Source organism: Semicossyphus pulcher, unplaced genomic scaffold (assembly GCF_022749685.1).
Source record: "Semicossyphus pulcher isolate SPU_LCO1_2020_fin unplaced genomic scaffold, fSemPul1.0.p SCAF_10, whole genome shotgun sequence".
In the NCBI taxonomy this organism is placed as follows: domain Eukaryota; kingdom Metazoa; phylum Chordata; class Actinopteri; order Labriformes; family Labridae; genus Semicossyphus; species Semicossyphus pulcher.
In genome coordinates, this window is record NW_027211604.1 from 1,849,042 (window position 1) to 1,919,105 (window position 70,064).

Sequence of the window (70,064 nt, forward strand, 5' to 3'; positions counted from 1 at the left end):
TTTTCATTCTGCTTATTGTCTTTGGTTGTTTTCTCCCTCCTGACAGACTAAAGAACTTCAGTGCCACTCATGGTGATTCATGTTGGGCCTCTCTTTCAGTAACATAAAGAGTACAGTCAGGACCTGCTCTCTCTGTAAAGTGTCTCGAGATAACTTTGGTTATGATTTGGCGCTATACAAATAAAATTTGATTGATTGATTGAATTTGAAGAAACTGTGTTATGAGTTCTATTTTCACACAAACAACTACAGTTATTATAAACTAAAAGTATATCAATATTATTACAATCCAGACATCAAAATATGGTACTTAAACGAATAAATGAAAGTGATGTCAAGTGTTTATCTACAGGTGTTTTAAGGTGCGGAATGCACCAACAATGTAGCTGAAATACAGACGGGATGTTTTACCCAACAGCGCCATCCAGAGGCTCATGAGCTGTGTTACCTGCAGAGGCAGAAACAACCACCAGCATGTGTTTTATTATATTTATTGAAATATTATATTTTATATTATATCATATTATATTATCCTGTTGTGGTCTGTAAAAACATTTTATACAATCACTATTAAATATTTAAACTACTTTTTATATGAAGCCATTACACACAAAAACAACAAACAGCACATGTAATATCAACATTCAGGCCCAAATACCCAACAGTAATGTTCAACCATACTCTGTATGTTACACAAGAGATCCCAGTTTAAACTTACATGACACAATATTCATTCTGAGACACATTTAAAGGTTGTTCAACATTTTCTCAGTTGGTTTTTAAGCTTTTTCTCACAACCACAGAAACAACACAGCTTTCAAGTTTCCAAACGTTGACACAAAACACACCGAACATGGAGGGAGTTCAAGCAAATCACTGTTTACCTTCAGCGCATCATTAATCACAATGACAAAGCGGAAAACTAACAGATATTATAACAGATACTTCACATTCATGATAAAGAAGTCCCTGACTTTTCCAGGCATTAAACACAATTAAATGATGAATTAGTAGTTTTTCCATCACATCCGACGTTTTTTGATCCAATGTTAAAATAATCACATTTATATCTCAGTTCCTGCGCTGCTTCTGAAAATATAACTGGACGTTTGGTGTTTACTGTGCAACTCTTTAAATATACCCCTTAAACATTTTGTATGGCTTATGTTTTTTGTTTTTTTAATATCTTTATTTTTTCATACAGTAGGACTGAACATAAAGTCTGTGCAGCAGCATGTTAGAGGTATTACTTCAAAGTGTCAGATCATCGACAGTAGGCAGTAACAGGATGTTGGTATTTCATAATAACATTTTGATCTGTATAAGCCAACTGAATGTCAAAGTAAGGAAAAGTAGACAGCACATGAGCCATTATATCTGCTGCTACTCTCCCCATGTGCACAGAAAAGTTCCAGAATGGAAAGTTAAGGAGAACCCACAACACAAATGTGAAGACCAAACACAAAACATAAGAGGAAGAAGATGAGCGAGTGAGCAAATGCTAAATTGTCAGCCAACGCTGGTGCTAGCTTAGTAAGCCCGGGGGGGTACATATTCACTGTATGTGATATTAGTTGGAAAGCTTATAAGGCCAGTGAAAGGCAAAAATATGAAAAAACTATTTGTGAGTGTCTTTTGAGAAACCTGACACTTACAAAACATCGTTCAGTTTGCCCTGGTAGAGTCTTACTGTCACATGGTAACCACGCCCAAAGGATGCCCTGCTTTATCATCTATTTGACTCTCAATGCGGGCATTATTTGGAAAATGAATATATTGTGTTTATGAAGACTTGAAACTAGCAACAGTTACCATGAATGCATTTGGAAAATGTTAACTGAGGTAATAAATCAACTTAGAAATAGACGATTTTTATGTTAGACTTTTAAAGAATCTGATTTTCTTTAAACAGGTGGAGTCGCCCCTTGTTTGTGGTGAGAAACAATGAAGGTTAAAGACACTTTTGCAGAGGATATGTCCATTTCTTCAAAACAGTCTGAGGATAAGACAGCTTACACTTCTGATGGGATTCAGTCTGAGACAGGTTCAGTGCTCTCGTAGGACACACTTGTTCTTGAGCCTATAGGGAGGGCATGAAAGGGACATCTTAACCTCCTAATTCTCACTGGCGTCCTTTTCAGAAACCATGTGGACAGACACTTTGACATCCACGCTGCCACCATCGTTCTCCTGTCTTGCACTTGACAGCAGGGCCTGACACACCTCCTCATCCTCTCCCTTTTTGTCAGAGGAGGGCGGGCCTATAGCTTGTCTGTTCCCGACTTGCTCTGCGGGAAGATGCCCTGGGTTCTCCGTCTCAGCGCCCTCCTCAGGGGAAGTGCGGCAGTTGAGAATGAGCGGCGGCAGAGGAACGCTCCGAGCAAACTCCTCCATGTGACGGGCGAACTCCATGGTCTTGTACTGCGTGACCTTGGCGAGCTCCAGCGTTTTGGCTGACGTGATGATGGGGATGCGCTTGGCGACCTCAAATGCCTTCTGCAACTTCTCTGCTCCCTCAGTGCGGAAGAAATCATTGATGGCTCTCTCCGTCTTCTTGAGGTGGCTGCTGACCATGCAGAGCCGCGCCACATTGAGGATCATGGTGATGGTGAAGGTGACCAGGCAGACAATGACAAAGTATAGGCCCAGGCCACTCTCAGTGTGGGCGACACGCAGAGTGACAGTGTAGTTTTTACTCCCTCCTGCAACACAGGTGTAGAGGCCGCGGTCCTTGTAGGAGATGACAGTGATGTTCAGGGCTCCATCTCCCTGAATCTGCCATTTCCCACCTGGAGTCAAAACACACGAGACAACGCATAGTTTTAAAATCTGTCATCATTTCCTCCAATAACTGTTTTACTGTGTGTATAAATGTATAAAAAATTGAAAAGTCAAAGCATAAACTCCTCTCAGTCCAACCTTTCCTCCCCCTACCTGTGTCCTCGCCCAGCAGAACGCCTTTGGAGTTGTACCACTTGATGTCATTATGGCCTCCGGTTACATTACACTCAATCAGCGTGCTGGATCCCTCCTGTGCCACGATGTACCTGCCGGGGGGGTAGCTGGCCAGCTTTGTCGCCCCTGCCTCTGACTTTTTCTGAGCGCTGTCAGCTGTGCAGCTGCCAAGCAGCAGGACTGCGAGAAGCAGGTGTGACAGGTGGATTTTCATGTTGAAAGGAGTTAAGGCTTCAGCTCACATTCAGACAAGACAAACCTGCAAAACAGGAAGAGTAAACGGTCATTGCTCATGAAGCAGCCCAGGACTGTAAACACCTACTTTTGTGTGTCCCAAAAAATCTATAGTGCTAATCATTAAGACTTTCTACTTTTTATGGATGTTTTATTTATTATTATTAATGAATGTAAAATTGTGTGAATTCTGTGAAATTTAAACCACAACTTCAATCTTGAAGTTTAAAGCCAAAACATAACTCAGTTTAAACAGTTATTTGAGTTCTACTTTTCTGTACCACTGTTGATTGTTTTGCTTGTTCCCCATGACAAATCTTTAACTACACTATATTATACTGTATAAAGACTATTAAAGCCTGTGTTTACATTGTACCAATTTGCTTTTCATAGTGCACTGCTGTTTAACTTTTAATTTGAAAGGTTTACCTCCTGTGTTGGTGTAACTTACAAATAAACATAGATAATAAAAAAGAAGTTATTACGATAATTGTCAATGAGTTATGACACAATGTGTAGAGGGTACAAGAAGCCACAATTAAACATTTTCGAATATCTAATTTAATTGCACTATATAAATTCTTCTTCAGTGTCGTATTTATTCTGAACAGATAACGTTAAATTATGGATAAATGAATTTGGAGTTGTTGATTTCAATTTGTGTTCTTATGATAGTAAATAAGCACAAAACGGCCTACCCTGTGCTCTTCTACCATTAGCCTAGATTATGGTATGGAGCATATTGAACTGTAGAAGGATACTCACACATACACACTAAACAATCATCAGTGATTCCCACCTGCTGCTCGGATAGCGATAAAAACAACAAATCCTCCACCGTCGTAAACATCTGACAATTTGTGTAACTCGATTTATGTTCAAAGATATTCCTTACTACTAATTTAATCTGTTACTTAGCGTTCTCTTTGCGATTTAGCAACCCAAACAAGATCCGTGCCGTCTGTCACTTCCTGCTTCAGGTGCTAGTGAGTGGGCGTGGCTTGTTCCCGGTGACTTCAAGTAGTGGTGGAAAAAAAGACATGTAAGCAGTGCTGAATTAACGATGGGGTACGAAATACTTAATAATGCAGTTAAGTAAATATTTAATTGTAATTTTTTTTCATTCTCTTATTTGTATGCATTCAGTTAAACATGTTGTGTGTAAACAATCAAACAATTGATCTCTTATTTAATTTCATACCAATTTAGGTTTGATGTTTAACGTTTACAGTACAAAGCACTGGTTGTTGAGTTGAACTTTTAACTTTAAACGCTGTACATTTTAATTGTGATTGAGTGTGTATTCATTATTCTGAATATGAATTGTGTTAATTGTTGAATTCCTTCATTTTTAGAAACAGACATGGAAGGCAATAGAGAAATTAATATTGATATCTTTTATTTTTGGGGAATTTAAAGTAATGTTATTTGTTTTACCGGAAGTTAAAGTTATTTTATTTTGATAGTACCGGAAGTCTTGTTTTAAGTAGCAAGTTAATTAACGAGAGCAAGGACGAGACCGGTAGTAGTAATAGCGACTGTCCTTCAAAATAAAAGAATATTACCTGTGTACCCTTGAAAAGCTATGTAAAATCTTTCAAATTGTGCATCGAGGTTTTCAGAAGCATTTGGTTGTTTGAAAATTGACCTACAGGGGGGCTCCAGTATTTGTTGTGATACATATTCTGTATTAAAGCCACTCTTTCAACATCGATATTCTAAAAGTAATCTTGTTTTGAAAGTGTTAACCGGAACTCACGGTTCTCTGTGTGGGTTGCCTTTGGACCTGCTCATTGAAAACAAACTGTGACGTGGCTAATCCTGGTGAACAAAAAGAGCGATAAAACCTAAATGCTTTTACTTTTTACTGGAAACCTAAAAGGCGTTTAAAGTGTAGAAACTGAAGTCCTTACCAAAATAAAGAAGACAAACGTGTGGCGTTGTTTATTTCTAGAATTGTCCTGCGAGAAGGCTGGGGTAACGTAAACTGTTAGCATCAAGACTTTGACAGGAGAAAGGTGAGTTTGCAGCAAAACTATTACACTGTTTGTAGTATTTCCTGACTAAGTTATGTTTTAAAAATGAAAACCACTCATGAGCTCAACAAACTAGCAACCCACCGGAGGCATGATAAACGATACAGCTATTCTCTACAGTTACACTCATTGCTAATGGAATATGAATCGATCTGAATGTAAAGTTTGTGTTTTGCATGTCACAACAGAAATTCCTCTTCCCTGTGTATATTTGGGCTGTAAGCTTCAGGGATGTGTACTTGTATGTACATGTACAGTTTAACTGTATGTTTGTATAAAATATACTGCCAGTAGCCTATACACATTCATTGTATAAGTTGACCCTTTTTTGTGTAAGTCTAGGTTTCATAAAACCTCAGACTGGACTTTAAACTATCCCTCCCTCCAGCTACATACTGTAGATAACTAACAGCTGGATGGTTGACTGCTATTCCCTGGGTCCTCGGGCTATCCTCCTGGAATAAATGTGCTAAATAACAATTGTTAAAGTGTGAGAATGATTAGATTTTCCATTAACATCTCACCATGAGCCTTACGCAGTCCTTCTGATTATATTTAGAAGAGAGTGACAGATTTTAGAGAGGTGTACTTCACTGATTACATATGTGGCGGCCTATATAGTGAATATTTGAGTTGTATCTTTTAGGCTTTTGCTCCTCTAAATATCAAAAACGCACACTATATGCAAAACTTTAGTTAGATACATACCTGGATAATAACTCTAATCGTTTGTGATAATTTTCTTTAAAAGGCATGAACTAAGACGCAAAGATGTCAGACAGTGAAGCTACAGCAGCTGAGGGTCCCGAGGTGGCATCAGACAGTCAGGATGCCTCTCCTGCCGGAACGCCCGACAGCTCCACGCCAACCCCACCTGACACCGCGACTGACGTAGCTCCGACAAGGAGAGCCAGGAGGAGACCGGAGCCCCAACCTGCAGCTGAGGTTGAGGAGAAGCCAAAAGTAGAGGAGCAACCGGCAAAGGTACTGATGCTTATGTGATTTTTTTTATTGATAACACAACAAATACTGGTAAAAAGAGAACTTGGAGTAAATCTGGTATTTGCAAACCTGGGACATATTTTGAGGTCTTAATGACTAATTTTCCTTGTAGAGAAAGGGAGTTGTTTTTCCACTGCTGCCTCGATCAGTTAGTTCTATTGTTTTATTGTGTTACTCCATAACACTATATGCCTTTAACTTGACAACCAATGCATAAGATTTTCTCAGAGGCGTTACCTGGTTGCACATTTCATCTTGTTGTTTGTCATAGCAGCATCCTTCTGATGAAAGCTCGTGAAACTGTCCAACAGTTTTGAGAACAGTTATATAAAGCCACAACTGAAAGTATTCATCTCTCTGGTCATCTACTGACCTCCTGGCCTTACACAGTTAGAGCTTGAGCCTGTGTTGCATAACCATTGAGGTGTTGACTCTGGGGTTAAGCCAAAGGTCACTTCTTTTTGTCTTTCTATTTCTCTCCCTCATACTCAACCTCTTTCTCTTTCTCTCACTCTCTCTCTTGTCTTTCCCTCCTCCTCTTTGCCTCCCCTCTCTCTCAGACAACCACAGAGTCCACTGTGTCTCAGGGTGGTTGGGGATACTGGGGCAGCTGGGGCAAATCCATCCTGTCCACAGCAACAGCTACGGTGGCGACAGTGGGTGAGCATACAGACCATCATACCAACCCAGTATTGCAAGAGTGCAGTTTTTAGTTATCTGTACTTGGAGAGCTGTTCACTGTCTTTCTGTCTATTACCATTAAAGCTATTTTTATATTATACATGCTGCTTGTCTCTCCTGTCCATCCAGGCCAAGGGCTCACTCAGGCAATAGAGAAGGCAGAGACGTCGCTGGGAATCCCGAGTCCAACCGAACTCTCAGCACAAGTTGAGGAAGAGCAGAAAGAGCAGGGTGAGTAATCACTGTTTGTTGTGTAATAAAGGCACATATGGAATATGAGTCATTATTTTCCCCATATTGTTTTTACCTTATGTAACAGGATGTGTTGTGTTTGTGTCTCCTCCTGCAGGTGAAGCCAGCAGTGAGGCAGACAAAGCATCTGGAGACGGATCAGCAGCTGTGGGAAGCGCGATGGGAATGTTGACGTCGCTCACCAGTGTCGTCCAGAGCACAGTGAGCAGACATATTCTCTCTGTTTTGTTTATGTGCCTTGGAACGAAGAAAGAGAGGTGCACATTTATTAAACCTCAAGTTTTTCATCACAGAGTGGAAGTTCATCGTATGTGGGTATTCTTGCTAAAAAGACATATATCTTTAGAAACGATAGCATAGTGTCGGAAACAGGAGAAGAGAGGGGCTGAGGGTGGAGGTCCAACCCAGGCTGCCATATCGAGGACTGTAGCCTCTGTATGTGCGACACACGATTTAACCTCTGAGCTAAACTGGCGCCTGCCTCAGTGATTTTTAAACATTGAATATATTATATTATATTTAGTTATTTAGTTATATTTGGTTGTTGATACACTGAAACTGAACTGTTTATATCTTCTCCTCCTCACAGGGGAAAACAGTAATATCAGGCGGTCTGGACGCTCTGGAGTTCATTGGAAAGAAGACGATGGACGTGATAGCAGAAGGTGATCCCGGCTTTAGGAAGACAAAAGGACTGATGATCAGGAACGCCACTCTGTCTCAGGTAGGCAGGCCAGGGTCAGATGTGCGAATGACGAGCTAAATATGCGACACATTTATTGTTGATGAGAGATAGAAATATTAGACGTCTAAATTTGACCTTAAGCATTTTCACAAGAGACAAGACAGGATAAAGAATTTAGAGCCAGAATTTAATGAGTATGAACTCAAGGTCAGCGTCGTAAGATTTCTGCAGGTCTCAATCATACGTCATGGTCTGCATCAGCAAAACAGCCAAAAGAAATGAGACTAAAAGACACAAGCACACAATTACACCAAACACAAATAACCTTCAGCCTACTTAAACTAGTTTGACTCCTGATTATGTGACAGGAGACTGATGATTTGTCCTTCTCACTTTTCTTCTGGCTCTGTCTCTCAGGTGTTGAGGGAGGCGAAGGAGCGGGAGGAGCTGCAGACAGCAGAGAACGAGGGCTCAGACTCTGAGAAGAAGTTGGTCGCCCACTACGGGATGCTGTTTGATGAGTTTCAGGGTCTGTCGCACCTCGAGGCGCTGGAGATTCTGTCTCGAGAGAGCGAGTCTAAGGTAGGATGGGAGTTTCACAAGTGCTGTGGCTAAAAAGACACACTGAGATGTTTCTACATTTTGGGTAAATGTGTTTCTTTGTGCTGTAGGTGAAGTCGGTGCTGACCACATTATCAGGAGACGAGCGGGTTCAGCTGAGAGAAGAGCTGGATCTCATCAAGGACTCTTTCTCTCTGGTGGAGTTTGATGACGAAGACGTAGACGAGAAGAAAGGTAAAAAGATGATAAAATGCAGCATCATGTGGACCAGAATGGACAAGACAGCTGAAATGTACGTTTGTAATTGCAGATGAAGACGGCTCAGAGTTTGAGAAGGAGTTAACGGAGGCCATGAAGGGTCTAAGTGTCACCGCCACAACTGACAAACTCAGCAAGGTACCAACCAACGGCCCGTCTCAGTGCTTTGGTTCTGATTCCGGTTCCGTTTTTGTTTGTCGTACTGCTTTTTTGGTGCTACTGGAAAATGCAGCTGTTGTTGTTGTTTTAAAGTTGTGTTATTAGCATGCTCTCTGTGCTCCTACAGGCCTGTAAGAGCGCCTGCAGCCAGATCACTGACATTAACAAAGCAGAGACGGAAGAAGAGGAGAGCGAAGAGGACGTAAAGAAAGCACTCACTGTAGAGGTATTCTTATGTATTATATTATGTAATCAATACTTAACATTATAACGGAGGGAATTTGATCTTGCTGTCTGACTTATAGGCTTTGTTGTGTGCAAATTCTTTGTGAAAGACCTGAAGTCCAGTTTGTACTTGTTAAATAAAGAAGCTAAAGAAGCTTCAGACACAATTATGGTTACAGTTTTGTATCGGCTTATAAAAACACTTTTTGGGGTTTCACAGTAAAAGCCCGGTGTTCTTTTGTCTGTGCAGTCGGTTGAAACTATATTGATTTCTTTCAGGAGGTTCACGCTGCAGCCATCAGGAGTCTGGCTGAGCTGACGGCTCGATCCATCGAGCTTTTCCACAAACTGGCGGAGATGATCCTCTTCTCCAACGGCAGCACAGAGGCCGGCATTCTGTCGCAGTAAGACTGCATGGATTTCCTCTTCACAATCCACCCTCTCAACTGTGCTCAAGCTAAACTTTGTATGTTTCATGTTGTTTGCTCTCAGGTTAACTGTCGTCCTGTGTAAAGAAATCTCTCTGCTCTCCAAGAAGTTCACCTCCTGCTTAACGACGACAGGAGTAAGTGTGATGATTCTGACTTAGCAAAGTGTATCAGAGAGTTCAGATATTTCATGAAGCTAAAGTCTCCTGTTGTAGCATCTGAAGTAGTGACATTTAGAGTTGATAGATATGTCAATTATCGTCTTAAACTCCCTTCTAGTCTTCTTTGTTCCTACTTGTTTGTTACAGCCGTTTTCCTGGTTTGCTTTAATGTCAAAACGTATTGTAGAAAAACTCTTCATACATCTTCCCTTTGCACCTGAAGCATTTTGATATTCCTCACTGCTTTTCTAACCGCTGACACTTTATCACTGCGGCAGTTTATTCACCCGAGCGGTGATGGTAATTAAATTAAAACGTTCTGTCTTACAGTCAAACGAGAAGGGAGATGTCCTCAACCCGCTGATAACAGGAGTCTTTTTAGAGGTTTGTGTCATCATCACACACAAACACACACACACACACTGTGTAAGGTACCGTCACACCCTGTTTCATCAGTTTCATCTCTATCCGGTTTATTGCCTGTGTAACAGGTCAGTTACTCCTTGTAATCTGTAAAGAATTCTTTGTGTAATTACATTTATCGGGACCTTGAAACGCAAACGTACACAATACTACGATCATTTATAAACAGATTGTTTTGTTGTTGTTGTTTAATAGATGCTTCTTTTCAAAAGATTGATAGTTTGGATGATTTCGCCTCTCATTATCGTCACCCGGATAAAACCTTATTTTATATAGTATATTTTTTCTTTAGGCAGTCGTTGACTTAGAAATTCTTGCTTTGTAAGATTATCTGAGATTATTGCAATATTTTCATAACAAAGTATCTAATTCAAAGGATTTCTTTAACTCTTTTACGTGATACAATAACTTTCATTTAGACAGAAGTCATAGAGTTTTCATGGGAAACTGTGAACAAGTGAAACTAGCTCAAATCATTGGTAGAAACCTCCCTGATGAAAAATTGTGTAGGCTGGGAATGAGCTTAAATAACATGTCGTTGAGGATGTTTTGCAGTTGGTAGTCTGCACTTGTGTCACAAGGCTTTACCAGCACAAATATGGTCTTTTCAGGATGACACTAAAATGTGTCTGGTGTTGACATGTGTGATGATTCTCCGCTTGCAGGCATCCAACAGTGCGTCTTACATCCAGGATGCTTTCCAGCTGCTGATGCCCATCCTGGAGATCTCCCACATCCAGAGGAAATCTGAATCCTCGGAGCAGTGAGCAGCTGACGTCACCTCTGTCCTCCACCGCTGCCACGACGCTGGACTCTGGCACAGCAGAGAATTTCATAATTTTATAAAAATCACCTGCGTCAGCTCTTAACCTGTCCGGTTTTCAGCTCAGGCCAAAATTTCAAGTCCGGGAGGAGAAGTGTGTTTTTGTCAAACAGTGCAAACAGTGTTAACTTTAGATGGAGTCTTTAATGTATCATGATGAGAAGGTCTGGATCTCCCAGCTCTGGGAAACAAATGCATTTACAATAAACAGGGAAAACTTTCCCCCATTTTTAACATAGATATTATGTTATTTTTAAAAGCACAATATGTAAAACTCAGTTGTGCCCTGAGAAATAAGACATGAGGGAAGAAAACATCGGTTGTAGTTTGTTAAACAGTCTTATAATAAATAGTAACGTGGTATATGGATGATGTATTTTTTCTCTAAGAATAGTGTCAAACTGCTTTTCTATGCATATCTTTTAAAAACCACTGAAGTGACAGGTGACAAAGTCTCTTTGCTTAAGTATACAGATGAGTATTGAAAAGCATGTGACTTGGTGGTCACGTGGCAGTGTTTATAAGGTTCTAGCCAACTCAACAAGTCTTCATGTACTCCAAAACTCCATGTGAAAAACCCTGTGAATCATCCTGAAGTCATTAGCAGGCTGTGATCAGTCTATAGGTTTATTAGCATGCACTGAATGCTACACTACAGCTTGAATCTTTTTGAGCAGTTTCAAAGCATTTTGTTCCCATTAGTCATTTTAACTCATAAATGTGCAAAGAAAAATGGCCCAGGTTAATACTGTACTTTCCCCTTAAAACTTTTTTAACAAAAGTCCAAAAGCTTCTTACTATTTCAGCCAAGAGACTTGAAGGCGAAAACATTCAAGTATTAAGTTCTGACCTTATAAAATCATAGAAAATAGATATTTAAATGGGACAGGTAGCTAGACAGTTGCATATTTAATAATTATCTGCTAAAACTTAATATTCATTCCTAACTGCTTCATCAATATTTCCTGTTCCCTAAAAGAGCTGTACATCAAGTCAAATCTATTGAATCCCTGTTTTTATGAAGTAAATTGCAGTTCTTCGTCCTTCCCTTTCCTCTCATATATCTGAGCTGTATATTTTATACTCTCACTCTGTTTTTACTATATCCATCCTTGTCAATTTCAAATGTCAAGTAAATGAAATATACATAACGATTGTAATTATTTATTTAAAGCTAATACCCCTCTCTATATTGTTAATTAATTATTCATGAATTTTCAACATAACTTCAGTGTTCAAAAGCTTCGGGGCATGAAGATTGTCATCCTTTAGCTGGTTAAGTTTGTGATATTGAACTGCTGACAGCTGTGTGTTTGTTGGCATATAAAGTCATATATTTTTAAGCAATATACTGTACTGTTTATCAGGTGTTATAAATGGTTTTCAAATAAATTTGCTCTCCAAGGAACCTAGTCTGTTGGTTGTGTGTATTTTCATTACTATTATTATTACTATTATTTAGTAAATAGCATTTTACCGTTATAGTTAGTCCCATTAGAGCTAACTTCAACAATAGTCTACTTAATAACAGGTACTTAATGTAGTGTGTAATGTAAATACACAAGTATTCGTATTAGAAGTAAAAACTCAAGCGCATTTCCCAATAGTCGCAGTAAGCAAAGTAGAGTGGATACGGAATTCTTTTTCCACGTCGTTACCATTCCAGTGCAGTAGGTGGCGGTATACACATTTACCGTTTAGTTGCGCTTCGCCAATATATACAAAGAATGAGAAGTAGGAGAAAGAGAAAACGTAGAAGAAGAAGACAAGAGGCGCTTTTAGCTAGCTTGGCAGGATACGTCGAGGAAATTCTGAGGTAAACCTGGATTTTTACACTTTTATACTTTACACAGTGATACGCTGCCTTGTCAGTAGTGTGCAAAACTTTGGTGACATATTGAGAGATGAAAAAGCAGAGCTCTTTCATTTACTCTTTGCTCCGCTGAGGCTAGCTTCATCGATAACGCGAGGATTAGCTTAGCCGTTCATGCTAGCTGACCACTCAGCTAGTGTTTTAGTCCCTCGCTGCTACGTAGTTAGTAAGTTTGAATAGTATTTCAAAATGCCTGGTTACTCAAAGCCTCCAGAGTTGTTAAACACTACTAGCTATTTACAAAAACTTTCAATTAATGCAATGCTAGTTCTTATTGGCGCTATTTAATATGATCATTGTTGGCCTGATATTATAAACAATCACCAGCTAGCTGTTCAATATATATTCATGTCGATGTCATGGTAACACAAAGGCACTTGATGTAAAAGGAATTCTGTAACTTGTCTCAAGTAGTTGTATAAATATGTTTGTATCTGTACAATTAACGAAGAGGAGAAATGCCTCATATCGTTAAGTATGTCTTAATATGGCTCTGTTGCAGCACAAACTTCATCCACCAAAATTCCAAAACGGTTGAATTAGTTGTAGTTTTACACAATGCAGATCGATGAGTTATTGCTAGTCGTATATATTGTGCTTGATTTTCTTTATCGTACTATTTCTGTATAGTTTTAACTTGGAATCAATAACTTTTGTTATGTGATACTTTGTTCTTTTTCTGATAACGGCACAAGTGGCACCGACGTTGATATTCTGTGTTTTTTTGTTTGTTTGTTTTTTGTCCTCATACTACTGGTAGTAAGATTTAAAGACATTTAATTTAATTTAACTCCCTCTTTTTTTAATCCTTTCCTAGAGTTGTCTTTCTTCATCACACTGCCTCCCCTTCGCCCCCTTCACGAGCACTGCAGGATTCTTGGGGTTTAAGCTCCCTCCCTGACCTGCCAACATGCCAGCCGCACTTACAGATTCCAGTCAGATAATCTGTGAAGTCTGGGCAAGCAATGTGGAGGAGGAAATGAGGAAAATCCGACAGATTATTCAAAGCTACAATTACATTGCCATGGTAAGCGAGTGGACTGTGGTGATGTAAAAAGGGATAATAACTGCATTGGTTGACAGCAAAGTTACTGAAAAAGTTTTAATAAACACCAACTTCAAAACAAAAAACACTATACATTAGATGGGTCCAAAAGGGTAACACAAAGCTCAATAAGACAATGGCACTTTAGTTAATGATTCTAATGACAAATCATAGTGCAGGAATATTGAAGGTTGCTCTGTTTTCCACCAGGACACAGAATTTCCTGGCGTGGTTGTCCGACCGATCGGCGAGTTCCGCAGCACTGTGGACTACCAGTACCAGCTGCTACGGTGTAACGTCGACCTCCTGAAGATCATCCAGCTCGGCCTCACGTTCATGAATGAGGACGGAGACTATCCTCACGGCACGACGACGTGGCAGTTCAACTTCAAGTTCAACCTTACGTAAGGGGAATATCACACTCACATTTAGTCTTCACGCTCTTCCTAAAGCGTCAACAAGTTTTTTTAATGTTTTATTTTTGCTCTTCACAGAGAAGACATGTACTCACAGGACTCCATAGACCTTCTCCAGAACTCCGGCCTCCAGTTTAAGAAACACGAGGAAGAGGGAATCGACACGCTCTACTTTGCTGAGCTCCTCATGACGTCTGGTCTGGTGCTGTGTGAAAACGTCAAGTGGCTGTCCTTCCACAGGTACGTTATTGGTTGTGATTCAGCTTTGAATCATAAATTCAAAGCTTTTTCATGTTCTATAGAATGAGTGCCTTTTTACAGCATCTGAGTTCCTCCTTTCTATCATGATATCTAGTTAGGCGGGTTTGAAATAATAATGCGAGGTCTTCTTAGGCTGTTCCAGTGACATTTGAAGCGTTTGTTTAATTTTAGTTGTAATCGTCACTATAGCCAAAAAGAAACAAAATATTTATTGGCTGAAACTGTGGAGCTAAGAAGCTGCCTGTCATAACAATATGCCCTCTAACATTGCTCGTAGAATTGAACTTAAAATAATATCCTAGGGTTAGCCAATAACAAACAATGTACTTTTAACTCTGGCTTTAACTTGAGCCATACTAACTACTCATGTGGTCCAACCTGTCCTGACTCCTCCTGTTCTGTTTGTTTGTCAGTGGCTACGACTTTGGCTACCTGGTGAAGCTCCTAACAGACGCACGGCTCCCTGAGGAGGAACACGACTTCTTCCAGATCCTCAACCTGTTTTTCCCAGCAATCTACGATGTCAAGTACTTGATGAAGAGCTGCAAGAACCTAAAGGTACTATAGACAGGATACAGATATACAAGGCGGCAAACGGAGTGTAACGTAATAGTTAAACAATATGTCTGATTGATGTGTTTCTTTAGGGAGGACTACAGGAAGTAGCAGACCAGCTGGAGCTGAAGAGGATCGGGCGGCAGCATCAAGCTGGATCAGACTCGCTGCTCACCGGCATGGCTTTCTTTAGGATGAAAGAGGTACAGACGCACACAGATTTTAGTCGCTTGCTTTTAAATTGTGTAACGTTAGCTGTTGTAACCGCATGCAGGAAGAGTAGTTTTGTTTATTCTGCAGTCATCTAACTGAAATCTTTGTTTTCAGCTTTTCTTTGAAGACAACATCGATGATGCAAAGTATTGTGGGAGATTGTACGGCCTTGGTTCGGGCTCGACCCAACCCCAGAACGGCATCTCCAGCTCGGGCCAGGAGGAAACGAACAACAAGCACTGACTGAGCGCTCAAATCTTCAAGTGGAACACGCACTTGTTTTAAAACCCAACCAGCAGCTTTCTCCTCTGATCTCCCTCAACACTCGACCCCTGAACGAGACGAAAACTGAACTCTTTTCTTTAAATTTTCCTCCTGAGTGGCCCTAAAACGGACTCACAGTGATAGTGGGTCCTTCACTGGCTCACTCGTTTGTTTTTAGTCCCTTTTACTGAGTAAATGGCCACATATTCAGACCGCTTTTTTTAACCAGTTGGATTTTTTTTGTTTTACAGCATTATAGTGACACCCTTCTTTAACAGCATGGGACCAGCTCCTGTATCATACTGTGATTTCAGACCAAAACCAGTCACATTCTTCAGTTCAGACTCTCCTTCATCAGCGGGACTCGTCACTTGTTGCAGGGATTTCATTTTTTAAGTTAATGTTGGAAGGGCCTGTAAATTAAAATGTATAATTTTGATGAAAATAAAAATGTTTTAGCTCTTTTCCACTTCCAGAAACTTTTAACAGCAAGCGTCAAAGTGTATAACTGTGCTTGGTTATGCATGTGTTTCAATCAGCAAATACTACTGTGGTTCTGTACATTCACCCACCAAACCAAACTGTCCACCGTCAGGTTTACAGATGTTGTGGTTACTGTTGTTTTTACATTCAGCATTGTTTTACAGTTGTATATTAAATTGTTTTGTATTTTGAATGTAAACGTTAAGTATTGATCTTTCTTACGAGCCGTACACACACACACACAACTTTGACATAATGTCTATAAGGGTTCGTTTCAGGGCATTAAAAACTTCTGTCTGAAGCAGTGGACTTAAAGTTTACATTAACATCTAGTTTCGAAGGGAAGCCTGTAACAAGAAATTATTACTATTTTCATAAATAATTAAATATATATCGTGCAAAAGCAAGCATTTTTTTAAAAACGTGAATATTTAGTTTTGTGTATTATATTATTAGTATTGTGTCATATGAATGTTGATTGGAATATGTTTGTGATTTGAGTCCGTTGGATCAAACGATTTTAATTTGTCATTTTAGGCCCTTGTAAATTATGATGGGTTGCATTTTTAAAACCAGATATTTAAATTGAAATGTCTCTGAAACGGCTGCAAAGCATGCTAAATGAGCAGGTGGAAGCAGATAAGATTAGTAAAGAAACAAACTCTGCTAATGCACGACAAAAATGGCTCAAAAGCTTTTGATCATCTCATTAATCGGGCTAAAATGGTGGCAGTACTTTGCATACAAAAGTACAAAACAGCATACACATTCATCAGTTAAGTTTGTCCAGCCCCTCAAAGCCAATGAACATATTTTGCTTTTAATCTAAAACATTTCCGTAAAAATGTTCTTGTTTCGAAATATCTTAAACAAGTTGACAAAACAAACACCCATCAAAACGTATCATGGTATACGATGATGTCTTAAGTATTTTCAGTTTCAAACGTCACAAAGAGGAATTTTTAAATGTGAGAAGTTGGAAGCAGAGAATTATGGGTGTCAGTGCTTGATAAATGATTAACAGTAAATTTGGTATAATATTTCTTGCCCGGTTTTTAATGTGCAATTAAGCAAAGTAAGTATCTTTACTGAGTATTTTCATTTCATTCATCAATTACAAAGTTAGGTACACATTCATCTACCGAGTCTGTCACAGGAAAACACTCAACTGTAAAATGTAACTCCACAGAAAACAGATCGAACTTCAGTATCTATTTAGTCAAGCTCATGCTGTGCCATAATACAGGCCTTCTTAACATGTTAAATTCAGATTAGGCGATAAGGTTGCAACACAGAAATGGCCACTAATGATTTTTAACAGATGTCATCTAATGTAATTCATCAGATATTTTTCCACTGTTATCAAACAAAACATAGTCAGAATCAGAATGGCACCATGGCTATCAAGCAGCTATAAATAAATCAAACTGGAATCCTGCCTAGCAACAATCAAATGTAACCTGAAAAAACCTTCCTGTTCCAGAGCATACAGCTCCATTTAAATTTAATTTGATCCTCCTTCAAGCTTCCTAGACTCAGAAAAAGACTGGGGATGTTTGCGCATCATTTTGAAACCGTCTTTTATTCAACAAAAATCTGTACAGTGTTAAGTGCTTCTTTCAGTCTAATAGTGATAAAGATTCAGGTGAGGAATCGTTGGGAGGCTCTAAGGACAGAAGGACTCGTTCCGTGTTTGCGGAGAAGATCTTTGGCCTCTTGTTGGAGAGACTCAGAGACAGACGTTGAAGACCTGCTGAGGTGAAGGAGAACCAGGCAGCACTCGATAACGTCTGGGTGAGGATACGTCTGAGAGGAAGCAGACAAACACTGTAAGTTAGCACTGATGAAGTTCAAATGTGGATGCAGATTGTTAAAAAAGAGCTGTCAAAGCTTCCAAAAACAAAAGCTTTACACTAAATTTCCTGCTCATGTATTACACCACTGGTGTCTTTAAGTCGCACAAGTCTAATGTGTGTTGAGCTGTACCTTGATTGTGGCAGGCAGGTCAGCCAGCTTTTTCTGGTATTCCGACATCTTGGACGACAAAGACAGCAGAGTGTCCGGGTCCTCAGATCTGAGAGAGACAAAATACAGATGCTTAAAAAACAGAGAGTACTTGTGTAAACTTTCTTTGTTACTTTAGTTACTTTCCAGGTTGCAAATGTCTGTAAGCGATGCACGTGTCTGCTTGGATCAAGTTCCTATTCAAACAGAGGTAACTGCAGTATGTTTTAAATTGTACTTTTTCCTTAAATGTAGAAATCTACAGGTGTTCTGAATGAGAAATGTATTGCTTCAAACCCAAACACCTCGAGTCAATCATGAATAAATAACCAAGTATCTACCGTTCTCCAGCATCAGCAGACCCCTGGTTGTCTGAAGACTCTCCGGAGGTCTGCGTAGCTGCGCTGGCCTCTTTCTCCCCAGAGCCCAGCACTCCTCCCTGGACTCTGCTGTGCTGCAGCACCATGGCTGCCAGCCGCTCCTGGATCTCTCTCGCTGACCTCTGAGCGGCCTGACAGGCAGCGTGAGGTTCAGACAGAAGCAGAGACGCATTAAAGTCCAGTTTGTCAAACCTCCTTGGCTCCGGGCACACACTCTCCTCTGACTCTGACACTCCTCCGTTCACCACTTTCTCTTTCAGCTCGTCTCCAGGGCTGGAATCGGCTGCTGAGTGTGAGAAACCGTTCTGGATCTGTGTGGAGTTCCTCCACCAGTGTTCATAGAGGCGGTGGTAATGTACAAACGCTTGCAGGCTGTCGGCAGCAGCTTTGGCCTCTTCTTCTTTGTGATGAAGAGTTTTGGAATGTTTCTTGGAAAAAACGCTGGCGTCACCTGATGAAAGAAAGCAAGAACTCTTTATGATGGTGGTGTAAAAGCTCTTGTCACAGGTGGCTGTAAATAATAGTTATTTTATTGTCAAATAATCTATTGATAGATCCACGAACCAGAGAGAGAACAAAAATTGAGCTAAAATAACAATAACTAATGATGTAAAGTGCACATACTAACGACCAGAAGCCCGAGAGAAAAGTGGTGCTTTGTTTGCTCCGATTTGATCCTAATTAGACAGACTTACCATCAGGGAACAGCAGCTTGCAGAGCTGTGCAGAGTGAGCAGCATCTCTGAACCAGGCCACCGCCTGCCACAGCTCCTTAATCAGCTGTCCATCATCATCCAACAACCAGCTCAACACGGCACGGGTCACGTGGAGCGATGAATACAGCTGAACCTGAGAAAATATGTCATTTTATCTGATAAACTTTATCTCTGGTCTAATTTATAAGACTTCTTGTATATATCAAATTGAGGGCTGCTTGCCTCAGGGTATTTTTTAACCAGCATCCACCTGAAACAGTACAAACCAAATCAAGAGAGCAGTTTGAGCCTCTGCACCTGTCTGAGAGGAACGCTGGCGGTGGGTTTTGGACTCTCCACAGACTTCAGCTCCTGCAGAAGAGCTTCAACGCTGTGATGTCCTGCTGACTCATGTGAGACACCAAACTGCTCCTCCCACACGTCTCTCACTCGGTCCTGGATGCTGACGTGAGCCTCACCTGGCGACGCCCACGGGTGGCTGGAGATGCAGGACTGAGGCTCAGCTGGAGAGTCAGCCAGCATCACAGACAGCAGCTCAGCGACGCAGAGATGCAGCCTGTGGACCTGCAGGAGGAAGGCAATTTTATGAAGTTATAAACTGGAAAGAAATAAATTAGACCTGATACTTTTTATGCTAATTTTGGTAAAGCAAACAGATTACTTTGTGCCGTGTGTGAATAATGATCTTTTTGTCTCAAATTGATAAAATCAAATCAAATCAAAATTATCTGTAGATTTGTTTTTGTCACTGACCAGCAGGCTCTCCTGTGAGCTCAGGACCTCCTGGGCCCCGACCCAGTCCAGATCAGCAACCAGGTCTTTAGCGCACCGCAGCGCCAGCGACTGAGCAAGAGCGACCTCTCCTGATATTCTGGCTAGACTGGCTGCTGTCCTCACAGAGGGGACGTCGTTCTTCCTGGCGATGACTTTAGCAGCGTCAAAACTAGCACCAGCAGCCAGGTAACTGGAAGACAAGTTAAAACGAGTTTAAATAATGTAGCTAGTTGTATTTGTAAAGGTTGATAAGAAGACTTCTTTAAGAGACGATTCCATCAATCCTTTCAGTTCTCACCATTTAGCAGCAGCAGAGAAATGTCCGTCCTTCTCCAGCACGGCGGCCCAGCAGGTGTACAGCTCCTTCAGGACGGGCTCGTCTGCTGGCAGCCGGGCTTTGGCCAGAGCGATGGCCTCCCTGAAACACACACACACACACACACACACACACACACACACACACACACACACACACACACACACACACACACACACACACACACACACACACACACCTGTTGTTAGCATGTGAACAAACCACAGTTACATCATGTCCATTTCAGTTTTAAAGGTGAAAAAACAATAACCTGTAGAGTTTGTGTGAACGCAGCAGGTCGACGGCCTCATACAGCTTGTTGATTGACAGCAGGTGGGACGCTGCCTTCAGGTACTGCTCCTGCAGACACAGCTGCTTGACAAAGGCCTCCACTGTCCTGCTCCACACCTGGAACCCGGCTGGTGGAGGAAATACAGATATATTTCTGCAATACGTGGAAGCCTTGCAATGTTGCATTTCATCAACTTTAACGTTTATGCAATCCCTGAACAACATGTTGTCACTTCAACCATGATCAAATATGAACTCTGCAGAAATCTATCTTTGTGCACCCAGGCTCAGGTGCACATCTGGAGAGGTAACTGAAGAAAATAATCACATAAACACAACTCAAGTCTTTACCCATAGGAGCGATGGAGAGCAGGTGGTCAGTCAGCTCTCCTTTCTCTGTGGCGAGCTGCAGCGCCCCCTCCAGGTCTCCGCTCCACAGCCGCAGGTACACCACAGAGTCGTAGTGACCCGCCTCCACATGACTCTCCTCTGCAGAAAGAGACAGCATGTGAAATGTTCAAGGCTTTTTCCAAGAGTTATAAACATAGTGGATATCACAGTACCTGAAATGAGCACTGATTTAGTTATTGATATATATTAGGAGCAAATTCTGTTCTCAGTGGGCACATAAACAAAGGAATAAACAAGGGAAAGGACACGCTTTATTAACCACCCTCTGATTTACACAGACTAAAGTACATATTTCAGGCTGAGAACAGCGACTTACCTTCTGCCTCAAACATGCGGTACAGAGCCTGTCTGTCAGAGAAGAGACCCAGGTGAATGTGCTCCCCCTGGCCTGGGACACAGCCTGCAGGGGGTGCTAGAAATAACACACACACACAGTCTCGTAAGCTGGATGTAACGTTTGCTTATTTTTCTTTTCTGTTCTGAAATGTAAATCTATGTAACCTTAACAAGAAATGCAAAAGTTCTGACTCCAGCTGCTCAATATTTCCCCATGCTGCTGACTCCAACTGGTTATGAAATACTAAGCAACCTTTGTGTGCAATTAATCACATCAGTTCTGTTCCAAAGGTTATGTTGTATATCATAAGTATCATTTCTTGGTTAGGGATGTTTTTCAGTGAATCCTTTTGGAGTCATTTCTGTTTCTCCCCTCCTTCAGGCCGGGTGACACGCTAGCACGATCAGGTATCGTGAGAAACTGAGCGTAATTTTGAACAGGGATTTCAAACGTTTTATGGTTACCTAAACAGGAACGGCTGCAAAGTTTAAAAATGTTATAATGTAAAAGTCACCTGCTATGATTACTTTGACGTAAAACCCTCGTCCTATCTCTGATTTTAAACACTTAGTCTAAACAGCTGTTGCTCCATGCTCAGGCCAGATAGAAACATGCGTTTCCTCCAACAATCAATTATTCTGCCTCTTCACAGTTATAACTGTGTTTTCTGTTCTACAATCACTGTGCAAACTTATAGTTTAAACCAAACCTCTCCATAGCAGAGTAAGTCTCACCATCGTTGTGTCTGACTGAGGCCAGAGTGATGCAGTCTTGCAGCAGGTCCTCTTTGGGCCGATGGTCCATGGAGGTGCTGACGGGCAGCATGGAGCGAGGCTTCTTCTTCTTCAGAAGGTTGGATTCTGGAAAGACTAAATAACAAACCAACACAGTCACACACCAAAACCTGCAGACAGTATTTAAGAAATAAATCCAGGTTAGGTTGTTTTACAAAGTTAAAGCACATACCTGGTTTGTCTTTGCTCTTTACGCTGATGGAGGATTTTCTTTGCATCTCAAAAGTGGCTGCAACCAAATTTCAGAATAAAGTTGCTTTAACAGTCTTATTGTTTTTCAAAATCCAACAACTGTCTTCTACTTCTGTTTTCTTACCTGGTGGAGGAACAGGACTGTTCGTTGAGCTGACTTCATCTTCCTCATCTTCACCAGACAGCTCCTGTCCCGTCGCCGCCTTCTGCCCTCCTGTAGCTGGCTCTCCGTTCATCTCTAGCGGGGCGGCTCCTCCCGCCCCTGACGCCTTCTTGTTCTTCCGCTTCTGCTTGGGATTGGCTTTCATCTTCTCTGACAGAGCCACCATCTTTTTACCTGAGAGGACAGTATGTTCACTTTGTAGTCTGCTTGTTACACCAAATAGAAAACCTGTCTTGGAGTGTTGGAGGAGGTGGTTGTTGTAGTTTCAACATTTCTGCATGAAAAGTTGCTCACCTTTAGGAGGCTTTGTAAACTCTTGTTTAGAGACTCTCCACTCCTGCACGGTGAAGTCCTTCCCTCCAGTCCAGATCACATCCGGATCAACAGGAGACCAGTCCACGCTCAGCAGGTAACCAACATGATCCCGATAGTTAGAGAGAGCTGCCTCCTGCAGCACGTCCCACACCTGAACAGAACAAAAACATCCAACAACACAGGAAATTATATTTACACATTAAAGGAGATAAAAATAGCTTGATACATCAGCTAACAAGTCCAATTATTGGATTAGCAGTAAACCCACATAGTGACAACAGCAACATTATCAAGGTACTAACCTGGGCTGTGCCGTCATATGAGACAGTGACCAGCCTGGCATCGTGATGTGGACTCCAGGCCATGCCAGTGATTTTACCTGTATGGCCACACAGCCTGCGATACGGCTCCGTCACCATCGCCGGGCTCTCCGGAGGATTCTCTGTGCAAAGAGAAACAAACAGCTCAAAAAGATTTAAAAGAAAGTTTTGGCTAAATTTGGATCTATTTTTTTTTATTTTAGGCTCTAAGTTGAACTATATTATATTCAATTTCTTATAATTTCACAAATTTTTGCTGAAATAGACAAAGCTCCCAGGCATTAATGACATTTGTTGGGAAGCTCCTTCAAAAGACTGAATAATGCAGAAACTCTGAGGCCTCCTCCCACCTATGATGGAGCGCAGATCGTGCACATAGACGGTGGCATTGCTGGAGCCAGAGGCCAGGAGGCAGTGCAGCTCCGGAGAAGAGCTGTGGTCGTGGTGCCACCGTAACGTGTTGATGATCTTGTGGTGCTGCTGGATGCTGCACAGCAGCTTCAGGCTGGGAGCCTGATACACGTCGATACAGCTGCAGCAGAGAACATGTGGTCAAAAATATGAAATCATGAATGTAAGTCAAATGTTCTCTCTCCTTCAAGCTCTAGTCTCCAGCAACTACCTCAGGAACTACCTGGTTATTTAACTACAAAATGCTCCAATGTGTTCACAGACATGTTGCTTACTTTGTGTCACTGATTATTGAGTATTGGAGCTTTGACAGTGATTTCAGACTTGTGCAATAACATTATTTTTAGTCGATAATGTTAAACATTTAAAAAGCTCAAAAATGAATAATAGTTTTTGAAGTTAAGTTTCTCTACAAAAACAGAACTCAGTTTAAACTTCACAGACTAAAGTTTTAGTTTTAGTCGTAGTTCTAGCTCTTACTGTGAATCTGTCTGATACAGGATGTTAAAGTGAAGACATGAGTGAGCCTGACACCAGATCATAATACCAGAATGTGACCCAGTAAGCCGAGTTCAACAGTTCACACAGAAACAAACATTTTCCTGCAGGCTAAAGTCTGCGCGCTGTCAGCGAACAGTTGGTCCCTCGCAGGACTCCACTCCCTGTAAGACGGGTCAAGCCCAGCCGCTCACTCACCCGTCCTCATTGCCGATAGCAACCACTCTCCCATCTGGCTTCCAGCTGAGGTCGGTGTGTGGAGACAGCTTGTGCTGCGGGGAAGCAGAGCTCACCTTCATCACTTATTCAAATCACCTCCATTTTCATTCAGAAGCAAACATGAATAAAACTTTAGATTTGACCCTAAACTTCTTGTGTCTGTTCTCCACCTGGAGGTATGTCTGTCTGTTTATTGTGACTGACAGTTCTTCCTGGGTCACTACAAAGGTTTCTGGTGTCTGTACATGGATGTAGACATAAATATCTTTAGTGACAGCTTAAGTGCTCTTTATAATGTCAGCAGCATAAATAAGCTCTATTTGGACTTGGGTTAAAAGAGCTCAGTTCAGGATGTCTGCTAGAGTCTGGTGTATCTTTAAAATATGATAATATTAAATTAAAGAACTCAAACGAATACTTATTTCCATTTGAAAATGTAAACAAGATCAAGACTTGTCTGCACATATCATCCACTTGTTACTTCCTAACGCCATACAGAATCATTAGTGTAGCTGTGTCTCCATTAAGGGTCTGCATCCTTCGAAGGACGCAGTCTACGAAGGATGAGTCTTTCGTAGCCCGTGTAGAGACGGTCTGGTTTCCTGTTTGCGACACCAGCCATTCCTTCCCTTACCCTTGAGTCACCAAACACCTCTCTTGTTTCCTAGCAACAGGTAGCTAGCTGGCTAACCAGCTATCATAACTAATGTCACATAACTTAACCTGTTATTTTAAAGATATGTTTCAAGGCTTCTCGTGTTCTATCATTTGTACTTCTAGCTATTCGATTGAGTTGAAACCAAAAACTCTGAGAGTCATTTCTGTGGATTGGCGCGCAATGAATCTTGGGACACGTTGGGCCTTGAAGGATGCACCTGATGGATCCTGGGAAAAGGAGGATGCATCTGCAGAAGCCTTCAAAATGGGGCAGCCTTTGATGCTCTGCTGTGACGCAATCAGCCTTGAAATATGTCTGTAGTATATGTATGGGGACAGAGCCTATACTGTATGTCTCGATAGCACTCCTCTGCTACCTGAAATGATGACTTGCAGACATTCAGGGAAATCATCTCTCCTTACCTTTCTGTTTACCACTTTGTTTAAGTCATCAAATTAAAAACATGAAAAGATGTTTCAATGACCTACAGAGCCGTATCATCATCACATGATCTCGCTCACCTTGATGTTGTTGGTGTCTCTGATCAGCTTGTCGATGTCCGTCGCCTCTCCACTCAGTTTAGATACATCATGCTGCAGGATGATGCCTTCACCGGCGCAGCTGTACAGGCTGTAGGACGGCTTTCCTCCTGCTGCACCTGAAGGTCACACACACAAAACAATTGATGGCTTCAAGGATACACGTTGACCTTCACTGGCTATAGTCATACGTATTTACAGTTCTTTGGTTTTTGTTCTTATTCTTCTTCTTTCTTATTTCCTCACTTAAAGTTTTGGGGCAGTAAAATATGACCAATTCTCCAAAATAGGCAGGTTGGTTGCAAATACACCCACTTCTCGGGCACATAAAATGGCACTCACTGTTTTTTTTTCTTTAATTTTTCAAACTCCTTTTTTCGTCATCTCGTCGTGAACCACTGAGCCAAACGTCCCGAATGTCAGTCAGAGTCATCGACAGACTTCAGTGATGAAGATCTGAACCAGTGAGTTTGCAGCGCTCCAGCAGAAACAGTGAACTGAGCTGAATAGGTGTTGAACACATTAGCAGCTTTTTGAGCCATCAGCAGATTGTTGGCATGGCAACAATTACGTTTACGGCTACAAAGCTGAGTGACTGATACACTAATCAAAATGTTGTCTGCCAACAGCTGGTGAAATTAACTTCCTGCGTCCTGATTTCCCCACGAGCAGCTGAGGCGGGGGAGGTGAGCGGAGAGTGTTATCTCGGCTCATTTAATTACAGAGTCGATGATAAAAGGGTGTGTAAAGATGTTTAGGCTTTTCTGCTGACTCCATGTTTCTTCAGCATCCCCCCACTGTTGTTTTTGCTGGGTCAGAGTGTTCAGCAAACAGCAGCAGTTGCTAACAGTTCATTATGAACTTACCAAATGACATCGGGGGGACTGGGGGTCCCCAGGCCAGAGTGTACACTGTTTTCCGGTGATAGGAGCTCGATATCTGAGGAGGCCTGGGAAGAGATGAAGCTGAATAAATGCCTGAGTCAGGAAAAGATGAAGGAGAGATAGCTGCAGGAAAATTCAACCCAGGGCCCACGAGGGATTACAACAAGGCTGCCAGCAAAAAGCAAACAACAGTGTAACCAAATGACTTTCAGAAACGTCTCTAAGTTCAATTTAAATCACAACAGTAGTCCCTTTTTGCAGTTTACAATCATGCCTAAAAAATGGAGTCAGATGTGTTGAATGCATCTCCTCCCTACCATCTTTGCATGCTAGCAGTGCTTCTACTTTACCCCTTTTGTTTGCACAATGCTACAGTTCTTTGCATGTTACCTTCACCAACTATTTCTCTGTCTGTATTGATAAAGAAACGACACTATGACTAATATTATGCTCTTTTATGAAACACAATTTATACAATATAAATGTAGTCCCTTTTCTTCTTAACATTGAGCACGCCTGTGTGATTATCAAAGCATGTGTAATAAAAAAGCAAGTGTGGTTTTAGAAACTAGAGATTCAACTGATATGAAATGAAAAGAATGACTCTTACTTGTTTGAGAAGACGTCATAGATTCCAACTTTTCCATCATCTGTTCCAAAAGACAGGGATCCTTCTTTTTTCGGATGCCACGCCAGCTGCAGAGAAACAAAGCAGACGTGTCAGGTTGTTTTAAGCTCTTCATTAAAGCCTGATATCATTCAGACATTGTCATCAGCCTTAGATATGACGTTGTTTGAAGATTTCAGTGTTTAAAGAATGTTGAAACTGATTTAGGAGTGTGTTCTTATCAGCAGCTCAGTGGACGATGGTAACAAAAAACCCACATTTAGACATTAAGCAGACAAAAACACTGCACGCATGTCTTCATTTCTTTGCCTTACAGCTCTGAGACCATATTGGTACAGTACAGACTATATGAAATACCACTATTCTATTATTGTTTGCATAATTTCTGCATTTATTATGGGTCAGGCACCATAAATAGGCACAGGATTATATTCCTGTAAATATAAAATTAACCACAAATAAAAGCATAACAAAAACATGACTTAATGCTTGTTCCAACTTAAAAAAATAAAAATAAAAACTCTTAGAGTGCTTCAACGTGAATAAAATGAACCCAAACATCTTACCGCTGTGACCTTGGACTTGATGCCCTGCCAGAAGGACCGGGTGTCGTACTGATTCTGGGTGGTCAGTGTGTTCCACACCCGGATCATGTTGTCTCCGACACCCAGCCCCAGACAGCCTGTGCCCACAGGGGAGAAGGTCAGGGCATAGACGAAACCACCCAGGGTGGGCAGAGTCCAGAGGCAGTCCAGAGAGGCCAGGTCCCAGCACTTAATCTGGAACACAGAAAGTCAAGCGAGAGTCTTCGTAAATACGCCAATGCTCTGAAGGATTTCCTTGACACAACATGAACCAGCTTTCAGTCAAAGGACCTTTTTGAAGCAGTATTAGAGAGGTAAACAGAACAGTATTAGAGAGGTAAACAGAACATTAACCTCACATTTAAAAAGCTACATTTTGAAGAAGCCTTAATATTTCACATATTTTTGTTCTGCAGAGTTTACAACAGGCCAAACATTGTTTTGCCTTCTGCCAACTGCTTATCTAATATTGACTCAACATGGGGTGTCCCACCTCTCTGTCCATGGAGGTGCTGATGAGCAGCTCTCTGTCATCCTGCAGGTGGACTGAACTCGTGTTGAAGACGATCCTGTTGTGGTTCTGACCCTCTGAAGATGTCCCAAACAGTGTCCACCTCTGCTTTCCTGCCCTGGTCAAATCCCACATCACCAACTCACCACTGGAAACACACACACAGACACACAGACACACAGAAAAGTCAAACAGATGCTATTAAGCCAGAAAAAAACCACTGAAAGCCATTACTGACGGACTCCTGTGTCTGCTGCCATCATGTGTCACCAAGCTTCCTCTGCTGTTCTGACTGATAAGACAATGAGTGTACCTGAAGCAGCTGGACACCAGCTGTGTCTGTTGTCCTTTCGGCCAGTGGACGTGGAGCCACAGTCTCTCTTTGACCCCGGGGTCAACTGCAGAGCCTCTTTTCTTTATGTACGGCAGCTTCAGAGTCATCACACCTGCAGGGGGGCAGGAGGTGACAGGATTACAAACATCATCCAGTTTCATCAGTCCGAAAAATACATTTGCAGCTCTCTGTGGATTTCAGCTACTTGTCTCAGTCTTTTTATTATTTTTTTTGTTCTAATTTATTTCCATGTTTTATATTTACTGCTGTGCACTGAAATCCATTTTTTTTCCTCTTACCTTTTCCTTTTGCGGTGCTCCAGATCCTTGCCGTCTGGTCTTTGCTCCCAGAGGCAAGATAACAGCCCTTCTCATCTCCTGCAGAAACTCCATTGAATGCTTTAGGATAAAAGAAATATAATAGAATGTTATAAAACATGAGGGGGATGAAACTTTCAATCAAAATTTCTTTCAAACCCACCAAAAATCAAAGCTGCTGAGCTTGCAACAATATGATGCAACAAGCAAATACAGGCCTGATGACCACACACTGCTACCTTCACTGTCCTCAGGTCTGCTGTAGAGGGCGTCTTCACCAATCACAGACGACCACGCCAGCGAGTGGATCTCATCATCGTGTCCACGGAGACGGTGCATCACCTCGCCTTTCTTACTCACATCGATCAGCACGATCATACCATCTTTGTACCTTAGACAGAAAAATGATACCACTGTCAAAATTATGATATTTATATTCTACATATTCTACTGGTTCTGCAGCTAAAGGTTGAATATGTTTTTTTTTCTTTCACCATCTGTGACACCTGAAACAGATCTTTAAATTTTACATTTTAAAAGGAAGATGAAAGAGATGTACAGTACACTAGAGTGTTAGAAAGAATAGGCTGTTTCTCACGGACAAATAAGTATAAAGGTAAGGATTCAGAAGTCTACTACAAAAATAAATCTAAGTTTATCCTGGCTTTTCCTAAAACATAAGATGGTTTAGACCTTTAAAGACCTTTAGTACAGGTTTGACTAGAGTCAAATGTACATGTCGGGTTTTCTTACCCCACAGCCACAGTGCTCCAGGTGTGTGGGGAGCAGCTAAGGCAGAAGATGGTCCTGGGCTCTGGGAAGAAGCTGGTCGTGTCTCCTGTGTTGTACCAGTGACAGACCACGATGCCTTTCTCGTCCCCAGACACGACCAGGTTTTTATCCACCGGAGACCAGTGCAGCGCTGTGACGGAGGTCTGTGTGTGTGGGGAAAACAAAAGGATAGTGCCATTGTGTTGATACTCAAATGTAGTTTAGTCTAATGGAAAGTGCCTTTCTTACAACATTAAAAACAAATAAACTGATGCAAAAATGTGCTTTCTATTGTATTAAGTATTTCTTTGTTAGTATATCTGACTTGGTGATTATCTTTTTGGAGCCTAAATCTGTCTTCAAAATGGGAGCTTTACTGTCCTGTCAGTGTGTGGCTTTTATTTTTCAGATCAAACCACAGGAAAATTACCCCCTGAAGGCATCATTTGAAGCAAATAATGGAAAGTAAATAAGCAATGCCCTCCCTAACCTTGACAACTGTTTAAAATTTCCCTTGAGGGAGTCAGTGAATTGCTGCTCTGTAGAAATCTGTGCTGTTTGTCCCCCTGCAGAGGAATGACTGTCCATCACATCGTGTTGAGCTCAGATGGTAAATTTGCTTCCTCAAGACAGGGTAGGCTCCCTGCCAAGACAGCACAGAAATGTGAAACTGAAATATTTGCCAGTGTAACTGACAGCCTCATCTTACTTTATCACCACTTTGGAAAATCTGAAGACAAAAGCTACCTTCTAATTACCTGACTGCAGTTGCAGAGCAGCCAGTGACCTACAGGCTGCGCCAGCATTTCATGAAAACAGTCAGTCTGTTGCAATGACACAACAGAACAGGGAGGTCCACTCTCACCTGATGAGCTGCATCCTCCCGTACAAGACTCTTGTTGTCTGAATCCCAGAAGCGAACACTCCCATCACTGGAGGAGCTGACACAGATGTGACTCTGCCCAGCATGCTGACAGAATGCAAAGCCTGACACCAGGTCTTTATGACCGACCAGCTCACCTGGAAAATTAAACAGTTAGATGTTAGCATCTTATCATAACGAGGAGATAGAAAAAGGCCACAAAATATCAAAACTCAGGAAGAGGCCAATGATGTCTTTTACACATGAAGCACTAACAACAGCACACACTGTCTAATGATAATGTAGTTAAAAATGTATATCAGAAAGCATGTATAAACTTTAGGGGTGTGGGGTTAGGCATACATAATAAAATATGCTACTGATTCATTATGGGAATTGTAGGATCCAGTGTTTTGTTCTAATTGTTGCTATTGAGTAGATCTGTGAGCTAAGACTTATTTGGCTTTTCTATGATTAACTAACGGATAATTCAAGTTAACCACGATGTTACCAATCAAAAAATATCCCCTGTTAGCACACGCCTTACAGAGCTGTAATCATCACACCTGAGATGATCTGATCTCTTTGATTTGGACATTACATGACTTTGCCAGCGTCTCACATAACTTTTAGCCTTATGGAGGCTGAAGCATGAATACTAGAGTGAGCACTGTGTGTACATAATGTTCAGCAGTGACACAAGACTCACCTACGACCCTGCAGGAGGATGCAGACACGTCAATCAAATAGATGTTGTTTTTGGCTCCGACGCCCAGCAAACCGCTGCTGTTGACGTCACTGCAGCGCGAGCAGTACCAGTTGGGAGAGGCGGGGAGCGACCGTTCGTGCATGGCGCCTCTGGCTGATTAAAGTTTACTAATTCTCTAATAAAGTCTGCTAAATCAAAATCAAACTTCTCACATGGTACCTCCTCTGTCGTAGCAACTACATCAACGGCCGTACGACCAGCGTGGTGTCGTAAATCCTACCGGTGCCGAGTACGGTATCCTAGTTGGGTCAAACTACGTGGAGTCTGCCTCTTCTAACAAAATTTTGACAAAACTTGCATTTTTACCGCTAACTTTAAACTTCACCATTGGGGCAAAATAAGAATAAAAGCATGTAACAAAACTTAATTGTAACCTTTACCTTTAAACCGACATTTAAGAAACCAACCTTTCAGTTAACATTGTAAACATTATTGCCGTAAAGCGAACACCGAGCGTCGTAATAATGCAACATGGCGGCTGCAATGACAGGACGTGGTAAGAGAAATGCAGATAGATTATCAAGAAATTCTTTATTATATGACAGTAAGTGTGTTTACTTACGATATTTAACTGATTCATGCTTGCTTTTAGGTATCGCTTTTATTAGGAGTATATCCGGGAGTTTACACTCAAGGTGAGTACATCGATATAAGCTTCTCCTCTAACGCTGTCACTGTCTGTGCAGAAGGACAAATATAGGTAGCCTGTTTCAGCTGATGAATCCCATCACTTATTATTTTTCATATGACATAGTAACAAGGCACGGTCAGCATCGTACTGAAAAATGCATCTACGTAACCTGTCTGTTGAATTAGAAGCACATTTAATATTCTGCTAGAGTCCCTATTATTATTGTATTATTATTATTTAGCGAAATTATTTTTGAAAACGACCTCAGGCTTCCACCCAGAGGACATAACGTTGCATATATAGTGAGCAGGGTGAGCTCTAAATGTATCTGGATGTGCTTTGATTAAGCAATGTGAGGGAGACTCTTTTGTTTTAGTTTGTCTGGTGACTTGCGTCAGTTTTTTCATATTGAGTTGGTACAGAACATTTCAGTTTTAAGTCTTTTCCTCTTTCTTTAACATCCCATCAAGGTTACAAGTCCTGGGTGGTGGTCCCCAGCAGCTCTCATGTCTCCACACCAGTGCTTCCCTGGATTCAAAGCACTGGGAGAGGAGGAACAAGAACGTGTATCCACCACAGCTACCAGATGAACCTCGTAGACCAGCAGTGAGTCTTTCTGTCTATTTGTAATATGAAGAGAAGAGTGAGAGGATGTCCCAGTCAGGTGTAACCTGCAGGAAACTTAACTTCAGAGAAGGGCTGCAAATTACGAAACGTACTTCAGAGTTTCTTTCTTCAGATGTACAGTATAGCGTATGTTTGATTAGGCTGAGCGGCTCATTTCCATATCTCAGAGCAGACATTGTCTCTTGTCTCAACAAGCATCTGAATTCTTTGATGTTTCTTTTTCCAGGAGATCCACCACAGCAGGAGGCAGATTAAGTACAGCAAAGACAAGATGTGGTACCTGGCCAAAATGGTGAGACATAAAGCACGGATTCTCCTCATCAATGTCACATCCTCAAGCAACTGAATCACATCACGCAGCAAATATTATCAGTCCACTTTAGTTACTTATTTAGCACCAACACCTCTTGGAAATCTTGAAGCAGATGCTTGTTTCAAACAGACGATACATCATATCTGAACCACTACAAGTGGCTTAATTATATACGATATTATCCTTATAAGGGTTGTCAAGCATAAAGGGCTCAAAAGAGATAATATATTCAAATATCTTTTGGTTTTCCATGCTAAAGAGAAGGTGTTTATTATCCTGTGTCTGTTGCTTAGTTAACAAGATATGTTAAATGGTTTTAAACACAAGAAATGTGATGTGAAGTCAGGCGTTTGAGCCACGGTAAAAGTGAATAATACTATATTAAGATACAGGTCTGAAATCAGAATGTTATATTTTCCAATATCAAAATAACCTAAACTTTCCTCGATGGTCGTACTCCCCGCAGTCCAAACAAGAAGAAACATGAATTTTGTTGTTTCATCTCCCTGTTTGTTCCTCTGCTCAGGTCAGAGGGATGAGCATTGATGAGGCCATCACACAGCTGGAGTTCAACGACAAGAAAGGGGCAAAGATCATGAAAGAGGTTTGAGGCTGCATATTTATCTTCACAAAATTACACAGCGCAGTCCTTACAAAGTGTTCTAGCATGACTACACATGGCAATTTTACTACTTGTGTTTTTTAATAAAACTGTTGTGTATTCATGCATTGTTCCGACGCCTTTCCCCATCACACCACTGCACTAGAGGTTTCTGTATGGCTATTACAGCTCATTGTCTGTTTGCTTTTTCAGGTTCTTCTGGAAGCTCAGGAGATGGCGGTCAAAAATCACAATGTAGAGTACAAATCCAACCTGTATTTAGGTAAGTGTCTGCAGCACTGATGGGTTTCTCTATGCACACAACTGCACATTATTGGCACAAAATATCGTCCCGATGGATGACTCAGTGTCAGTTAAGTCTGCTCAGGATAGAGGCATAGCGACATGTACTGAGCCTCCTGTCAAAGTATTGTACCTTCTGGCTCCAAAGAAACAAAAGGCAAAACTTTAGGCTTCAAACCAGAGGGTGATATTCGTTAATATACTCATTACCTTAATGCCTTTTAAGACTTAGACTTAAAGATGAAGAACCTGTACTTCTTAAAATACCTGAAAATGTCAAACTAGTAGTCTCATGCTGTCAGCCACTGTGCCACCAGTGAGACCATAAATATCACGGTGGGGGAAATGACCTTCAGTAGGAAGCTGAGCAGTTATTGAACATATTTTAAAAGCTGTAAATTTCTCTGAAGTTCAGGTGCATCTGTGCAGAGTGAGTAATTTATGTGCTGTTGCAGACGTTTTTACAGATAAACCTAAATTCAGCGCAAACTGTGGTATTTATATCTGCTTCCATTCAAAGGCACCTCTACAAATTAACTGAATTATTCTAAACCATATCTCTCTTTCTCTCCGTTTATGTCGTTCATCCTCTCCTGTCTCCCCTCCCTCCTTCAGCTGAGTCTTTCTCCGGCAAGGGGAAGTACCTGAAGCGCATCCGTTTCCACGGCCGCGGCATGTTTGGCATCATGGACAAAGTTTACTGTAACTACTTTGTGAAGCTGGTGGAGGGCTCGCCTCCCAAGAAAGAGGAGAGGACGAGCTTTGACCAGGCCAAAGAGTACGTCCAGAGCCTCAAGAACAGAACCATCCAACACGGCCTGTAGACCCTCTGACAGGAGAAAAGTTGACACGTACCTTTTATCACCTGTACCTGTATTTCTGTATTTGTAAATAAAATCAGCGAATGAATAATGAGGCCTTACACTGCCCATTTTTTGCCCACTTATTTTCATTGTCTTACGTATATTATGTTTAAACCACATTGATATCCAATTTAAGACACTTCTGGAGAACTTTTTAAAGAGTAATTGTGAAGGATTTCTGCTTTTATCTTTCACTTGATTCCCAATTTATACTTAGCAGCTTAATAAAGAGTGCCAGGCTGAAACTTCTGTAAAGGCTAACATGAAAACTGTACTGTACTAAACCTCACAGCAACACACAGCGAGTTTCCACACCACCTCACGGGCGGGGAAAAACGTCCCACTGTAGCTCAGTGTTTTTGTGCCACACAGCCACAGCAAAATCGAGCCTTAAGTGCGCGTCTGTCATACTGTCACAGCCTCACTGTGATGGCTCTGGTAGTTTTGTTAGTGTGACAGCAGTCACCACAACTCCTACCCTAAGTACAAAGCTGTCAGCATTACTGTTCTTCATCCATCCACTTCGACCACAGCTCAGAGAGAAAGTGGCCTGCAGTCATCCTCAGAGCTGCTTCAGTGCCTGCAGAAGACAGGAAACGCTGAGCTGGAAGTGACTGACGTCGCTGGTGGGCTTCAGTCGGCTGAAGAGAGGAAGAACTGTATGTTTATATGTTAGTGCAGACTTTTTTAAAAACTCCGTCTTGTGGCTGTAAAAACTTTATTTAAAACAGTAGCATACAATACATACAGAACATAGACACATAAAGTCCATCATGAATAACATAAGGCCGATGGGGAGAGGCAAAAAAGGAGAGGAATTATTTACAGACAATACAGCTCTTCATTCAAAGGAACAATTCAGTCAAATATGCTTCAATATCAGTCCTGCAAGGTTAAAAAGGTGATGTATAATTACATTAGAGTTCTTAGATATTTTGTGTTTTTTTGTTGGTCACGACATGAAACAGACTGTAATTAATTCTGATGACTCTATATGAGCTACAAAAGCAAACCAGACCATCAGCGACAAGATTGATTATTTCTGTATATATAGTTATTGTTAATGCCTGAAACTGCTGGCGGAGGGTTGGCGTCAGACGAAGCGATTAACTGCACGCTGCCTTTGTTTACATTTTCCAGTGCAAAAATGTAAAGTGAGTGATACATATGACTGTTTTTTGATTCTTTTGATAAAAACCACCACTTAAGCATGTACAGGGCAAAGTCAGCACAGCTTTAAGCTTATTCATAAAAACAGGAAAGAATTTGCATTTGTGGATATGGTATTAAGCAAGTAAGAAAAAGTTTAAAGTGATATTTTCCTTCATTTTTTTTGTCTTGAAATCAATAGAAACATTTTGAAAATCTTTAGAATACCTGATGAAGTTTCACTGAATTCCTAAACACTGCAATATTTACCTGTATTTTTAACTACACATCACATTTTCTCTTGAGTGTTTCCTAAATCTGAGCACAAACACGCAAATTGCTTTTTAATTCTATTTCATACTTTTTCATTTTCTGTTGTTCTTATTCTCTGTTATCTAAAACTCAGGCAGAGTTTCATTATGTGTCCTGAATGCGTTGCCTTACAAGTCTTCATCTCTTTATTATTTGGATTCTCTTTTGTATTTCTCAGCCTCCTACTCATTATTATTAGCCGATCTGTTATTCTGCTAATAAATTGGATTTAAATGGAAAAGAAAACTTCCTTAGAGGAACAAGCTGCGGAGGAGAGATGAAAACACGCCTCTTTGGGGTTTGGTGTTGTCTAAAGGTCACAGTGTCTCTGTGTTGTCAGAGCCCAGAGCTTTGGTCTCTGCTGCTCCTAATTGGCCTTTAGTTTCCTGTTCCGGATGTGAGTGATCCGCCTCATGCATCTGCCTGTCACCACGTCCCTCCACAGCCCCGTCAGCCCCGAGCGGCTTTGAGTGTATTTTCAAATAAAATGCCATCTTCTGGCCCCAATTTCTGCAGACAAGTGCCCCCAATCTCATGTTGGAGGCTGGCTCGGTCCCACGGCACAAAGCAGCAGCGACTTCTGAGAAGAGCAAAAGGCTTCATGTTTTTACTTTCATTTTTTCTTCCTCAGACGTTCACTATTACTGTCCCGCTTTTCTTCTAATCTCCCTCCAAACACAAACATGCAGGAAACATTTGGTGGAAAATTAATCATTTGCTTTTCATGAAAACAGTCATAAGCACAGATTGATTGAACTCTAACAGAGCCTGATCGAAACGCCTTTTTTAAAGGCTGATGGCACTATTGATAATTGACATAATATAAACCTGCTGCAACATAAACCTGCCTCTGAATTATCTCAATGAATTTCTTTTAAAATTATTCTTTGAGATTGGTTGGAGGGAGCCTCTTGTTACTGCTTCACTGTCATTGTTGTACACATGACAAACACAGGACTTGAAAGCAGCGTTCCCTTTTACCACACTGAGACTAATTGGATTATTGAATGGATCCAGGAAGGCAGTAAACTGAGCGATGATGCATTCAAAAGCATTGTGTGCGAGTGTACTCCTACCCCAGAAAACAACTGACTCCTCCACAAACACCGTCCTGCTCTCCGACTGTAATCATACAGAGACAGGCTACAAACACACACACAGATACGACTTGTGTAACGTCTGCACCAATTAGTCGGCCTCGTACAGACGACTGCGTCCACCCTGAAGCTACAGACGCACAGATACACGCACTGAGAGGTTTGTGCTCCATCTGGGCTTTCTGTCACATACGAGCATGTTTCTGTGAGTCGTGTTGGTGAAGCGGCATTACTACTGATTAATGTATGTGTGGGAATACAGTGCCATGTGTGTGTCTGTTTGCATCACAAGCCCTGAAAAAAAAGTGAAGAAAAATGTTTCGAAAAATGTTTTTTTGTATGTTAACGATTTGTTTTAAAAAAAACTCAATGAAGGAAAAGCTGAAACATTGAAAGGGTCGGTCTGTTTGGATTCTTACCTGTAGAGACTGTCTGCACCGAACATATGACCACATAGGTCGTCTGTGCAACAGCTTAGGTCAGGCTAATCCTAGAGGACTCTTTATAAACTCCTAACCATCATGCACACATGGAGAAACTTTGCAGATATCCTTGTGAAGATCTCTCTAATCTCAAACATACACGCAAAGAAAAATGATTGATCTTTAATCACTACAGCATATCATTTAGAAATGACAATTTGATTAACGTATCATTTTCACAATCAATTTAAGATAAGAAAAGATAAGATAGAACTTTATTAATCCCAAAGAAAATTGTAGTGCAAGAATGCTGCAAAATTAAGGTACAAAAATAAACGTGGTATTATGGGTTAAGTGCTACGGAAGCCCTAAGAGGACATGCATCCATACATTTTATTTACTCCATTTTCCCATGATAACGAGTCATTTCTGGTTGTTTTCTCGAGACGTATTTATCTCGAGATAACAACGCTGCACCACCGTAACGTCAGATGATCACAACTCGTATCCCCAGAGTTGGTAAAGCACAAAACAAACATGGAAATAGGCTTAACTGACCTCATTACTGTGGGCAATAGCACCATGGCATGTCCTGGTCTGTAATATCAGAGTGACCAGCCTGTTGTTCTGTCTTCTAGATCGACAAGAAAATTTCCCATTGTCACGAGAAAACCAGCTTTGTTATCTCGAGATAACGAGATAGATAAGAGGAGAAAATGTAATGTATGTATGTCTGCTGAGGGCTTCTCTAAAATGCTCAATGAATAATAAAGTCCTGACTGTTTGAATATTTTCTCCAGTTAATTCCCAACCATGGTAGCATGTTGCCTTGTTCTTGTAGCCTGCAGAGTTTTCACTGAGCTGTGTGTGGCTCGCGTGTGGCTCGCGTGCGGCCCTGCAGCAGCACACATATCACATCTGACAGTGTCTGAATGTAGTTGTGTGAGGGCACTCAACCTTTCGGCCCTGTGAGAGTGGTGAAAGAATCAACTCACTGCAATCAGGTGTGTGTGGCACTGATTGGCTTTGATTAATCCCAGGTGTGGGGAGTCTTCATATACCCTGAGTCTCCAGTGCCCTGGGCTGCCTCATTATCTCACCTTCAGAGGTAGTGAGAGGTTCTCCATGTGGCTTCTCTAGTTGTCGGTGTATTTGCAAACACCAACTCAGAACTTTGTGTGTATTTGTGGTCAATCGCCTGTTTCCCAAGGAATCATTTGGGTGCTGGAGAGTTTGTGTGACTCCAGCCTTTTGGGTTATCAAAGGCCTCCCAGGCAGCCTTTGCCTTTAGCTTCGAGTTTTCTGGGTCTCCTGGACAATTTTGGTTTTGAGTCAGCTGCTTGGCAGCGGTGATTTAGTTAATCATTTTAGTGCTTTATTTCATTAAGGAAGCCTGTAGCGGCTCTATACAGTTTCGTTGTGTTTTTCCTCCCCTTTCCAATCTATAGCTACTGCGATTTTGTGGTTATCCCTTGTTTTATGTCTGTATCTTCATTGGCTGTCCTACCGGTTTCTACCAAGCTCTGCTGCACCCCACAATCCCTCCACAAGGATGCCACGGTGGAGTTCAGAGCTTAGTCTACATGAAGTGAATTATGTATCGTCTCATTCCAAGCATGAGCTCATCAGGCTACAGGAACAAGATAACGTGCTACCAGCGCTGGGAATTAACTGGAACAAAGATTCAAATAGTCTGGACTTTATTATTCATGACAGGTGAAATTGTGCTTTGCAAATATTATGAAATACAAAAGCGTTACACAACCAGGGCCCCCACACACACACACATGCACACACCGGAGTGGGAAGCCATAATGCTTCCTTTCATTTGTTTTTAATGTCGGTTGTCGGTCAACGTGCCGGTCGGCCCAGCGGAGCCACAGATTGAGAAACAAATAGAAATCAGAAGCCAGTTGTGGTGGGAGAGCCTCAGGGTCTTATTCATTTCCTTTTAACTTTTCCATTTTTCCCTCCCTGTCTCTCTGCACTGGCTGTGTGCGGAGAACGACAGCCGCAAAATGTTGTTAGCTCCCAAATGAAATCTCCGGCACAAACACCACAGAGCAGACTGCCCGCTGGCAGGCGCTGGATGCTTTGCCCTTGAGAAACAAATCCAGACACGAAACACTTTGTTAGCTCTCTGGAGAGCCGCCAATAAAGCCACATTCACCTCTTTTTCCCTGAAAGAAGCTCGTACTGTTCATCTCTCTGTCAGGGACGCATCTGTTCAGAAGACAGAGCAGAAGAAAGTAGCAGAAAACAACATGTGAGCTGTTCTTTCTGCAGTTTAATATCTCAGTCGAGTAGTTTCCTCATCACACATTTTCTCTCCACCTGAAGGTTTTTTGGAGCTTTTCAGTTTTTTGTGTATCAAACAAATTCTCTCGGCTTGAAAAGTGGCTGTAAAACATTTAGTTTCTCTTCACATTAGTGGCTGTTGTCACCTCAAATACATGTCAGCTACACTGTACATAATAGTTTCCACAGCAGAAATAAAGAAACTTATTAAACCACAACTGCAGCATCTTCATCAGTTCATCCTTCTCTGCGAAGGCTGTACACTTTAAACAAACCAGTTGTGTGACATCTAGTCCGACCACGTCAAAAGACAAGCATTTATGTCTGTTCTGAATGGCCTCTAAGTTCTCGTTATTGTTACTGACAGGCTAAAATCGATATTCTGTGTCGTGACAACATGAAACGAAGAATCTCTACAGATATGAACCTCACCTCTTTCTGAAACAACAAAAACAGAGGCACAAATGCACCAGACTCCCATGACAAAAATGGTCACTTTACTCGCAGAACTTGAAGTTTCTTGTCTACCACTACCTCAATGTTTTTTTTGTGTGTCACACAAATATTGTTGTAGATCCAAAGTAACAATTTAAAACACTAAAGTCACACTGCAGCACAGCCAAAGTGTCTGATTGAGGCAGCAGTAGATGAGTAACTCCAGTCCTGTGTGAGGTTAAATTTCTGTTTTGGTCAGTGGAGTCTGGTGGCTTTAAAGGTTGGGTATTATGCTAATTTCAACTAAGCTTCATATTCCACTCTGTGATGCCTGTGGAGTAGCTTAGCATCATTTACAGTTAAAAAACCTCATTTTCCCCACACTGGTGCTCTGTGCAGGCCCTCATACAGCCTCTGCCTGAAACGACTCAGTCAGCTCTGTCCCTTTAAGAAACCCCGCCCCTACAAACCCACTTTCTTCTGATTGGCCAGCTCTCCATAGCCAAAGTGCAGCGTGTTAAAAAAACCTGTCTGAAACCTGGCGTTCACAGCAGCCTGCAGACTGAGAAGCCTGGGGATTACTCCAACACACTTTGACCTACAGATTTGAAACTTCACCCACATGAACAACATTATATATGTAAAATATGGCCCAGGTTTGAAAATCCTGAAATTCCCCTTTAAACCTGGTTTCATCAGACTCAACCCTCCAAACATGTGTAAGTACTGGGGGGAGACAATATTGTTTCCTTCTGATAAGAGCTGGAGATGCGTTTTAGCTACAGATTGGCAGACCTGAGTTCAAACTCTAAAACTGTTCTGCTCTACTTTGTGTGAACACTTTGTTAGGAACACAAGGCGTGGGTGCTATTCTGCAGCTCCCTTGGGTGCTGAGCAGCACTAACTGAAGTCCCTGGAGAGCCGAAGCGAGAGAAAAGTATGCCATTACCATTAGCTCAAATGAAGCTCATAGAGAGGAGACGACTCAGAGCTGGTGCAGGAGAATTAAAATGATGAAGCTTTATTGAACGATGAAGCCAGGTGGTTAAATTTTTTTAACCTGTTTATGCACTTTTGGCTCCACACGTTCAGGATTCATAGACTTATATTTACAATAGATGGTATTAACATTGGAAAAAGTACATATGGCATGGATGATATTATTGATGAGTAATTATTGTCATAAGTCATCACATCATTTCCATGAAGGTTTTTCTGACCCACCTCAGAGAAAATGCATTGTACTGCATGAGTCCCCCTGCATGTTAGCTGCACTGGGTGTCACTGTTGCCTCACGTCTGAGTCCTCCAGCTCCTCTCTGCGAGTCAGCAGCTCAAAGCCTGAGCATCACAATGCACAGAACGCAGAGGACGCCTTCCCTAACATGTCTACAGACTCCTCTAACGGATCACTTCCTACATGAAACCACAGACACAGAAACCGATCCAACACGACCGTGCTGGCTGTGTGCTCTGCATGTCTTTCAATTCATCAAGGTGGATTTCAATATTTCAATTTGTCATGCATGCTGCCGCTGTCAGCGCAGAGCTGTGCAGGCAGGGATGGTGTGCAGCAGGCTGAGGAAAAATCTACTATTAAAGACTGTTACAGTAAAATTGACTTTCTGTAATTCTGATATTGCGCCTCTGCATTCCAATATTTCATTACAGCAGTACAATAGTTAATCAAACGTCCAGGCGTACGGCCCTGAATGACAAGCACCACTGCATTTATATTGACGCCAAAAACCCCACAACTTCTTCTCTCCAGACAAATCCATCAAAGCCTGGATCAAAGTAAAGTGCATTCTGCAGAGTAACAGGGCACACAGTCACAGCATGATGAACACAGATAAGTTTTAAGAAGTTATTACACTAATCTCCATCTCCATCATTTGACAGGCTCGACACTGATGTTTCTCTACACTCTATGGCACCATCTACATTTTGATCACAGAAGCTGATATACAATGAACAGTGGTGTGTTTATGAAATGAATGTATGAAATGAAAGAAGAGGAAATCTCACATTGCATACAATTAAGGACATTCCTCACAAAAAGCTGAAATCTTTAATTTGTTTTTTCTTCTTAAAACTTTGAGGAAAGTGAAGCAGGCAGGGTTAGGGTTAGCACCAATGACTGTATATAAAGATGGATGACACGTTTCCATCTCCTGTCGTTGTACAGAAGTGAAGCCAGAATACCATTGCAGTTGGCGCTGCCATCTTGTGCATCTGGAGCCAGAGTCTGTGCAGTAGAGATCGGTGGGTGGAGCCCCTTCCGCTAACCAAAACACACATTTAATTTAGAGGAAAAAACAGCAAAGATCCTGAACATCAACGTGTTTAACAGCAGAACGGCTTCTTGTGTCCATCTGAAGCAGATATTCACGCTTATGGAAAGTTCAATGACTGTAGTGTTAGTGTTAGTGTTACGTCTCCTCTAGCCGTTCCTCCTCTACTCTGCTATTCGAGAACAGTAGTAGATTGCAGGAGCCCGATTTGTCAACAGAGCTGTCAATCAGGAGATCAAATAACTAATTAAAAGTAAACTTGAACTAACTAACTATAATGACAGAAACCATGTTTGAGAAAAATGAATTTGATTTTATAGTTTGACTCATGTCTCATCTGTTAACATGGAGGAGGCGGGCTTTATGAGCTATACTGCAGCCAGTCAGCGGGGGGCGATAGAGAGGGTTTGGACTCACTTTCAGTCCGTGGTCGTACAGTCAATTTTATCTTTGGCAACTGTTAGTTAAAAGAAAAGGGCTGTCAGTCATTAAATATTCACTACTCAATACATTAAATTACATTAAAAGGGCTACATAGTTTGACAGACAGCAAATTATTGGCACACAGTCTGTACTGTTTATTAATTCTTTTATGAATGTCTGTGCATGCATGATAATTGTGGCTTTGACATTTTATCCATATAAAACGGCTACGATGGGAAAAGTCAAAGATTCTCATGACTCGTTAGTGATGATTGATTCCCTTCTTCTGCCAACCTCACCTTGCCTAGTGCATCACCAAAACAACAAGCGATCCATTGACACTGCCTTCATAAGTACAAATCAATAAATATATTTTCACCTGCAAAAAAAGTGTTGTCAATAGACCGAAGGGCAGTGAGCTCCAAGCTAAGGGTTAGATATTCAAATGTGAACACAGAGGAGGCCTTCCCAGCTGTTTGGCTATGCTAATATAATTCATCCCCTGCAGCCAATCACAGTTGAATATTCCAAGTGGTCATAACTCTGTCTAACTGTACCTGCAAAGCCGCTCTTTAAATGTGACATATAATTTCTCTGGTGGGCTAATTCTGTCCTGAATTTCCCTCTGCATTTATAGCATTGTTAGCGTGTTGGCTGCACCTTCTCTGTCACATGAATTAGCACAAAGTCAGACGAGCTCACGTTTGTTTCTCGCTGTAGCTGTGGGGAAAGTCACCTGATGCCGGGCGACGCTGGAGAGCAGAGACTTCCCGGTCATAAAATGGCCCATAAACACAGAAACAATCGAGAGAGGCCAGGCGTGTGTGTGTGTGTGTGTGTGTGTGTGTGTGTGTGTGTGTGTGTGCAGAGTATACTAGATGTGTATACTAGATGTGTGTGTGTGTGTGTGTGTGTGTGTGTGTGTGTGTGTGTGTGTGTGTGTGTGTGTCAAGGCCAGGTGGAACATAATTGCCCAGCTCTCTGCCTGAATTTCACTAAAGCTAAGCGCTAACTCTGCGCTGGGCCAAACCTTCTTTATTAACAAGGAACATTGCACCTCTATCCAGTTAATGAAATATTGATTTGGAAATTGTATTGTAAGACGGCGGAAAGCTTTTAAAGCGCTTAGTGCCTTTGCTCAGAGCCAACTTCATCAATTATTATTTTTTCATGGAATTCTTTGAGAAAGCTCCTAAAGCAGAGAGCAGTTTTCCGCTGGCTTGGCGTTCACTGAATGCATGATTAGCGTCATATTTCCGTACCGAGGGAACTCTGGGCCCCCGAATGGCTGCATGTATTTTTAATGAAAGAGGTTAGCATCAAACTGAGCTTCATAATGACGACGACAGTGGGACATTGCTGATTTAATGATGTGTTTGTTCCCATTCCAGTCGAGCTGTTAAAAAAGGAGAAACAAAAAAAAAAAAAGTCACATTTCCAAATGTAGTTCACAATCAGTGACTCGGTTTAATGGGATTGTGTGTCTCTGGCGTCCGAGCTGGGCCAATTTTGAGAACATCATGAATCAGAAATGACAAAATTTGTATGTGTCTGCACTGTAGTAAACATCTGTACAGTACTGATAAGGAACTAATCCAAACCAAACGGAAAACCACTGTGTGCCTGAATTTGGTTATTTTGGTATCTGTGCTGAACAGCAGACTTTGGTAAACCTCAGGATTAACACTGGGAGATAAAGGTAACCATCACTGCAGGGAATAAAAAGTGAAACACCTTTTTCTCAATGCTGCACAAAAAACTTTTCTATCTCTATTCACCTCTGTCGTACTGGGATGGAGGCACGAAACCCAGATATAAACTTAGAAGTCTTTCATTTTTATTGCATATTTTTGACAGAATCAGCCAACAGTCAGTTACAACAGTGCTGTGAATAACTTGCAAACACAACATACCAATTAAAATGAACCCAATCGAAAATATGAATGTGTTCAGTCCTATTTAGAACATGAGAGCAGTGGAGCTGCATTTTTACAAAAGACAAAGGAGAGCTTAGGAAAAAAATCAAGTCAAGCTTTCTTTCTTCACATTCTCACTTTATGAAAGTTTTATTTTTCACCTGTTTTCACAGATAAAAAAAAAAATCAAGGAACTTAGAAAGAAAGCGGGAAAACTTTTCTCATCTTTTATAAAGTTTTTTAACACAAGAGAGAGCAAACTTAGAAAATGGATCACCATATTTTCTATTTCTCATTTGCATCTCTCAATACTTTTGAATATAATCACAACCTCGTATAAGCTACTAGCTAATCTACATTTCTAATTCCTACTACATGTAAAAGGACACAGGTCATTTTATTATTATAGCGAACTGACACTTTAAAATTAATTTAATGCCTCTTTACATCCAGAAACATTTTATTATTTTAAATTGTCATTATTTTTTTAGTGCAATTTTAAAGTATTTTACTTTGAAACTGTAATCAAGCAAATGACTATACACAAACACTAAGTCATACACCCACCTTGCTGAGCACCTCTAAGAATGGATGAAGTATTTAAATTTTAATCCACCAAGATATTTGCTGGATTAAAACGGCAATGTGCCCTTTGTTGATGGGAGATCTGAGATTAAAATTCTCCCTCACCTGCCTGATTTCCTAATACTTGAAGATTAAAGTCTGCAAAGGCTTCACTAATGTGAAAACATTTATACATACTGTAAGACAAATCATAATTGTCCACGATACTAGAAACTTGTCTCTGACTTGACACGGCAGAATAGAACATTCCAACATTATAACATCTTGTAAAACAATAAACATGGTGAATACATGATAGACATGACATATGTACCTCTTCCCACCAAACTCATATCCATCCACCCATCCATTATCTATACCGCTTATCCTGTTCAGGGTCCTGGGGGGACTGGAGCCTATCCCAGCTGTCATTGGGCGAGAGGTGGGGTTACATCAGGACTGATCACCAGTCAATCACAGGGCTGACACACAGAGACAGACAACCTTTCAACACTCACACTCACACCTACTGTCAATTTAGAGTCACTAATTAACCTAACAAGCATGTCTTTGGACTGTGGGAGGAACCCGCAGTACCCGGAGAGAACCCACACAGAAAAGCCTACTACATCTGAACTGGGATTCAAACCAGGAACCTTCTAGCTGTGAGGCGACAGCGCTGACCACTGCACTAACTCTCCAAACTAATATTTACATGTAAAATATTAAGCACAATCTCAATCAAGTCGTCTTAATATAAGTAAAAATACAAAGGGAGTAAAAATAGCAGCAATAGTATTCTGTTCATACACAGTTTGAGTGCCGCCTTTGGGCTTTGTTTTCAGTTTTACTGGCTGTACTCAGCCAGAGTGTTTCGATATTTACAACTGAAAATTCCATCCCAGAGTGTTAAAGGTACCCTGTGGAGTTTTAACCACAAATGGAGCAATGTTTAGAGGAGGCCTCTGTTTTGTTTGTATGTCATGCTCTGCTTGATTGAATTCAGGGAAGCACATGTACATGGGAGGCATCTCCAATGAGCAATAATGCAGATTTATAGTGCATCTAATCCATGCTATGCAGTGGTCGAGACTTGGTAGCAAAGGAAAGCACCAGAAATTGGCAGGGAAGGAAAATACTGCCATCTGACTATAATTCTGTAAGTTTCTTTTGCTTTTTAGGATCAGCCTGGCAATTATTTTATGGGGAACACAATGCAAACAAATTTCCCGACCAATTACAAATGACTTATGTAGAAACTGACCTCATTTCACAAACGGGGGGAATTCAAATTTTGAATTTAGGATGTATTTTGTATTATGGCCCAATCAAGTCTCTTTCAGTCACTGAATTTTGTACTTTACATGACTTAAGCCGGTTCAGAGGGGCAACTGGGCAGCTCTCCATTCATTGGCTGCGTTTAGTGACTGTGGGTCGCAGAGTGTGTATTAACAGGAGGTTATCACGGTTTATTACACACAGTCTATCAGAGCCGTTTCCATTCGGCTGACCTGTAACACACGTCCAGACTAATCAGCACCACGGACAGCACCTCTCACACTTCACTCGGCTCCAGCACCGCCTCACTGGATTGAAATTCACAACGCCGTTCACACTCCAGTGCACCATGTCCTGCCTTTGTTTTCACACCATGCTCCAGCAGCCTTCCGTCATTTATTTACCATCGCAACACAAGCGATACCTTATTTTGTGCGCACAGAGCTGTTCATTTCTTTGCAGCGACACACGACATACAAAAGACAAGATCCAAAACAGTGGTGTGCAAACATTTAGGCATTGAGTAGGTGTTGCTGTGACAATCTGGACCAATGCTTGAAACCGTGGTGTTAAAAAACTCGATGTGACTTTTTGTTTCATACAAGGGAATTAGCAAAACAACTGTGAACGTTCCCCTGGACGTCCAAATTCAAGAAACTTTCTCCAACTCTAGGCTGTGTGTTTGTGCTCAACTACAGGACCACCAGAGATCCTCCGCGTGTACATAAGGCCCGATGCAGGACCAGATGTTGTTGTTGTGTTGCTGCAGGAGAGTCATTCACATTTTCATTAATCATTATCCAAACTCCTCTCCTCTGCCTTTCCTCTTAAACAATCGAGCATATGGGCTGCCGTGTCTGCCACTGTGGCCACAACAAACGCAGTGCTCGGCCCGCGGTTCATCAAGGTCCCACATGATGAAACAACCAGAGCTGCTGATCTCCCACTAATTTAATGATAACTATCACCTGTTCTCCGAGCACCGCACCACACTCTAGATGGTTTGTGAGTAATTGGCCTGTGCCTTTTGCTTGATTAATTTGATTGCTACATTTTTCACTGTCCCCTCTCCTGTGATTGCTCCGGCACTACAGGTGCTAGGTTTCATTAATTATATCCTTAATTGGTTTGGAAATGTTGAACGCAAGTTTGTTTTGGGGGAAGGTGGCAGTTTGTTTCGAGCGGCAAAACATCTCCGCGTGTTTCTCCCACTTAAAAAGATAAATGAACCTCATCATTTCAGCAGATTGTAGTGAAGATGCGGGAGGCATCGAAACTCAAGGACAACAACCTGCTGGGAGTGTCGCATGTAAGATGGAGAAGTCTGCAAACTAATTAACATTCTTGTCAACATGTTTCCTGTGTCATTTGTTTGATTTATTACGTAAAGAATGCAACATGACAACATCTACAGAACGCAGAATTAAAGGGACATTGAGGTATTTTTCAACCTGGGCCCTATTTTGTTTTTACAAATTTTGGGTCTACATGACTAATAGGTACAAAAAGTTTTTGAATTGCCCCTTACAGCAGTATTGGAAGGGCTACCCCCCCAAAGTTCACCCACTGAAAGTTCTTGTTTGTGTCAATGAAAGGCTCAGATTGTTTTAAGTGTCTGACAACATTACATAAACAATCTTTTACGAGACAGACCTTTTTAATAAACAACAGCCATTAAATCACTCTCTTCAAAGCCACCAAAGTCCCTTGACATAGACAGTAATCTTATTTCAAAGAACACACGGGTACTTGGCCAAGTGACGCCTCAATAGGTTGGTTTATAGCATCCGTTAGTAGATAATATCCCCTCCTCAACCTATTCCAAAACAATTTAGGAGTTAATTAACAGTAAAACACATAAAATAATTTCAATGTAACATCATGTAAGACGTGAAAACAACATATAAACACAAACAAGTAAACATATAATACTTTTATTTTTTATGAGACATCTTTATTCTGGAGTTGCATATCTGTTGTTGTGAACTTTCCGGCTTTATTTTTAAAGTCAACCGAATGTTGCATATTTATTATTGCTAACTTGACAGTCGAGTCCGGCATATTTTTGTGATTTGGGTCAACTGATTTTTATTTTAATCACTTGTGCGATTTTGCAACCAAAGCGGCAGCCCTTTTAAAGTGCAAAAGTCAAACAGAGCATGTGACTACATGATTTTTTTCCCCACATCATCTTCTGCAGTTTGTCTAATGAAGCAGAAATGATCACATGATGGTCAGCGAGCCATGTGGCGCTGAAAGGGTCTGTGCTTGTTCCACTTGATCGTAAAAAGCAGCAACGCGTTTGTAAAGACGGCTGACTTCAGGAGGCCAAGATTAAGATTGATTTTTCTGACAGTCTGATGGTGATCAACATATAAGACATACAACATCGACCGGCTCATAAACACTGAGCTTTGGTTATGGGATGTAAGGGGGCTGTTTACTCTGAGGGGCTTTTTAATGTCAAAGCTTGAGGGTGATGAAGGTTTATGTGTGGTTTGATTGCCAGGCAGTATTCTGCTTATTCCAGCAGGCATGTGGAGCATCTCAACGAGGGAGTTTGATTAACCAAACCTCTCTACAGGTGTCGGCCTCTGCTCGTCCCAATGATTCTCTCCTCTCTGAGGTTTCTTTAAATCTCCTTCTCTCAGTCCAGTCAGTCTCCCTCTTTCCTTCTGTCTCCATATATTGCTCTCATCTTTTGTTCTCTTTCAGAGCATAAATAGTGAACATTTTTGTCCTTAGTTTGAATTTTGGGTTCAGTATAAATCTGCAGAGATGCATGCTCCCTCTAGTTAATCAGGCTTACAAGGATGACAGCAGGAGAAGTTGGAAGCAAGGTCTGTAGATTACAAAATAAACCCACACAAACAAATCCATTGAACTTCATCGCAATGGGTGGTAACTGTGATGGTAGAAAAGATCTGTGGTGGATATGCCAAAACTTTCTGCAGGGCTGCATAGTTTGAAATTGTTGGCACTCGTTCCTACCTCACACAGAAGAACACACTCCTCCACTGGACATTTAAGTGTGTTCAAGCTGAACTGAAAGCAAATTCTCCTTGTCGATCTTTTAATTTCCCTTTCAGCACAGTTTTTCTTTTCTGACAGCCAATGTGGAGACTGTTAAGTTGTTCCTGGCATGAGGACATTGTGTGTGACGAGTGTCTGTGACTGCGTGAGAGAGAGAAAGGTCAGCCTGATCTCAAGGCTTCCAAGAAACTCACGTCTTAATCGTATTTTCCTCCAGTGTCTCTCCCTTTTCTTTCTCTTACTGTATGTTCCTAAGCAACGTCATTATTGAGACTATGTTCCACCGAGCTTGAAAGATTCGCCTTTGCACAATTTCTGTGCCATCTACTGCAAACGTCTAAGGCCTATTTTTCCCTTCTCAATGATTCAATACTTCAATCAACCTCCCGCTGTGTTTAGTCTGAACCAACTCACTGAGTAGCATTTGTATTCTTCATGGAAAGAGTTCAGGGTTGAATAATATGTTGAATTGTTATTGCTTGAACAGGGGCTGCAGAATGAAAGCGTAAAGCATATACATTTTGATCTCGTCAGTAGCAGCTGAGACGGTTGCAGGTTTTAATATCCCCAATCACGAGGTCAATGCCCTCAAGCTTGCACACATCAGGTGCTAAAACATGCATGTGTTACAAGATGCGAAACACGCTACAGCGGCTGCTGCAACATTAGCACAGGGAGAGTTGTTTTTATTTTTTGGAAAGCTACCGTGGTGTGTGGAAAACCCCCAGCCTGGATCGATTCGCCCTTTCCCCACAGCCTAAATTGGATGGTCAGGGATTGATTCATCTGAGAGCTCACTGAGAACTCTGGGCTGCTGAAGAGACCAGTACTCCTCATCTGCACCACACACATATACACACACACAGGTATGCACATACACACGCCACCTGTGCAGCATCTTAACTCCCCTTAATCATGTAATGGGCTCTGTGTCTGGACACCTGGATCCTCTGCAGGCTGATCTTGGTAATGGATCTGTGGCTCTCCAACACTTGACCCTGAGTGTAAGTCTGTGTGTGTGAAAATGGCCATTTGTCTGGCCTGGCCTGCTGTGTCACCTGGCTCGTTCTCTGGAGAGGGCTGTGCAAGCAATTTGCTCTCTCACACACAGTCACTGTACAGATGCAGCCATTGTTTATGACATATTTACCTTATTTAACCTTACTGCTGCTGCACTACAGTAAGTTTGTTTCAGCTTCAGACACTGGAAGGATGAGAAGTAGTTTGCTCCCTGTGTTTCTGTGGGAAGCTCTCCACCTTAACTAACTTCACATTACTATGTGTTCATTTTAAACTGACAACATAGCACCCTCATTTACGGGCATGGCTTCGAGTGACCGACTGAATCTGAGAAAGAAGCTGGTTGACATGGTGTAGGCATCGGATTAGGATGCCTCTCGGGCACCTTGATTTACTGGTCCAACTTGGAGGAGACGCCGACTTAGACCAAGAACTACACCTCAGGATCCCTCAGGAGGAGCTAGGAAACGTAGCTGGAGAGAAGGATGTCTGCAATATCTTTCTCACCCTGCTGTCATGAAGATCTGACCCAGGATCAGGGAAGGCGAACAGTTTGATGGCTTTACAAATCAAGCTAAGGGACCAAAGAACTTTTACGCATCACATTGCTTTAACCATCCTTGTAAGACTTTATATGCAGTAAATGTGCATTTATGGATCAAGCACGAGGAAAGACGCATGTAAAGGCTCATGCAGTATCCAATTTATGCGTGCATAATTTAGTGTTACAATCGTGGGTAGTCCCGGTGGCCCAGTGCATAATATATGATGATATAACAAAGAGAAAAATATATGACCAGGCTCCATTTATCTTGCTGGAGAGCAAAGTAATTTTCTGTCTTTTGATGTGGCTGGAAACGCGACACAAATTCTCTTGAACATCAATGGGAGCAATTAGAGTCCTCGGAGCTAAAAGGAGAGAAATGAAAGTCAAAAAGTAGAGGCCGGGTTGTTAACAGCTCTGAATAATGTTTCCTTCCTGATTCTGTGTAAAAATACCTTGTTATTTTTGCCTTTGGATATCTTTAGCAGCTATTACCTGTTTGCAGTTGAGAGGGACCTCGTGTTGTACACAGCAAAGTCATTATGTTCTCTCCCGCTGTGTGTTTGCTGCATGTAGCCTCTGAGGTGGTTGTTTGTGGGTCTGCCATTCAAAAATGCAGAGTGCTCGAAGGTTGAAGGACGTTCTGGGGAGCTTTCTTTTATTTCTTTCTGCTCCTAGCTCTCGAATCCACCAGCTGACAACAATCAGATCAGCTTTCAGGCGATAACTAACCAGCACAACAGCAGCAGCCAACCAGAACTGTGATGCTGCTGAGCATCCATTGATTTCTTCAGGTTTTGTCCGTCCTTCTGAAAAGCAGCTCTTGTCACACACACTCTAAGCAGCGATGGCACCTCCAGTCTCCGCCTCGCTGCAGCAGGAGCCTCAGAGGAGCCTGCCGGACTCCAGCCTGTCACAAGCTGTTTAGGAGGCCGTGGACGGCGCCAGACTTTAATCAGCTTCAGGGTCTCCATCGTGCAACATGCTGATACAGACAATCCAATCACCCACTATGCCTGTCATGAGGCGAGGATGTGGGGGCGCTGCTGACTCCTCTGGTTGTCTTTCACAGATAATGCAGCAAATTAAGTCATGCAGTCGAATGAAGCCAGCTGGAAATTAAAAGTATAGGAAGCTAATTGTTTTTTTTTAAATGGCAATATGATAGAATTATTCTGACTAGTGGAACAATTCTATTTTAATTGTATTATTTCCAGATGTTAGATCTACTATCCTCAAGTTTAACTTTATTAGACAATACTGGGACAGGATGCAAACAATGCGTATTTAAAGTAATAATCTGGAAGATTTTCATTTAAATAAATGTCTGTTAAGTCTCTATCTATCGCCAAATGAGGTAACAAAATGGTGATTGAGCCTATGGCCCACTGATGAAAGCCTTTGCATTTGCAGTATAACAGACTGTCTGTGGCGACTTTAGCGGAAAAAATCATAAGTGGCGCCCAGTTAGTGACGCGTTTTCCATCAGCCAGCAGTGGTTGGTCTGCCAGAGAGGGTAGGCGGAGCTAAGCGGCTGCTTCTCTGCTCTCTGCAAGTGTTGCGAGTAAACAGTAATCTACTATGGCTGAACAAACAAAGAAAAGATGGATGACTACAGATACAACTTCAACAAGAAGTGAAAATCCAAAGAAGAAGAAACAAACTCGACGCTCAGATGAAGCAAACAGTCTGAAAAGGAAAGCGACCGCCAGCCAGGAAAATCAACAGTTACAACCGGAGCCGACCGTGGACGTCACACATGCAGCACTGTCTGGATATCTGGGAAGTGTGCTCCTGCAATTATTGTTTATCGCTAAAGGTGTCGCCAAAGAGAACGAAACTGAAATCTTCGAGATTATAACTTTAATACAAAGTGCCAATTCATGAAGGACCTTCCATTCATGTGGTTTGCGCAAAACACCATCAATTAAGAACAACGTCTCAGTAGGTCAGAGGACAGTTACATGCCACTAGATTTGCCAAGTTGACAAACCAACATCTTATTACTCGAAAAAATGGCGAGGGTTGATGTCTTTGTCAACACCAGGGTCACACACATCCATAAATTAAAGCTCTCATGTAATAAGTAGCTCCACTAACAGGCTCAAAAAATCTCCAACATCTCCACGAATGTTCCAGTTAACTCGAGTTGGGTTAACTGGAACTGCCTCTTCTTCTTCTGGAAGAAGAAGAGGCAGTTTCTCTCTCCCTCCTTTACATTCCACTTGGTATAGACCAGATTGTGAACACCTGGTAGAGATTGAAGCATTCTTGAGGCTAAAGTGTGAAGTGGACCTTGGAGAACACTATTATTAGAAATCAAAGCAGAGCTGTGTCGTCTGCTCCTGTTGAAATTATACGTCAGATAACTCATGTTTAAAGTTTTGATTAAGCTTCTTTTTGACGAGGAAGGAATCACTTTTCCTCATCTTCCTTTTTCTTTTGTCTACCTTTATAGAAAGAGAGCAGCCATTTATTTCATGCACAAAAACATTTAAAAGCTGTATGCACTGATGCAGCAGGACGATGGAACTCTGTGGATTTTTAACGTGAAGCGAAACAATAGCCAATGGGGAAGCAAGCTGACTGAGGAAGTAACATGTACAGCCAATGTTGATGCCGTCTCCACCACTTCATGCACAGTTTATTTTTTCTTCCTGAATTTTTAGTAAAAAGTCCAAAAACTATCATCGCCAATTCTTCCTGCCCATCGTCCGCCATGTTTGTTTACTCTAAAGTCTCGTTTGACTGCGAGATTTCCAGTTTTGAGAGTCGGATTCTCTTTGTTCATGAATGGAATCTGTTAGTGTGTGGTGTGCTGTTTGGGCGTAATCGTTGCTCTCCACACACTATAGAAACAAAACTGCTCAGTCATTTGTCGTCATGTGTGGGCTCTCTCACATTTTCAACATCTGTTAAGATTTGAAAACTCTTTCAGTGTGGGCCAGGCATAACCCAAACCTCACAAATCCTTCCCTGATAAACGATAACATAACCGAAAATATGCTTAACTTTTTGTGAGATCACACACAACATTCAAAAAGGACATTAAGACAACATTTTATTACTGTTAGTATGAAAAAGTCATTTCAGCATTAACCTTCTTTCCTTTTTGTGATTCCGCACAGATCCAGTGTTAGTCAGCACCTCTTGGTCTCAAGGTTGTGGTTGCGTTCTGGCCTGTTGTTTCATAAATCAGGGGATAATGTGATTGGCCGAGATCGAGTCAGGGAGGCGATTAATTCTCCCGACTCCTCCAGCAGCACTTAAGGTGGCATTACTAACACTCCAAATGTATTATTTCAATCAGAGGACTCTCCTCTTGCTAAAAGCTGCATGGAAACGTAGGATGCGACAAAGAGCTACTTGTTTCCCACCTCTCCTCCTCTTTTCTCGTCCTTCAGTTTCCTTCTTCATCTCTAATGAAACTCTCTTTCTTTCTCATGCAGGCCTCTTTATCCCCTTATCTCTCTCACACCCAGCAAACGGTTTAAACTGCCTCTCAGTGGCCTGCAAAGTGCCATCACACACTCCATTTTAATGCCGATTATATACTATGGTACATACACTATGAATAAGAGAACTGAACCTCTTCACACCACATTTCACTGTGATGTGGAGCGACATTTATTCTTGCACACTCGGGCAGATGAAAAGGATTTTCCTCACTTAAGGCCTTTTACTCAAAGACACCATTGCATGTATGGAGGTAAAATGTAAGTATGTAATGTATCCAAGTAAGTTAAAAGCAGATAAACATATACATGCATAAAGTCAATGAAAGGATGCAACTGAATGTTAACAAACACATTTGTGTTTAGGGTGCTTTAAATGAAGTCCCAGTCAAGGGAGGTTGTTCTTGGTAGATCTCACACGAACCAGCATCACAGCAGAGAGGACCAAACCATCAACAGGATGCGATTTAACATTCTATTGATTAATGAGATTAACGATGCTAGGACTTGGAGAGGTCAAACTTCTTGCGGTCAACATTTTGGGGAAGCTTCACTGGGGATCCGCCGTAGCACTCGGGCGCGACGAGCTCCCTTAGGGCCCAACGGATAGGAGGACAGAAAGAAACAGACAAGGAGCAGGGGTGGGAGGAAGGGGTGCGGCATGCGAGAGCAAAAGAGAAGGAGAGGGGTAGGTTTGAATTCATGGGAGGCGCAGTTGAGATGTCCTGCTTCCGCAGCTTATAGCATCAAGAAGACATTAGGCATGTTTCTGTTTTTAAGGCTCTCACAGAATAAAGAATAAAATCGTGTGGATGCAAACGTGTGACACGTCCAGGCACACTCAAGACACTGACACATATCGTATCTTCATACAGGTTGGTATGAAATCTTATGAAAAGCTATGCCCAATGTCTTCTCTCATAACAGGGATGCTTTTGTTTCAAGGTACCCTTTAGTATCTGTTTCATGACTCCTTTGGCGTCTGTTTCAGGGTTCAGGGTGTGTTTCAAGGTCTTTGGAGTCCGTACCATTTAGAGTTGGTTTCAATGTACCTCGGAGCATCTGTTTCAAGGTACCCTAAAGAGTCAGTTTCCTCTGACATTCCTTTATGTTACAAGTAACAGTCGTGCACTGGCTGTCTTTGCTGGATAAATATTTCAATAACTGTCCAGCATCCTGGTGAATGAAGAAAGAATATCATTTGCTTTGTTCTCAGTCTGAACTCAAAGCTTAAGAACGTTCTCAGATTCGGGTTCTGACCAGAGAACCAGAGAATGAATGGAAACATCATCAGGTTGTTTTTCGTTGCACTTTTAGAAGTCACCCCGGCACATTGGGTACATTCACAGGCACATTAGCTCACAATTAAATCAGCATAATATCCGGATTTAATTAATTGCACAGCCTGATGTAAACATAGTTAGAGGTAGTTAGGATAGAATAAATAAAATCTCCCCCATCTCTCTCTCCGCTGTCTCTCTTTCCTTCTTTCTCTTATTTGCTCTCTCTCTCTCTCTCTCTGCAAATTGTCGTTCCCCATGGCTCTCCATTTGAATTAAGCAATTTAACTGATTGCAATTATACACTGTCAAGGGCTCTTATATCACTCTCATTGAATAACAATTTTAATTCAATGCCACCCCTTAACACATTTTCTTCAATTTTATACAATATGGCGGAGTCAGATGTAATTTCCCTTCCCCAACTTTCATGTTTGTTACTTTTCCCCCTGAAACTATGCTGCTTTCTTTCCTTCCTGAAGGAACTCGGGTCCACAGGACGAGTGTTTCAACACCGCCGGTCATAATAAAGCTTTCCATGATCCTCCATGAAAGGGCAGCATTCCCCTGCGGGATGCAGTATTGTCTGAGTGACATTTGCGCCCTCATGCTTCCAGTTTGCTTCCAGCTCTCACTCACAATTATCTTTATTGTCATCTATTTAGCGAGAATCTCCAGAGAGAGGAAATTAAATTTAGCCTCTGCTGCGTGCTTTCTGTGCTTTCTTGCAGCGGGACCAACACGTCGTGACAGTAAAACGCCACTTTCAGACACATCATTACATAAATGTGATGGCAGTTTTATATGTCATCTCATGTTTGAATGAACAACCAAGATCCTATATCATAAAAGAGAAAAAGGCAGTCTTATTGGTCAGTCTCTGCTCAGCTGGGGAGGCTGGGTATCTTTACTGTGAGCTCACAATTATCAGGATGAAAGCCATGTTCACATTCTAGATTTGAAATCTATTTAAAAACTGTTATTCAACCTTTTCCTAGTTTGTTATAATTCATATTAAGCCCGTTGCAATTTTGAACCGCAGGGTTTTTTCTGGGCTTGATGCTGTTTGGGCGGGGCCTCTGAGCTCAAAGCACAAAGCGCGTCCCTCTTCCTTTTCAGACACAAGCTTTCAGAACAAACTGTGCCCGGTCCAGGTATGATGACACTGACCTTTCTCTGGCCATCCCCTGAACGCAAACCTGAATTCCAAATAAGCTCATATTCACCCCTCCCCTCCCCGCCATGCTCTGGAGACCACTGACTCAGCCCTGCCTCCTACTTTCCATCAGCACCAGGCTGACCTCTGAAATACCAACAGGATTCCTGGCGGTAGTTGACCCAACAGTTCAACAGTGTTGGATGGACCTGAGAATCTATAATAATAATACATTTTATTCATATAGTGTTTTTCATGGAACTCAAAGTCACTTTACATTATTAAAAACAACTAAAGAAACAAAATAAGAACAGAAGAAACACAATAACAGGAACTATTAAAACAATGAAAATAAAACAACATCAGAGGTTAAAAGCAGGTCTGATGAGGTCTTGATCAGAGATTTGAAGGAAGTCAGGTCGGTACAGTCTCAGATGTGTTGGGGTAGAGAGTTCCAGAGGGAGGGGGCAGCTATGGAGAATGCTCTGTCACCCCAGGTTCGGAGAGAGGAGGTTTGCATCAGAGGAGCGGAGGCTGCGGGAGGGAGCGTGGCGATGGAACAGGTCTGTGAGGTACGGAGGGGCCTGGTTATGGAGGGCTTTGTGGGTGAGAAGAAGGACTCTGAACTGGATGCGTTGTGGAACAGGGAGCCAGTGGAGGTTCTGGAGGACGGGGGTGACGTGTTTGCGGGAGCGGGAGTGGGTGAGGAGAACCTAGTACATGAACTAGCTTATAGGTTTATAGGCTGTGCCATCAGTGTGTGAATGTGTGTGTGAATGGGTGAATGTGACATGTAGTATAAAAGCAGCTTTGAGTGGTTCCAAGACTAGAAAAGCGCTACATGTACAGTCCATTTGCCATTACTCAGTCAGCCTCATCATGCCATTGAGTCCTACCCAAAGATGCGGCTCAAACCGTCTTTGGCAGTCAATCTTAATTAGTCACAATGCATCAGTTTTGTTTGTAATGACACCAGTGAGAAGACTTGACTTCTACCTTCACGTCATTGTAATGAACTCTCTTTCTTCTGTTTTTGTCGCTCCCTCTGCAGGGGGGAGGACTGACGTCCACAGATAATATCCACAAGTGTATCATCTGAAAATCAATGACTTGTTCCTTTGAAGGCAGGATGAGATCTCTGCAGTCTGAGCTCTGCGGATTTCCGCCAGCGAGAGGCAGCGTGACCTCTGTCCACTCTCTTCATTAACAGTCAGGTAAATATGTTTTCATGGCCCAAGGCGGCTGCTCACTTCTACATGAGTAAGAAGCCTGGGTTGCCTGGAGCAGCAATGAGCCCAGCATGAGGAATCACATCCAGACCATGAAAATATTTTTTGTCGTATTTTGTGTTTGTTTTTGTCAGTTTGCAATCATGAAATATTTGGATTGTCTTTGTCCTCTCGGTATTCTTTCACTCTGTCCAACTTTTTCACCTTCTCTTTCTCCTCCCCTCTGCCCTGTTTCTCTTGTTCTATGAGTATTTTTCTTACCCAGACTCTCTTTCAATCTCCTTGTCTGGCTTTTCATATTGCCTTATTTGGTCCATAAGGAGCAGGTTGTTGTTATTGGAAAGCCTTGCCTAAGAACTAAATCTGAGTACCTTTCTCTGTAAGAAACAAAGTGGGTGTTTGTATTTGGGTCGATTGGAGTGTAGACTTTGTTACATATGGATTTTTATTTTTATTCAAATCACTGCTCATTAGGTCTAAGTGGCATCCATTATAGCTTAATATTGTGCCTACTGAGGCAGTTGTGTTACTAGATGTTGGCTCCATGGTAGCTCCATTTAAGTATGGTTCTCTGTGTCACGTAGATGTGTAAAACACTGCAGTGAGGAATTCTCCAGGGTTCGCAAATGTGGGTAAAACTCTAGAAGCCAGCATACCGTCATTATTACCATATACCACATTGATCTCCTTTTGATTCTTCCTTTGAAATGTTCAGTGACAAAATCAGAATTCAGCACAGATCTCAGGCCTGCAGAAATTCAGGTCAGACCTCAGTTGGAACCAGCCTCGGGTTTGGGGGATACGTTGGTGGATGCCATTTCTTATCTACATCTTAACTTCAACAAGGCCCCCCCGGGCATTCAGGTCAGCTGAATTTCACTTCTTCAAACTTCCACCATTACTGCTGCGGCAGGCTTTTAAAGCACCTCTAGAAAACCTGTGTCAAAGACATGCATTGTCCATTATCCCTGATGGATAAATAATGAAAAAGGAAATATAGAAGGACACTTTTGGCCTCCTGTGTTCTTTAAAGGACTAAATCATACAGTCCTGGTTTGGAAATGTACATGACTGTTGCATTAAAGAAAATAATCTCTTTGGATGATTCCAAAGTCGGTTGCTGTTTGTGGCTGATTCACTGGGGCTTTGATACCCCCACTAGGAGTTGTAAAGTTTCATACAATACATTCAGATAAAGATGCTTTAAAGCCCCTGGAAGCCCAAATCCACAAAAACCCTTCTAACTATGTAATTAAGGGTCTTATGTACATACTAGTATGCATCTAAAATGTTTTAGAAATTCGTTTTAATCCAAACTCGAGTTATTGCCATTCTCTCTTAGTTAACTTCTCCGACATTGGGGTTGAATTGGGCGTAGTTATGTTAGGGTATTTATTACGTAATTAAATCCATGAACCAATCGTGAAATAATCATCCGCAGTTGTCCGAGTAACACTTCTCGGCTCATGATCAATCTTCCTCTTTGAGTCTGAGCTAACTCGTGTCCCCATACCCTGAACGTCTCTGCACATACCTGTCGCAATTAGCTACCTAACGATGGCCTTTCTCCCCATCATGCCTGTGTGTGCTGCCCCCGGGTGCACATCCACCACTGGAGATGACAACGTGTCATTCTTTTATTTTCCAACTGCAGTGGACTTGGAAAAGTTGTCAATCAAACAGGTGTCAATCGGCACAGGATCTGCCACGCCTTCACAGTCCTGAGAAATGGTCTGAACCGCCAAATGAACCGTTTTTTTAACAAGGTTTTCTAGTGCTCACCTAAAAATATGTTTTTGACGAATCATGTGAAATTGAGCCCTTTTCTTCAAAGGAAAACAATGCTGTACCTTGGCTTATGCTTTTGAAGCCCTGGTGACCAGATGTATTATGTGTGACAACATAATAACTATAAGAGTGATTGGTGAGATCCGGGACAGCAGCAAGATGGATAAAAATAGCTCCATCAGGGCCTCAATCGCAAAGGGTGGGACGACAACACACGAATGCAAACAAGTGAACAGTTTTGACAAATCAGCTGTGTAGTGCTAATAAACCCACATTATACAGGAAGAGCGAATACTCATAACCAGGGCAGGTGCAATAGATCAAAGTTGGACAAGAGGCATCTGGGTGGATGTGAATGAATGAAGTTTGTGTTGTATTGTCTCTAACCTGGGGCTTTGTGAGTGAACTCTCTGTGTTGCAGCGATCTGACATCAGCAATGACTTGCATTGTTTGTATAACCAAAAGAACTGATTGACAGAGATGCAGTGATAAAGTAGAGGCTGTGATTTGAAGACTTTGACAGGAGCGACACGTCTAACATTGCTTATAGAAAACTGAACAGAACAGCAGTAAAGTCAAAGCCAGCCAGCAGAGACACTAAAGTTAGCAGCACAAGACTTTATCCTCCAGTGCAGAGCCTGGTGAACGTGCTCCTCAGAAGGAGGCCCTCGGCTCCAGTCTTCGACCTCACATAATTGGCTTGCCCTTCCTGACTGTCACACGACGATCAACGACCTTAATGCTGCTTGATGACAGGCTAATCCGAATGACAGGGCTAAGCCGGTATATAGGCATCATCTGCTCGCCGTGCAGCCACCAGACATTTTTCATTTTCCTGCAAGAAGGCAAAGTCGTGAATTTGATTCAGTGCAGAGTTCTGACCTCTGCTCTCCTGCCTGTGAGTCACACATGAAGGTAGCGGATCCTGCAGTATCTGCTGTACTTACATTATTGTGTGTGTGTGAGTGTGTGTGTGTGTTATTATCCGTTGGAAATGTGGTTCCGGGGCTTAATAGTGCACTGTCTGCCTCACTGACTGTAAATACATTTCAGATTTAGCAGCCACTCCACTCTAACCACACCTCAACACCAGCCTTCACAACACTGTGCAATACACATAAACACATAAGCATGGATGGTACAATAATTTATAGATTTAAAGAGTTGAATTTCAGAGTATCCTGTTATATTACATGATTACAATCTAACATACACCAGGCTATTCCATCTTTTAATAGGTTGGCACCTATCAATAACCAATCAATGTCACTTGCTTCAGATCATTGCAACATGGTTGTTTAAATTGCTCCAAATGTTCCACTTATTTGCAGTTGAGCCTTAAACTGTTAATAAAAAGTCAATGTTGCAACCATGACATCAACCACTGGTTTACAGAAAACTGCAAGTTTGTCATTTTGGTTACCTACCTTAGCTATATGTGACGATATGGGCCAAGACGGTGGAAAAGCATTTCCCCGCCTCTGTTCTGCTAGACAGGTCACACATTAAAAAGCTTCCCTGCTTTATCCTCTATTTAAAGGATAACTTCGGGATTTTTCATCCTAGACCCTATTTTCCCATGTGCTTGTGTGTAAGTGACTAGTGGAGACAACAATTAGTGAAATCGATCCAGTATTCAGTCTCGCTCACGGAGAAGCCTCGCACGAGACCGTAGTTGTTGCAGGAAGAAGGAGAGAGGAGTGAATCTTAGAAATCAGATAAATCTTCGGCCATGACAATCTTTTAGAAAGCACTGAGCAACGCTTCCTGTACTCCAACACAACAAACGGCACTTCTCCCTTCTGTCTTCTCTCACTCCTCTCTCCGTCTTCCTGCAACAACTACGGTCTCGCGAGAGGCGTCTCCGTGAGCGAGACTTGGTTACAGAGAGCATAAGGTAAAGTAGCATGGCTGCCACAGTGTTGTCAGACACTTATTATAACGATCTGAGCCTGTCAGTAGCAACAACTTTTAGTGGCTGTATATTGGCGTATGCGCGGTGCCCCGTTTAGTTACATTGCATCTCATTTCACGGCTGCCGGCCGGTGCTCCCTCCCTGAATACTGGATCGATTTCAATAATTGTTGTCTCCACTAGTCACTTACACACAAACACATGGGAAAATAGGGTCTAGGTTGAAAAGTCCCGAAGTTATCCTTTAACTCTAATGGATAAGATATTACTAAACATACATCATGCTGTGTTTAAGAAGACTTGAAACTAAGGATTGACACCATCAACTCAGTAAAGACGTGTTTATTGAGGTGATAAATGCAGGTTTTTGGCTCGTTTGAAACCGAGAGGTTACGTCCAGTTATTATAGCCTATGGGTTGAGTGCAGATGGACAGATGTTGCTTCTGTAGTGTTATTTGGGAAAAACTCTGGTTTTTGAGAACCACAACTAAGACTTTTAGAGGATTCATCATCTTTCAGATGTCTCGGCACATCTTTCCATGGGCCCAACAGCTGAGTGCCAAGCTGGTTGGAAAAAGTACATAATTTGTTGAAATTTTCTGGCCACACAAGTTGGAAAATAGGCCAGGAAATCTACTCTCATGTTTTCATTTTCATTCTTCAGCTCTGCTTTAAAATGATTTGATTCATAAATGGCTCTGAAACATTATGGTCATCGTTACTAACCACATGTACATCTTCATTTCCAGTGTCAGCAAAACCCTCCAGAACCTAATAGGGCTGTCTCTTTTCAATCGAAACTCAATACATTGTTTGAACTTGGTGAAGTTTTTATATTTTAATATTAATCCAAAACAAAATTGAAGCGCAGCAGAAAACGCTTACCACAACAAATTATTAATCTGCTGTCCAGAAGTCCCAGAATGTCGCGTTTAGAGTCGTGTGCCATGTATTCCAACAGATGGCGATGATACGCTACCTGCTACAAACCAATGGAGGAAACTAACTAGCCAAGCCGTGGTTCACCTTTCATGCTCCAGCTTCCCGACCGTAGTCAGAAAGCACAGGGGAAGCTTATTGTTGTTCTGCTCCAAGGCCGAAGCTGTAGCTTGCTCTCCTGACACTTCATGTAACTCGTGCACACACGCTTCTGTTCTCTCTCACTCGCTCTACCACCCCACTCTTCTCACTCTCTACGCTTCGAGTATAAGGCCGTGCTACACCAACGCACCTCAGAAGCACTTTATGTTCCACTACGTACAGGTCGACGTTAGGGTTCGATATAATTCGACATTAAAAATGGGATGCCAGTTTAGAAGTACTGTAATTTCCCCTTGAATGAAAAGAGTTCGTATGCAGGCTGAACAACCAAAACACGGAGCTGAAAGATGTAATAATGTAACATGCAGTAAGTTGTATTAGTTGTGTTGTTGGGTCTGCCTGCCTAACTGGAGAGACGGTTATAATTCTTAGTGGGATCATCACTATGAGCAAATCCTTTTAAACAGAGGTAGTTAAGAGCTCCAATGTTTATATGAACATTTAAATTACAGCTGCTTTAATGATCATGTCTCTGCTGGGGAAATGTGCACGCTGCCCTCTTGGGTGAGCTTAAAGACGAGAAGTTTTATTTAAAAATATGATCAAAGGAGTGAAACAAATATACATAATGCTGCATTCATTAAACCATCTTTTTTATAATACAAGTGATTAATAATTACAGTCTGAGATGATGCATAATATTTGTTATAATGTGAATTATGTCCAATTAAGAAAGTTTAAATATTGAAGAGTTTCAACATTTACCTTTGTCAAGTGTTTGTGGGTGTCTCTGTGTTTGTGTGCTTTCCCCTGCCAAGGCCTGGTGGCATATATCTCGACGTGTGTGTGTGTGTGTGTGTGTGTGTGTGTGTGTGTGTGTGTGTGTGTGTGTGTGTGTGTGTGTGTGCGCTGGCTGTAAGCAGGTGCTCAGGTGTCCTTGGCTTGAACTTGACACTCGCCTCATGAATCAATCTCCACTCTAGGGTTATCTGGCAGTAGTGTAGGCAATGTGTGTGTGTGTGTGTGTGTGTGTGTGTGTGTGTGTGTGACTGTGTGTGTGAGTGTAAAAGAGGCAGGTTAAGACTGGCCAGGAAGGTATTAACTTCTGATTGATTCATTTGGCTCTAATCCACCTCTCTGTGAAAGGTGCAGCTCACCTCCATCCTTTTCCCAACATTATTTACTCGGTATTCTCACACAGCTCGGAGCTGAACAGAAAGAAGCTCACATTTCTCTGGCAGTTTTAGTTCCTTTTGACTTCATTTATTTTGCAGTATGAGTCCTTCATGACAATGCCTTCTCATCATGTAGTCACTGTTCCTGCGACCTGTCTTTTTCATCTAAAGAATCGCACAGAAAGCCTGAAAATGGACCATTTACAGTTTCAGAGTTACATTTTTGGAAGTGGGGTTGTGATCAATAGTCTGTGTTTTACCTACAGCAGATAGTCAGACTTCACGTTCTTGGAGGATCAACGAACCATCATGAATCAATAAATCAATAGCACCAAATCATAACAAAAGTTGTCTCTCACTTTAAAAGAAGAGCAGGTCTAGACCGAACTCTTTCTATATTTAGAGAGAGCCAACACGACTCCACCATGAGCGAGTACTTGGCAACATTGTGTTACTTTATGAATGTTTCACCTATTTAATATTATATCATAAGGCTGTTCCAAAACCTGTAATTAGATATTAAATATGACAATTGGAGTTATCCTCTAAAACACCTTTTTTTCCCAGATGAAACTAGATGAAATATGTACATTAGGTTTCATCATAAATCAGAATATGTATGTGGGCACATACAAGGAATTTGACTCCGGTTTTACATTACTCTCAATGTACAGACACACAATTGACATACGACACTTAAAAACAAGGACAAGTTAGACAAAGTAACAAACACTTAAAGTTATAATCTCCAAGATCTCAGTTTCGTTCTCTTTGGCGCCACCTATGGCGGCAAACGGTAATTGCGGGAGCACACTTCCCAGATATCCAGACAGTGTTGCGTGTGTGACGTCCACGGTTGGCTCCGGTTGTAACTCTTGATTTTCCTGGCTGACGGTCGCTTTCCTTTTCAGACTGTTTGCTTCATCTGAGCGTCGAGTTTGTTTCTTCTTCTTTGGAGTTTCACTTGTTTTTGAAGTTGTATCTGTAGTCATCCATCTTTTCTTTGTTTGTTCAGCCATAGTAGATTTCTGTTTACTCGCGGAAAAGCAGCCGCTTAGCTCCGCCTACCCTCTCTGGCAGACCAACCACTGCTGGCTGATGGAAAACGCATCACTGGGCGCTGCTTGGGATTTTTTCCACAAAAGTCGCACCAGACAGCCAGTCCATAATAATACTATATACTGCAAATGCACAATCAATCACCATTGCGTCACCTTTTGGCCATCAAAAGTGACTCAACATTTATAATTTATTTAAATGAAAATGAGAAATGAGAAAACTACTATACATAATTTTATAAAACACAACAACAGCACTTATAGACAGAAGACATAGTGCAATAGTCCTGATGCAACTACTACTCTTTCCTTTTTCAGTCCTGGTTATTCTGAAGGAAAAGGAAAAAGAACATTTGGTGCAGCGGACGACAAAATAAGTGGAGGTGCACTGCTGAAGTGGAAAATGCAGGTTGTATTTTTCTCATCTTCAGTTGCTCTTACGGAGAGCAATTATGAAGCAGCAGAGAGATGGAGAGAGAGAGAGAGAGAGAGAGTAAAAGAAGGCAATTATGATTAATTATCTGGTCCTCACATGTATGCAGTGAAGTGTTTGTGTGTGTGTCACACGCATTAGATTGAATTCATGCAGCAGCCTTCCTCTTTTGTCTTGTATGTTGTGTGTGCACAAATAGAGGTGTGTAGGAATGTGTATCATCGCGGTTTTAACACCCACACTGTGATAAAGACGCTCATGCTTTAGCTTTAAGAATTGTCTTCATTCATGAAAAAATAGTCAATCAATGTATTTCAGAGTTAAATGCTTTCTTGAAAAAATACAACTGTAAAACAACAACAGAAAGAAAACAAACGCATGGATTCTTTCAGTGCTATAACATGCAGGAGTATTACTCACTAAACCAGTCTGCAAATGCAAATCATGCCACAAAGACATCAGTTTGTATCGCCGAGGCCACATCTGCAAATTACTAGTTTTGTCCGATCAACAGTGGCTAAAATATTTAATTTGCTGTTACACAAAAAGAGCTGTAATCCTCCCGTTCGAGATGCTGCAGAGAACGCTCAGAACTTTCCATTTCTAAAGCCTTGTTCTCTTTCTTGTTGCTTATGTAACACCCACTAAACAGACACTATTCCTGGGCATCGAGAGCTTAAGCGATGATTCATCACTTAAGTCAATTTATCGATTTCTCGTCACAGCAGTGTAGTTGAGTTAATCAGCACCAAGTCGCAGCTACTCACAGAGCTGAGGATTTCATCCGTGGGCATGGGGTGTCACCTGAAAGCCCACTTAGGCTGTGTATGTGTGAGTGTCAGTACAGGTGATTATAGCTTAACTGCATATGAAGGTTTAGAGAAAGAGAAAAAACTTGTGATGAGAACAAGGCTGGATGGAAGGGGAGGGTGGAGAAGCACTCTGATCTCGTATGACGGTCAATTTTAAAGATTTCCAACACTTTTGTTCAAATAAATGTCTGGTGTCACTATCAATATGCTCAATAGGTAAACACATTGGTAATTTCCCTTTAGGTTCCTTGATTAAAGCTCTTGCAAATGCAGACTTCTTCTGTATTATGAACTGGTTGTTGAGATGATTCCCGGGGACTGCAATACCAGTGTCCATCACCCAGCAGTGGACGGTCTGCAAGAGAGAGTAAGAGGAAGCTGTTTTCTCTTGTCTCTGCAGAGTTACGAGTAATTAGTTACTATGGCCGAACTAACAAAGAAAAGAGAGATGACTGTTACTGTATCATTACTGTATCATTGTCTGCAACGTTCAGAGGAATACAAACAGTCAAAGCCATCAGCAGAGACGCTGTTAGATCTCTGTAAGAGTGAGGTCCAAAAACACACCTGCAGTTACACCTGATCACCATCATTGCAGCCAAAGACAATAAAAACTAAGTCGTCTTTGAGTAGCCATTTTCTAGATTGCGACTCTAAACTCGACGCTCAGATCAAGCAAACAGTCTAAAAAGGAAAGCGACCGTCAGCGAGGAATATCAAGAGGTATAACCGGAGCCAACCGTGGACATCACACATGCGACACTGTCTGGATATCATGAAGTGTGCTCCCGCAATAACCATTTATCGCCATCAGAGGCGCCAAAGAGAACAAAACTGAGATCTTGGAGATTATGCTTTGATTCGCTACGTTAACTTTAACTATTTAGCCATCCGACCTCCTCCCTGTCCTTGCTTTGTTGCTCTTCTTACTACATCACCTGACCTGTGACAGAATGCTGTACATTCTCTGGACCGTTTCAGTCAGACTCAAAAGCTTGAAATAAAAAGCAATCCGCTGGATTATAAAATAAAACATAAAAAGTAACAGTAAGGCATGTTATTTATAAATCATTAGGTGAGACCAGGGTTGGAGAAGCTGATGTAATGAAGAGTTTCCCCTGATGTCTTCATCTCTGTAGAGAAAGAGGCGAGAGGAGTTGAGACGGGGTGATGTTAATGAACAGAGTGAGCAAGAGTCTGACAGAGAGCATGGTATTAGTCTTTTGACTGACAGGTGTGGACCTGGATTGTGCTTACAGCCTGTATGTGTGTGAGTGTGAGAGTGTTAGCGCATCTGGTCCAGACAAAGGTTGTGACACTTTTATTTTTAAAATTCAAACAAGATTTCCTTCTGGAGAACTGATAGTGAGCCACGACAGAGAGCATGAGCTGAACCAGACCCCTCTGGGACCTCATCAGAAGAGCCTGTCCATAAAACAACAGCAGCAGAAATGGCTGAAGGGCTGGGAGAGAAACCACAGCTCTTTCATGTTGAAAGGAGACTGTTAAGTAGGTTTAGATGAGATGGGGGGGCAGACTGGGGGGGTGGGAACCAGAACAGTTTGGAGGGATTACGTATCCTGTCAGGTCCTTGAATGCCTCAAGATCCTACAAGACGTTTTGGGACATTATTGACGGGCAGAAACCATTCGGGGATTCTGAGGTAGCTGTGACCGAGGCTTGGACAGGCCTTACACAACACAAAGGCCTCTAGTGAAGTTCAGTGAGTTGGGTAATTGGGGGAACATACTGCCTTCTGGCTGAACCGAGCTGATGACGTTTAATGAAGCCAAACTGAAGTCATCAATTTGTTTCAGTTGGGTTGAGTGACTAAATATGCAGAGATGGTGATGTTTGGTCGACCCACCACTTTGGTCCAAGACAAAAGACCTTAAAGGAGAAGTTCGACATTTTTAAACCTGGGCCCTATTTCTACAAATTTGTGTGTCGTAATGACTCATAGGAACACAAACTTTTGGAATCGGTCCAGAAGATGGCCTCTGCTGTAGCTGCGATACAGCCACAATGGCTGCAACATTCCAGGGGCAACTGCGCCCGATCAAAGTACGTAGTGCATGTTTTTTGCCGCTGACAGGCTCAGATTGTAACTCCAGCTGTCCATCAGCATTACAGAAATGATCCCTACAAAGATCGTCCTTCTTTTAAAGAGTAAGATCCTTTTTGTGTAACCAGAAACAGAAATCTCGCTCTGAAATCTTGCGGGTGGTGAGATGTTGGCAGGACAGTGGAAACGTGAGTTAGAGTTGGAGAGAGGATTTGGTTGAGATTGTTGGTGTACAGAAGGTGTAGGTTAGTGTATTTGTTTTATCCTCCTCTGCCTGTTGCCCCCCTCTCTCTCTCTCTCTCTCTCTCTCTCCTCGTTCTCTCTCCAAGTTTAGTTTAATGGCGGGAAATGAGCTTCAGTTTATTCAGCAAACAGATTTTCTTTACATTCACAAATTGCCAGTTTGTAAAGAGACTGTGCTCCGTTTGCATTTACCACATATCTGCTCACGTGTTGTTCTTCCTGTGCATATTCACGTGATTACACCTGCAATGTGAATGAAATATGATATTTCCTCATTTTATCAGACAAAAGATGGTAATTATTCATTAACCTCCTGATAAGCGCTCCAGAGCGTGCGTCATTAACATTTTCCCCGTTACTTTCCTGCAGCTTGACTGGCAGTGTTATATAAAACATACCCCATTTGCTGCTCTCCAGGATGCCAGGCAATTAAAGAGCACTATTTCTCCCTCTCATGAAGTAGGTCGCGCCTAATTGCATTTGACGATGAAGAGCGGGAACATACTGGGGCAGAAATTACATGCAAGGCTTGTCACAACAGCTGTATTAATAAACATGAAGACAAAATGCCCGTGGAGTTTGTCCTCCAATATCTTTTGACAGCGCAGATTGCACATCCATTTTGCTTTTAACCAGTAAAATGCAGATAAAGCTTATTCGAATGTACAGCTTTGTATGTTCTCTAAAATAATCTGCAGTGTGGCTGATTTAAGGGGGGACTAATTTAATATTCGCCATTCATTGGATTAGAAACAACAAGCCTGTCATGGCTGTCATTTTAATCTGTTCTCTAACAAAGCTTGCTGCAGAATGGAGTGATTAAAAAGTTAATAATGTGCAGCGTGCTAACTCTTTAATTGAGCAATGAAAGACTACGATGTCTTCTTTCATAAATGTCCGCTTGCTAAGCACACATCAGCTCTGTGTTCTCAGATTACGCTTAATTGTTTTTTCACCCTTAATGGACCCTGGCTTCACACAGGGTTTTAGCTGGCAGGCAATGAGACTGTTATTATGGTCAAATTTATTAAACCCTGTAATTAGGTTATAAAAATTAGTTTTGTCTGAAGTGGAAGAGATATTACAGCGTCTTTGTTTTTAATTAATCACCTGATAAGACTGGTATTGACTCTGGCCCACAGTTACCTCTGGCTGAGCGCCTTCTGGGATTACTTTCTCCTTTAATGCTCCTTTATTTAACCAGGTGAAAGTTTTATGGAGATGAAAATCTCCTTTTTTAAGAAAGATGTGGCAAAAAAGGCGACATTAAATCACTGTTAGAACAAAGATACAATGCAAA

The 70,064-nt window shown here is 41.7% G+C and overlaps 5 protein-coding genes across 6 annotated transcripts; 3 read left to right on the forward strand and 2 right to left on the reverse strand.

Annotated features, from left to right (window-relative positions):
* Nucleotides 1-534: 534 nt before the first annotated feature.
* LOC138602664 (microfibrillar-associated protein 3-like) lies at nt 535-4,149 on the reverse strand. Of its 2 annotated transcripts, none has more exons than XM_069674191.1 (3): nt 3,989-4,149; nt 2,935-3,214; nt 535-2,789 (listed from the first exon to the last, which is right to left on the reverse strand). In XM_069674191.1, exons 2-3 carry the CDS (start codon nt 3,167-3,169, stop codon nt 2,116-2,118), a joined length of 909 nt encoding a protein of 302 aa, XP_069530292.1. In that variant the 5' UTR covers nt 3,170-3,214; nt 3,989-4,149; the 3' UTR covers nt 535-2,115. The 2 variants fall into 2 exon arrangements, with proteins under 2 accessions (XP_069530292.1, XP_069530283.1); XM_069674182.1 differs by having other exon boundaries at nt 3,955-4,149.
* Nucleotides 4,150-5,000: 851 nt separating this feature from the next.
* fam114a2 (family with sequence similarity 114 member A2) lies at nt 5,001-12,284 on the forward strand. The gene is made up of 14 exons (XM_069670666.1): nt 5,001-5,207; nt 5,977-6,209; nt 6,788-6,887; nt 7,038-7,139; nt 7,258-7,361; nt 7,750-7,884; nt 8,263-8,427; nt 8,517-8,640; nt 8,717-8,802; nt 8,951-9,049; nt 9,328-9,452; nt 9,541-9,613; nt 9,968-10,021; nt 10,726-12,284. Exons 2-14 carry the CDS (start codon nt 5,997-5,999, stop codon nt 10,825-10,827), a joined length of 1,482 nt encoding a protein of 493 aa, XP_069526767.1. The 5' UTR covers nt 5,001-5,207; nt 5,977-5,996; the 3' UTR covers nt 10,828-12,284.
* Nucleotides 12,285-12,641: 357 nt separating this feature from the next.
* cnot8 (CCR4-NOT transcription complex, subunit 8) lies at nt 12,642-16,349 on the forward strand. The gene is made up of 7 exons (XM_069671685.1): nt 12,642-12,699; nt 13,574-13,783; nt 14,012-14,205; nt 14,296-14,457; nt 14,892-15,036; nt 15,126-15,236; nt 15,361-16,349. The coding sequence occupies exons 2-7, from the start codon at nt 13,667-13,669 to the stop codon at nt 15,487-15,489; spliced, it is 858 nt and encodes a 285-aa protein (XP_069527786.1). The 5' UTR covers nt 12,642-12,699; nt 13,574-13,666; the 3' UTR covers nt 15,490-16,349.
* A 698-nt stretch (nt 16,350-17,047) lies between these two features.
* Nucleotides 17,048-31,098, reverse strand: gemin5 (gem (nuclear organelle) associated protein 5). The gene is made up of 28 exons (XM_069669501.1): nt 30,932-31,098; nt 30,226-30,380; nt 29,343-29,524; nt 28,829-28,980; nt 28,572-28,670; nt 28,252-28,384; nt 27,921-28,086; nt 27,410-27,622; nt 26,826-26,911; nt 26,198-26,280; nt 25,314-25,450; nt 24,114-24,187; nt 23,357-23,538; nt 22,989-23,128; nt 22,666-22,837; nt 22,333-22,545; nt 22,189-22,245; nt 21,957-22,091; nt 21,202-21,297; nt 20,826-20,963; nt 20,455-20,602; nt 20,166-20,285; nt 19,847-20,057; nt 19,391-19,657; nt 19,073-19,226; nt 18,339-18,828; nt 17,980-18,067; nt 17,048-17,799 (listed from the first exon to the last, which is right to left on the reverse strand). The coding sequence occupies exons 1-28, from the start codon at nt 31,071-31,073 to the stop codon at nt 17,635-17,637; spliced, it is 4,398 nt and encodes a 1,465-aa protein (XP_069525602.1). The 5' UTR covers nt 31,074-31,098; the 3' UTR covers nt 17,048-17,634.
* A 364-nt stretch (nt 31,099-31,462) lies between these two features.
* Nucleotides 31,463-34,366, forward strand: mrpl22 (mitochondrial ribosomal protein L22). Its single transcript, XM_069675994.1, has 7 exons — nt 31,463-31,487; nt 31,584-31,626; nt 32,093-32,228; nt 32,476-32,541; nt 33,089-33,166; nt 33,377-33,446; nt 34,082-34,366. Exons 1-7 carry the CDS (start codon nt 31,463-31,465, stop codon nt 34,288-34,290), a joined length of 627 nt encoding a protein of 208 aa, XP_069532095.1. The 3' UTR covers nt 34,291-34,366.
* The last annotated feature ends 35,698 nt before the right edge of the window (nt 34,367-70,064 follow it).

What these genes read in the sequence shown, in the direction of transcription:
- LOC138602664 (XM_069674191.1), bottom strand. Translation starts at nt 3,169, where the DNA reads ATGAAAATCCACCTGTCACACCTGCTTCTCGCAGTCCTGCTGCTTGGC. An exon ending in TCTGCTGGGCGAGGACACAG is followed by an intron (nt 2,790 to 2,934) that starts GTAGGGGGAGGA and finishes TTTTGACTCCAG; the next exon opens with GTGGGAAATGGCAGATTCAG.
- mrpl22 (XM_069675994.1), top strand. Translation starts at nt 31,463, where the DNA reads ATGGCGGCTGCAATGACAGGACGTG. An exon ending in TCCGGGAGTTTACACTCAAG is followed by an intron (nt 31,627 to 32,092) that starts GTGAGTACATCG and finishes CATCCCATCAAG; the next exon opens with GTTACAAGTCCTGGGTGGTG. An exon ending in CAAATCCAACCTGTATTTAG is followed by an intron (nt 33,447 to 34,081) that starts GTAAGTGTCTGC and finishes TCCCTCCTTCAG; the next exon opens with CTGAGTCTTTCTCCGGCAAG.
- gemin5 (XM_069669501.1), bottom strand. Translation starts at nt 31,073, where the DNA reads ATGCACGAACGGTCGCTCCCCGCCTCTCCCAACTGGTACTGCTCGCGC. An exon ending in CAGACCTGAGGACAGTGAAG is followed by an intron (nt 28,671 to 28,828) that starts GTAGCAGTGTGT and finishes TTTATCCTAAAG; the next exon opens with CATTCAATGGAGTTTCTGCA. An exon ending in TCTGCTGATGCTGGAGAACG is followed by an intron (nt 18,068 to 18,338) that starts GTAGATACTTGG and finishes TGTCTCTCTCAG; the next exon opens with ATCTGAGGACCCGGACACTC.
- fam114a2 (XM_069670666.1), top strand. Translation starts at nt 5,997, where the DNA reads ATGTCAGACAGTGAAGCTACAGCAGCTGAGGGTCCCGAGGTGGCATCA. An exon ending in TAGAGGAGCAACCGGCAAAG is followed by an intron (nt 6,210 to 6,787) that starts GTACTGATGCTT and finishes CCTCTCTCTCAG; the next exon opens with ACAACCACAGAGTCCACTGT. An exon ending in CCTGCTTAACGACGACAGGA is followed by an intron (nt 9,614 to 9,967) that starts GTAAGTGTGATG and finishes TCTGTCTTACAG; the next exon opens with TCAAACGAGAAGGGAGATGT.
- cnot8 (XM_069671685.1), top strand. Translation starts at nt 13,667, where the DNA reads ATGCCAGCCGCACTTACAGATTCCAGTCAGATAATCTGTGAAGTCTGG. An exon ending in GCTACAATTACATTGCCATG is followed by an intron (nt 13,784 to 14,011) that starts GTAAGCGAGTGG and finishes GTTTTCCACCAG; the next exon opens with GACACAGAATTTCCTGGCGT. An exon ending in CTTTCTTTAGGATGAAAGAG is followed by an intron (nt 15,237 to 15,360) that starts GTACAGACGCAC and finishes CTTTGTTTTCAG; the next exon opens with CTTTTCTTTGAAGACAACAT.